Source organism: Balaenoptera physalus (genome assembly GCF_965194825.1).
Source record: "Balaenoptera physalus genome assembly, chromosome: 17".
NCBI classification, from domain to species: domain Eukaryota; kingdom Metazoa; phylum Chordata; class Mammalia; order Artiodactyla; family Balaenopteridae; genus Balaenoptera; species Balaenoptera physalus.
Genome location: NC_138895.1, coordinates 68,155,252 through 68,227,340, shown reverse-complemented (window position 1 = coordinate 68,227,340; position 72,089 = coordinate 68,155,252). Strand labels below are relative to the sequence as shown.

Sequence of the window (72,089 nt, the reverse complement as noted above, 5' to 3'; positions counted from 1 at the left end):
TTACTCCCACTTTGTTTAGAAGAAACCAAGGGAAGAATTAAAATTATCTTCTAACGACTGACAGCCAGGAAACCTGGGCACTGGAATCTTTATGTTTATGTTTCTGAACATAAATCTTTATGTTTCTGAAACTCCAGCTGACCCAAACATTCTCTTGCTTTTGATAGTTAAAGGACTAGAGTTTCTAATTGCCAAAGACGTTTGTGGTCTTACACTAACCACATAACTTCCAGTTGGAGCGCAGGTGGCTTGAAGTTTACCAACAAGGAGAGTGGACACTTTTCTTTGAGCGTGCTGTCCTGAACTGGTGGCCTAAACAAGCATTTTTCTCAGATTCAATGGGCTTTCTTCATTGTCTTCAAAGCAACTCCTCCTTATCCTTCAAGAATCAGTTCAAAAGTTACCTCCTTTCTGTTTTTTACTATTTGCCCACACATTCCCAGCAGTGTTAACTATACTGTCCTTAGTTTTGTATGGCACTCTATCATATACTGCCATTATAGTACCTAATATCAAATAGTGATAAATTAATGTTTATTATTTATTTTCAAAATATGAAATTTGGGCTATGTCCAACCACATTAATATGTGTAACCTCATTAGATGTGTTTGTTTGACATTCAGTAAGGATTGTCTCAAAGGACCAAGTTTTAGGTCTGTCACTAATTGTGTGACCCTAAGTTGCTTAATTCCTAGAACTTAGTTTCTTTAGCTACAACATGTTAATTTGAACTATGTAACTGCTAAAGTCCTATTCGGTTCCCAAATTCTATGAGTGTAACATCAAGTAAATTAAAATGTGCAGTTTTATTCTCCTTTTATTTCAAAAATGAGAAAACCAGAGCTCAGAGAGCTGACGTGTTGTTAATTAGTGTTGAGGAGATAGAGCTTGGTATTTCAGAGAATGGGCTCTAGGGGCAGAAGGCCTGGGTTTGAATCTTGATGCCACTGCTTGCTTGCTTGCTCTGTGACTTTAGGGAAGTTGTTTAAACTTTCTGTGCTTTTTTAATTATCTGTAAAATGGGGATGATAATAATATCTATGTGTAAGGTTGATAAAAAGATTCAGTTACTTAACATATGTAAAATGCTAAGAACAGTGCCTGATCAATAGGAAGTGTTAACTGTCAGCTCCCATCCTTATCTGTTATCTTACACTAGTTAACAACACAGAAGGTCCTGGAACCAAGTCTTCGGGCCACACAAATGGTGCATTACTTGAGCTAAACTCAATAGCCAGAATTAGATAAGGTAGTAAAGAACAAAAATAAAAACATTTATCTCCAATTGGGTTTTCTTTTTTTTTTTATCAAGCTCTTTAACAACTTATCTCCCAAAGCCCATCTTCTCCTGGTAGAATTGGGTCCCTTACCACGATGTGAGGCCACAGGATGAACTATCAGATTTGAAAAGCAATAAATACAGTGCAGTTCAGTTTCCTGGGAAAGATCAAATGTTTTGAATTTGACTTCCTTTCTATCCCTAAAAAACATTTCAGGAGGAAAAGACTGATGAATTCCTCATTGATCTTTTTCCTTTGTATGTTTTGTTAGATTTTTTTAAAAACTAGTCTGTGAAAAGTTGTTGTTCATTAATGAAACTCAGAAAGTAGTCAAATCCCTTTGAAGTTCAAGACAGCATCTGTTCCACTGTCCAAAGAGAGTGGAGAAATTAACAACTCCATCACATGGGTTTCAATGTAATTCAGGTTATTGCCACCCAGAAGTTGCAGGTGCAAGGATATAGCTAGTTTTGTTTTATGAAGCACATTCATGTTTGTATGTGTGTGTGTCCACATGCACAATAAGGACCAGGTCTTATAAAATGCATACTTAAAAAGGTAAGTTAAAAAAACATTGAAATTAAATTAGAATTGCCCTTCAGGTAGATTTTTCTATTACCAGTCAAAGCTATTTATCCTTCAGTCAAAAATAATCTAGGTCTTGTACAAAAAAACTAAACATTCTAAGGGAAAACTTAAATTTTCTAACTCAGCTAATTGAAAGGAATACATTTAAAAGTGGAAAATCAAATTCAATCAAATTCAAGAGGATGCTTACCTCTCAGCCTTCCCAATCAAGATTTCAAAAGTTAGAGTATTAAAAAAAAGTTAAAAATATTATAATTTTAACTTTGCATATAAATGCACATTAATTTATCAGCCTTTTGATTTACAGTTATGGCATTTTGGGGGAGATGGGAGGCATATATCAACTAATCTGTGCCATCTATCTTTTATAAGCCATATCAGTAATGCAATTTCTATAACTTCCAGTCTTGGTTTCCTTAGAATGGAGTGAGAACTCTGGCAACACTTGGAACACAATCTCAATGCAGAAACCTCAAATATTTTTTCTCATCCATACCTAATTTGGTAACAATAATTTCAAACAATATTTTATAGATCAATTAATCCCCACACACACATTGTTTTGTTAATTTATGTATAATTTACTAAAGTAAGTAATCATAATAACTGTCAAAAATGGATAAGCTTCCACTTCTAAAAAGATAGAATAGATATGTTTTTCCCTACTCCTCCTACTAAGTACACCTAAAATCCTTGGAAATTATATGTAAGGCAAACAAAAAGAGACCTTGAAGGTCTGTTTCTGAAAAACAGAAAGAATATAATACACAGGAAAAAAAAGATGAACAGATCCCTAAGAACTGTGGGATTGTCACAAATCTAACATTTGTGAAGAGGAAATGTTTAAAACTATCATAAAAAGTAAAAGTTAAAGGAACATAAAGGGAAGTAAGGTTTTAAAATTTCATTCAAGCTAATAAAATCTCAACACCAGTTTTCTGTGATAAATTATACATATTATATATATATAATGTAGTTCCTAGAGCAACCATTTAAAAAATTATATGAAGAGATAAAGTGAAAAAACTATAGATGAAATAAAATGGAATTAAAAGAAAAGTTTAAGCAACCCATAGAAAAGAGAAGAAAAAAGAAATGAAGAACAGAGAGAACAAGCAGAAAACAAAGATTTAAATGGCAGACCTAAGCGCTAACTTACCAATAATAACATTAAATGTAAATGGTCTAAATACACCAATCATAAGACAGAGATAAGCAGAGAAGATAAAAAACATGATGCAAGTATATGCAGTCTATGAGAAACTCACTTCAAATACAATAATATCAGCAGGTTAGAAGTAAATGAATTTAAAAATATATAGCATGGTCTTCCCTGGTGGTGCAGTGGTTAAGAATCCACCTGCCGATGCAGGGGACACGGGTTCGAGCCTTGGTCTGGGAAGATCCCACATGCCACAGAGCAACTAAGCCCGTGTGCCACAACTACTGAGCCTGCGCTCTAGAGCCCATGCTCTGCAACAAGAGAAATCACCTCAATGAGAAGCCTGCGCACCGCAACAAAGAGTAGCCCCTGCTCGCTGCAACTAGAGAAAGCCCACGCAAAGCAACGAAGACCCAACACAGCCAAAAATAAATAAAATAAAATAAATTAATTTTAAAAAACCTTTAAATATATATATATATATATATATATATATGTATCATGGAAACATGGAAACAAAGCAAGAATGGCTATATTAATATCAGCTAAGGTAGATTTCAAAGCAACAAAAAATATCACATACGAAAAGATATATAATACAATAAAACATAGTACTCCTAAATGTATATGCATTAAACAATAGAACTTCAAATCCGTGAAAGAAAAATTGATAGAATTGAAAGGAGAAATAGAACTATTCACAATTATAGTTAGAAACATCAACATCTTTCAACAATTGAGAGAGCCAGATAGAAAATCAGCAAATTAATAGCACTGGATGGCATCAATCAACAGAACCTAATCAACATTTGTGGAACATTCCACACACCAAAAGCAGAATATATTCTTTTCAAGTACCCACAGAACACACTCCTAGATGGACCACATTATGGGCCATAAAACAAATCTCAAAAAGTGTATAAGAAATGAGATCATACAGAGTGTGTTTTCTGACCACAATGAACTCAAATCTAGAAATTGTTAACAGAAAGGGAAGAAAATCACCAAATGCATGAAAACTAAACAACACACTTGTAAATAATCCATGGGTCAAAGAGGAACTTTCAAAGTAAATCAAAAAGTACAATTAACAGAATGAAAATAGAAATACAGTATATTAAAACATGTGGGATGTAGTTAAAACATTGCTAAGAGGGAAATGTATAGTTTTACATTCTTACTTTAGAAAAGAAGAAATATCTAAATAATTATGAGAGAAATTTAAAAATATATCTAACTATTAATTTAGATTAATCCATATATTCTTATAAGCCTACCAGTTGTTACTTTATTCTACTACTACTAATTTACAAATATAGATGACTAAGACAAAAAAGGATATTGCTAATTGCTGAAATGAATAACAAATAAAAAATGTGAGAAGGCTTCCCTGGTGGCGCAGTGGTTGAGAATCTGCCTGCCCATGCAGGGGACACAGGTTCGAGCCCTGGTCTGGGAAGATCCCACATGCCGTGGAGCAACTGGGTCCGTGCGCCACAATTACTGAGCCTGCGCGTCTGGAGCCCGCGCTCCGCAACAAGAGAGGCCGCGATAGTGAGAGGCCCGCACACCGCGATGAAGAGTGGCTCCCGCTTGCCACACTAGAGAAAGCCCTCGCAGAGAAACGAAGACCCAACACAGCCATAAATAAAATTAAAAAAAAAAAAATGTGAGAAATGTAGAAGTACCTGAAATTTAGGAGTAGTAGAATAAAGTAGCAACTTAGATTAAATTGGCTTTCATTTGCTGTGTATCATTCATCTTTTCCAAATTTCTATTAGTTTCTTCTTAATTTCTTTTTTTGGCTTGGTTTTCTTTTTTGATGAAAATTTCTCTGTTTAGGGAAAAAAATAGTAGAATCTTGTGTGTGTGTGTGTGTGTGTGTGTGTGTGTGTGTGAGATAGAATGGAAATGTCTTTTTTATCCAAGTAAGCTTAATACATGTATTTATATTTATTATATTGTCATTATAAATGGACTGATTTTTACCTCTGATTTCATATATTCTATCTATCATACAATTACATTTGTGGAAATAAAAATGATTTTATATTTGTGCACTTTGCATACCTCACATTGGTGGCTCTACATGGAATTAATTTATGACTGGAAGGTCTATTTAGGAATACCGAGGACCTGAGAAAAGGAATGGTAGGTGAGATGGAGAGGGGAGATTACACTTGAGAAATATTTAGAGGGTAAAATTAAAATAATTTGAATGTTAATTGAATGAGGGAAGTGGCAGACAAAAGGATAACTTTTTGATCTCTAACTGGAAAGACTTAATATAGGGTATCACCAAACAATAGATGTATGTAGTATGGTTGTACCAAATGTTCCATTTCTTTTCCTGTATGTCCTGAACCTTCAGGGCCCCTCCCTGTGGGAGAATCATACTTTCCACCCCACTGATGTCAGCTTTGTCCCTCTTACTTGTTTAGGCCAATGAACAATGAGAGAAAGGTGATGTGCCCTTTCTGAGCAGAAGCTTCCTGAATTCAGCCCAGTTTGCCATCTTCTCTTCCTTCTTTAATCTGAGATAAGCCATGTCCCAAACTGTTTTCTCAGCCTGGATCCTGAAGTAGAGTCATGGACCAGAGTCTCAGCCAATCACATGAAACACAGTGAGAAATAAACCTTCGCTTTCATAAGACACTATGATTTGGGGTCGTTTTTTGTGCTGTAGTATAATTTAGCCTCAGCTGACTGATACACGTCAATAACTTTCACTATTGTCCTATTGGAACACATTATTTACATTAGCTGTAGGTATTGACACCACTTTTTTCTCCTAAACTCAAGACTTGCATGAATGGTATGATATATATTAATTAAGTGAATAAGTGTTTATAATATTTGAAATTGGAACTGCCTAGTAAATCCTCGCTATGTGATCAATTTACTTAAAAAAATATGTGTGGATGGGAGGATGAACGTATAATTATTTCAACTTATTAATAAAATCTTTCAGCAATAGAAAACATTTTTAAGTTTGTCTCTACAAAGGAAAGGAATATTTGTAAAAGTTAGACTAAGCACAGTGTATGTCAATTTGTTTAAACAATTATTTTTAAACCACAATTATTTCTCTCACTGACCTTAATGTTGCCATTTCAAAACAAACAAACAAACAAACAAACAAACAAAAAACCTCTTAGCCTTTTAGATTGGATCTCATATTTGAAAATATGAATATGACCCTTTGGAGAGAGACAAAAGAACAAAGAACCTTTGAAGGCTGATTTAATCTTAACTGTGTCAGTCACTTGCAGAGGTTTTGGGATGATTAAAATTTCATCTATCGAAACAAAAATAAGCCAAATGACAGTCATCGTTGAAGAATAATATTTGTGCAAGGTATTAGACTCCCTCTCTCCCTTCCTCCTCCTCTCTTCGTATATAAATATATGTATTTTTTGATTCTCCCATGGTCCAGGCAGTATGCTTGGTGCTAAGGATTAATCCAAAAATGGGGTAGACTCTGTCCCTACCTACAGTGAACTACATGTGTTTAAACAGGCAGGACACACATTCCTTCCTCATCTAAACAAGGTGTAAGTGTTTCAGCAATCTTGCCGTCTTCAGCAACTGGAAAAAGGCAAAGCAGCTTTCTGAGTAAAAATGTCTAGTCATGCTCAGGTGTAGCTGGTCAGTTAGAGGTCACTGAAGAAAGAGAGGTTGTTAGTCTTCTCCAGTTTATGTTTTCTGGTAAAGGGAGGATCCTCCTGTACAAACAGCTATTTTAAGAAACCAGTTCCCGACGCAGAGTTCTTTATTAAGATGAAATGGTGGAAAACTGTTATTTAGCTTCAAGGCAGAGTGGCACGTTTAAGAAAACACTGGACTTGTGGTAAGACAAAGTGGGGCTCCTCCTATAAGTCACCTGGCCGAAGGCAAGTAATTTGTCCTGATGGTAAGATTCTTCATCTGCACAATGGATGCAGTGGTAGCAGTTTTATCATCTCAGCATTGCTAGGAAGGAAGAACAAATAAACACACATCATGTTCACTGCAAATGTGTCTTACTCCGTTTATTTCATGCCTTACTATTTCCTTTTTTTTTTTTTTTTGAAATTTTTGTTGGTGTACAAAAGTAGCATAGATCTGGATTGGCTCCTCCCAGAACATCCAACCACAGTACTGCATTAGGTCAGTTATATAAAGAGATACAAAGTAACCAGCCGCGACTTTACTCTTGAATTTATCCATTCAATCACTATTTATGAAATACCTGTTATTTTCAAGGTTTTGTATCAGGTGCTCCAAGAGATACAGAAGTGAATGACACAATTCCTTTGATATTACAGAAATCCTAGTTTTAAGACTTTATCTCAAGGGGACAATTGTACATACCTGAAAATATTTTAAATGAAGGTCATGTCTTCAGCACTTTTATAATAGATAAGAAAGAACAAAATAAACTATCAAGCAAGAGAGATTGGTTAGATACATTCTTGAAGTATTACTAGTATTGGATCATATACAGTCATTAAAAGGATTATGTAGCTCTCTAGATCATTAACTGAAAATATACAAAATATTCAGTTAAACGAAGAAAAATTTACAAAAAGTAAATGTTCCTCTTTTTGTAACTTCTGTACATCGATCCATGTGTCTATATGAAAAAACTGCCACCATTTCTGAGTTTTTATTCTTTTTATACTCTTTTGTGGTGTTGCTTATTTACAATGAATAAAGATTTCTACAAAAACAATAAAGCTATTTTCAAAGAATTGAAAATAAATAAATGGCACAGGACTAGTCTTCAAAGATTCTACAACCAAAACTAGGAGAGATTACGTATATAAACATAACGATAAAATTAGAAAGGGATAAGTATGATGTGAAAGATAGGCATGGAGCATCAAAAGAGATAAGAAGAGGGAGAGATAATAAGAATACTGATGCAGGCAGAGATGGGAAAAGAGTATTTTAGGCAGAAAGGACAAATGGACTAAGGTTTTGAGATGGAAATGTGCTCTAAGTTGTTTAACCTAGTGTGTTTCACATGGAAAGGTTTGCTATCAGACTGGAATGTTTAAGGCAAGATCAAACTAAAGAGTTGGGCCTTTGCTGAGTTAACAATGGAAAGTGGTGATATTCTAGACTAGAATAACGATACGTTCAGATTACACAGTGGAACGATTTCGCCTTATATGGATGCCCTGGCACATTGACTGGCAGTACAATCCTTAGACCCAGGCATGAAGGCCCCCAGTTCTGAGCCTATTTTCAGGGCCAGCATAAGCTTCTACCCTGGATTTGGAAGTCAGGGGTCCAAAGAATTGTGCAGTGGTTGCCTGATTTGGGGAACTATGGATGTGCTTGGAAGTGTAAGCTGGTATATTCAATGCATGTCTGCAAGGCCCATCACATTATGGCATATAGTCAGGAGTGGGGAAAAAAAACATGGATGGTCTCAGGACCAGAGGCAGGAGACTGGTGCCAGGTGGCTGATGGCTGGTAGTGTGTTTTTTCACTGCTGTTCCGGCACAGAATGCTAAGGTTTTTGAGAACTCTAACTTTGAAGACTTGCAAGTTTATACAAAGGTATATTTTTCAAGGTAGGAAGAGGAACTAATTTCATTGAATACTTTGCCAGCTTGATTTATAAATATCAAGCATTTAGACACATGGCATGTGAGCCGCTATTAATACTCCTGTGCTGAGTTCTGTGCGTGTTAGCGGTAAGACTGTAGATGGCCCACTGTAGATGCTCAGTCAACTTTTGGTGAATGAATACTTGGCAACAATGAACACAAGGACTCCAAAGGAGGAGAGATGACAGAGAGTAGACCATATTGGCCAGAATTTCTAAGAGGGAAACTTTTTTGCTATACTTCCAATTCCATATCGTCAAACAGCCTAAATTCAGTTATTTGGAAGAGAGTTGGGGAGTCATGTTCAGGTTGTTATATTTAGAAGTATCTTTTATTTTATTTAGGAATTTAAATTAAATAAAGACATGAAAAATAGCAAACATATCCCTTCTTCTTGCTCTAAAAACAGAGGTGTAAAGATTTATTTTCAGTTAACCATTTATTTTTGGACACTCCTACCAAAGAAACTTGCCAGAAGCCCTGGCAAAAAAATCCTTGATTCAGTCTGGCCTGAATCACTGACTCATTGCGTGTGATGTGGGGCAATTCATTTGACCTCTTTTCACCTCAGAGCTTTTCAGCTGGAAGCATAGGTGTAAAGCAAGAATGTGCTGAAAACCAAATGCTCCATCTAAGTTAGCTTCCTTGGGTAAATACATTATGCAAAAAAAAAAAAAAAAAAAAGAACATTCAACTCTTTCAAAGAAGTATTTTAACTTTGGCTTTTAATTCTTAAACACGGGACTTTTTATAATTTAGGTAAACTCAGTGAATACTCATATCAAATACCTTCTGAACTATATATTTACTGCTGGTGCTCAGTAAGTATTTTAAAAGGATTTTCTTTAGGAATTGAAAGCCAAATCTGTAGCTTTTACATCTTCAAAAAGATCTGACCAGCTTCTTAAATTTTTGAATTCTGATTATAGTCTAGAAGTACAGTAGCAGGAAGCCTAACCGGAACGGGAGAAATTGAACATCTCCATGACAAGGGAGGAACAAGTTCTTAGGCACTTTCTTTTCAACAATACCAGTAATTATGGTTAACATTTATTGCACACGTATCAGAGCTTTACATGGATAATTTTATTTACTTCCAACATGAACTTCTACGGGAAAGTTTGACTACTTTCCACAGTTTACATAGAAAGAAAATGAGACCTAGAGAGATCAGGCAATTTGCCCAAGACCACACAGGTAGCAACTGTATGGGGACCCAAAACAAGTAGTTTGAGTCCAGAGCCCTCAGGTGTACACTTGATACTACCTCACTTGTGGTCGAAATCAGTAGATTAATATGCCAGCTGATAACCTATTGATTATACAAACCTCATCACGTTCCAGACAATCATACTGTCGTTGAACAGAGAAATTCTTTGGAATTCACAATTCAACTGTATTTTGCAAAAGAAGAGTCTTTGCTCTATTGTTTTCCAAGTAAAGACCAAAAATCTAATTTTAAAGAGTTATGTGTAGAAAGCCCAAGAAACCAATGTCTTCATCTACAATATTCTTAAAGCAGAAGTTCCCAAGCTTCAGGGTGCATAAGAATTACCTGAGGAAGCTTTCCAAGTAGGTGTATTCTCAGGACTCACCACTATAAATTCTGGTGGACTAGGTCTGTGGTTTGGACACAGAATCTGTATTTTTAAAAGCAGCCAGGTGATTATGAGGCAGGAGATAGATGGGCCCCAGGCTAAAAGTTTCTCCCCTGTGGACAGAAACTCCATAAAAGCAGGATGATGGAGGAGGCTGCGCCCTGCCCAGATAGAAGATAAGAGACCACATATTCCTCATTCTCGAAGTCAGGGAGACCTCCCTGACCACACGTGCGCAGAAAGGCTCCCTGGAGGTCAAAAAGGGAGGGGGCGCCACCCCATAGTAAGTGATGCCAGCTACCCATAAGCCTCTTCACTAGAATCCATCTTGGCTAAGTGATGCCCACTCACACAGGGGAGGACCCTGAGATATCCCAGACACGGACTCAGAACCAGGCAAAGCAAGATGATTGGTCAAAGGAAACCCAGAAGAAACGCCCCATAAAAGTGATTCAAACTGCCATGGGGGGCGACTCTCTCTCTGAGCCCCCCCCATGTGTCTATCCCCACATACTGTACCCTTTTTCCTCCTAATGAACACTTTACTTGCTTCACTACTTTCCATCTCTACATGGAAATTCATTTCTTCATAGCTGATGGGCCAGGGCCTTGTCACTGGACACTCATCCCTGGTGGTCTGGTGGCTAGGATTCAACGCTCTCACTGCCACTGCCCGACCTTAATCTCTGGTTGGGAACCGAAATCCTGCTTCAAGCCACTGCAGGCCGAGGCCACCCGAGATCAATTGCGCTGGAGGCTGCCCTCAGTCCACACTTTGAGACGTCTTTAAGTTTCTTTTCACCTCTGATTCTTGGAGCCACCTGGCTTTTCAAAATAAACAACATGGCAACTTCCCCATTTGCTTAATTAGAAGTCTTGAGAAATTCAGTGTGAACAAACAACAGGTGGTGTCTGCAAGAAGTGAATCGGGAACAAAATCAAAGTATGTTCCAGTTCTTCGCTTAAGCATAGTATATAGATGGCACCACTGCATACTAAGTTCTCAGACCCACACAGATCTGGGTTGAACTTTGAAACTTTAAAATACTGGAAAGCAATGCTATGGCAGAGAACGTGAGAATGTCATTCCTTTGACTAGCATGACAATACTTTGCTTTCATCTTCAAATTATCCTGAAGTCTAAGGTAGGCAGGATGTGACTAAGGCAAGGCATGCAGTCACACTTCTTAATGGCATTTTTAGGGCTGAGAACAGCAGTACCAGCCCTCGGTGCCTTTGGAATGGTAATTCTGCTAATTGGGTTTTGGAGCTAACACCTCGCTTGGACAAAGGTAGGAAGTCTCACTTTACTGAGTTGGTTCAGGATTTTCCTCTAAGGATTTCAGCCACCTGTATTTGAAGGCAGGCTTCTTACCCCAAAAGCCTGAGGTAGAATTTAGATCTTCTTGTTCTCCTAAAAGTATAAAATCAGGCTTCAATGCCCGAGGAAAGGGAAATGAATGGATTCTTTAAAAATCTTATATTCCCGATTTACTATTCCCCTTGGATGGCTTCCTCCCAAATGCCTGATTCCCTTAATTTGAGATTTTTACCTCCCCCAAACTGGGGCATGAAAAAAAATTAGTGTGAATCATTAGAGAAAATAAAAGGTTTGCTTAGTTCCCCCTCCGCCCTTGTGTTTTACAAAAACTTTAAAGTATATGATGTGGTTTCTAAAGAACTAAAAGATTTAGAGTTTCATAGTATTTCCAAAGACTGAACAATATTTCTCTTGGACAAGGAAAATTTTAATTTGTCCATGAACAGATTTGAGGGAAAGCAATCTGTGAACCCCCTGAAATTGTATGGACATTTTTGAGCGTATATTCACAGTCATTTTTTTTTTCTTAATTATCAAAAAAAAAAAAGAAAAAGTTTCCTCTACCTAGAAAACTTTTAACTATCCCCTCTAATAAGAAATACATTAGTTCCCGGAAATTAAGCATATCTTTAAGATTTTTAAAAGCTGGAAATCTTGTCAAGCTTTTCAGGAAAAAGGCGAAATGCCACTTAATCTCCAAAGAAGATGATTTAAATTATGTATTTCTATTTCCACAATTACAACTATTAGCAATTGCTTGTGGGCACTCCCATTTCAAAATCTTCTCCTTAGTCATTATAATTAAGACTATTAAAATATCAAAGGACAATTAGATTTCAGACTTCCCCTCAAGTAGTACTCTCTACTTTTATTGATTTGTCATGTAAAATATAAACTCTTGCTGACAGAAATTGTTGGTATTTAAATCGAGAATAAACAGTTTTGTCCTTTTCTGTAATCTGGATCAGAAAATTCAAGTGATAAAAATGTCATTTAGGCTGTGTGAAATAACTTTATCCCTCTGTAATCAGAAACACATATGACCCAGGGGATAATTCTTAAAATTTAAATAGTCCAATTACATGAAAGGAAAACTCCCACATATTCAATGCTTTAAGGTAAAGTTTTAAAATACAAGGTTTTCTCTTCTTTTCTTTTTTTAAATAATTCATTCAGATGGTTGTATTTGGGTATTTTGATGTCAATCAAATCACAATCATAAGTCTCAGGTACTTTTGAGTATTCATCTTTTAGGGTTTAGACTAAGTCATACAATATTTTAAAGCTAGTTTCCTCACCCATGGAAAGAGATGTTGAAAGACGATTATAAAGAGTGTATATGATGAGGAAAGGAAGCTTTTGTCCCTTTTCTTTCATTTGGGTAATCTTTAAAGCACAGCTCTAATAATACTCAGAATCTAATTTAAAATAATCAACAATTGACAAATTATTCTATCTGATATAGAGAGATCTTCAAAAACTATGATGAGAAATAAAATCATCCTCGTCTACCTATATAAGTGTATCAATAAGTATTTTGATCTCTTCCAACCTGTTCATTCTAATTTCCTGGGTGTCTGATAGATGCTTCAATATCTCCCTCTACCCACAGTGAAAAACACGGCCATAGCTTCTTCAAAATTTGGTCTGAATTAATCCTAGAGCCTCAAGAGTTCAGCCTTGGAATTAACATTAAAAGTAAGCAGTCCAATTTATGAACTACTAGAAACTTCTTCACATCATCCAATTTAGAAAACTAAATTCCAGAGCAATCTCTTTCCATCTTTGCACAACTCGGATTCTAACAAAATTCTACCTTTTATGAAGCTGAGATATATTGTGTTTTAATCCCCATTGGCGTACCATCTTAGGCTCATAGAGAATATCTTAAATCTCACATGTATATGCCAGCACTGTAAAAGTTTTCCAGTGTCTGTTAGGTTCTCTGAATCTTTTCTGTCAATCTAGGCATTTCTATTTCCTATAGTCATGTTTCATACGACAGGATTACTATTAAGATTCATCTTCCCACTGCTAGATCTCTACTCAATGTGAAACAGTTTGCCTATGTTCTTAAAGTAAAACACTCAGATTTACACACTACTGCATCTGGTATGCTTAATATAAACAAACATTTTCCAAAGCATAGTCTGTAGATGCTTGGGAACCCCAAGACCCTTTCAGGGGACCACCAAGATTAACACTATTTTTATAATAATAAGACTAAGAAATTATTTTCATCTTTCAATATGTTGACATTTACACTGATGGTGCAAAAATAATGGTGAATAAAGCTGCTTATACCGTAGCATGAAACAAGGCAGTTCATCAAACTGTACTATCAGTCTTTGTATATTTTACCCCCATACATTTACAGGAAGTAAAAAGCAAATTTCATTTAAGAAAGTTCTTGATAAAGCAGTAAAAAATTATTAATTTCATTAAATGTGAATTCTTGAGTGTATGCTTTTTAACGTTCTGTGTGAAGAAACACCAAGCTATCATGTTTTCTGGAGGAAAATTTTTCATGTGATTGAGTTGTGAGCTGAGCCAGCCGCTTTTATCCTGGAATACAAGAGCAACTCATAGACAAACTACTATTATCCAGACTTAGGTATTTTGGAAGACATTTTATTTTTTAAAAAAATAAGTGAAGTGAACTTGTCATTACAATGAAAACTACAGTTACTGACATTATTTGGTGCTAGTGAAAATATCTGAGCGTTCATGAGAAAATTAGAATTTCAGTAAACTTTATTTGCCACCATGACCATGACAGTTTCCCAATATTGGAAGACTTTTTTGGATGAGATTGGTGGTGATTCAATGATTGTGATTTTTTAAAATATGAAATAATGAAATATACCAACAATTGGAAAATCTACATAACTTAGTGAACTGATATTTTATAAATGATTGATACATGATGTCACAAATTCATTAATGGTTGTACAAGATGCAATTAAAGTGTAAGATAAACCAGCAGATTTTAATGTGACAGAGTACACAAAGTTCATTCCTATTGTTTTAGATTCAACATTGCAATTTACCTTTAAAAAATTACTATTTGTCAAGTTTTGACATAGCATCAAAGAACAATAACTAAAAAGGCTATTAAAATACTTCTCCATTTCCTAATTACATATCTGTTTGAAGCCAGATTTTTTTTTTAATATACGTCAATCAAAACGATTGAATGATGAGGCAGATATGAGAATCGTCCTATCATTAAGCCAGATAGTAGAGATTTGAAAACATGGAAAACAATGTCACATTTCAAAAAAATATTTTATTAAGTTGACAAGTCATTGTGTGTATTATTTTTAATGAATTAATAAATATTTTTAAATTGAGACACAGATGTAGAGAACAAATGTATGGACACCAAGGGGGGAAAGTGGCGGGGGATGGTGGTGGTGGTGTGATGAATTGGGCGATTGGGATTGACATGTATAAACTGATGTGTATAAAATGGATGACTAATAAGAACCTGCTGTAGAAAAAAATAAATTAAAAAAAAAGAAGGAAAAAAAATTTTTAAACTTTTTTAGTCAGCTTTTAAAAAAATTTATTTGATTCAAGTATAGTTGATTTACAATGTTGCATCAGCTTTTATTTCTAACGTGCTAAATATTGATGCCTATAAACCATATACACAAGTTTGTTGAAGTCCTCAATTAGTTTTAAGAGTGTACAGAGGTATTTTACACCAAAATGTTTGAGAACCACTTATGCAGAGAATTATGAAGTTACTAAATCCTTGTTCTGGGGAAATTCCCTGGTGCTCCAGTGATTAGGACTCTGTGCTTTCAGTGCCAGGGGTGCGAGGTCAATCCCTGGTTGGAGAACTAAAATCCTGCCAGCCACGCAACTTGGCCAAAATAAAAAGAAGAAGAAAATAAATCCTTAAATCCTTGTTCTGGAAACCTTGTCTCTCAGACACATAAACACTTGCTCTGTGTTGTGGGAGGGACGAGATCAGTAACAGGTCACATCAACTCCAGCAAATCTCCTACTTCTGCAGTTCCTTGCTACATTGTCTTGTACAGTTGAAAATGTAATAGATACAGGTTGGATACCGTAGGTCTTAGAATGTCAGAACCTGAAACACCTGTCATCTTCTGATCCAAGCAGCTCATGTTCAAAATAGTAAAATTATTTTTACTATAATAAATAAAATTTATTTATTATTAACTATTTACAATCGTTAAATTGTAAATTAATTATCGAATGTTATTCAATTGGTCGGTGCCATAGCTTGTTTGTGAACTGGATCTCACGTCTCTTAATATGTTGCTTATGAGTCAGTACTAGATGGCTGGTAGCCATAAGTCAGACCAGGACTCAGAAAGGAATTTCAGTTAAATGTGAAGGTTTGGGGTGTATCTGTGGGCACACAGAAGAATTTAACCTATGAGAGTCAGTGAGGGGGCAGAAGAAAGCTGAAGTAGGTCCAATAAGTGAGCATAGGTTAAAACTTTAGTTAATGCTTATCAAGAATAATATAAAGAATAGAAAGCCAGGAGAAGGGTACTATTATTTTTTTGAATACCCGCAGTGGTTATATTAGGAACCATTGGGTTACATTAGGAAGCTCTACCTAAAGGAGAGGCACCACATTAATCTCTTAATATAATTTGACACATTCTATCATCGTAACAACTCTGTAAAGCAGGTATTCTCCATTTATCAACTAGGAAATAGAGTTCTAGAGACGTGAAATATGATTTCAGGATTTCACAAATGGATCATGCAATCTTGCATCAAAAGTGGGATTTGAAGTTAAGGTCTTTCTTATTCTGGATCCCCTCCCTAAGAAAATCTGGTAGATACAATATTCTGCCTTCAGGGAACTTTCACCTCTGGCTTTAAATTGTGCTATCCTCTTCCCTCTTCTTTTGGGGGTGGGGGAGGCACTGGTGGCGGGAGGGGGAAGAGACTGATAGAAATGCATGAATGTGTAATTAGCTTTTATATTCATCTATAATTAAGGGACATTTTACTTTTGCTTTATGAATCATGAATTACAAGTAAAAGGGGATAAACAACAAGTGTGTTTTTAAGAAAAGAAACCCAATTTTACTGAACATTCTCATTGCTTGAACTCCTAGCACAGAAACAGTTAAATGCTACCAAGAAATAATGAACAATCTTGCATTACATATAATATTCATGGAAATTTAGAGCTGAGGTTGTGTTCCTTTGTGGGGACCCACAGCTAGACACTTGACATCCCACAATTTCCACCCTACTCCTAAGTCAGTTTAATTCACATTACATGTAAGAGTACATACGTTAGATAATATATTTTAAATTATAACTTAGCATGTAAAAACCACCATACAACTAAAAATCACAAAGCCAGAGTCTGATTCAGTGAGACGAACTTGGGCTCTGAAATTTAAACCAGTTTCTCAAGAGTTGACCACCTAAGGCAGGGTCCAAACAAAGCCTGAAGGATTCAAGGTTTGCAGGAGAAAATTAGTAAGTGAGTTTCCCCACAGAGGTGTGAAGTCATCAGGCCAAGGTAATACTTCTCAGAGGTGTAACTGCTGTGTGTGGGGGTAAGGTGGAGGTGAGGGGGTGGAGGTAGGGTGGAGGTGAGGGGGTGGAGGTAGGGTGGAGGTGAAGGGGTGGGGTGGAGGTAGGGTGGAGGTGAGGGGGTGGGGTGGAGGTAGGATGGAGGTGAAGGGGTGGGGTGGAGGTAGGGTGGAGGTGAGGGGGTGGGGTGGAGGTAGGGTGGAGGTGAGTGGGTGGAGGTAGGGTGGAGGTGAGGGGGTGGAGGTAGGGTGGAGGCAGGGTGGAGGTGAGGGGGTGGAGGTAGGGTGGAGGTGGAGTGGAGGTGAGGGGGTGGAGGTAGGGTGGAAGTGAGGGGGTGGAGGCAGGGTGGACGTAGGGTGGAGGTGAGGGGGTGGAGGCAGGATGGAGGTGAGGGGGTGGGGTGGAGGTAGGGTGGAGGTGAGTGGGTGGAGGTAGGGTGGAGGTGAGGGGGTGGAGGTAGGGTGGAGGCAGGGTGGAGGTGATGGGGTGGAGGTAGGGTGGAGGTGAGGGGGTGGGGTGGAGGTGGGGGGCAGCGGAAACCTTAGTACTTTGCAGCTTGGTCCCTGGGGACGGGCTGACACCTGGTGTTGTAGTAAAATTCTTGACCTCTAATCACAGCCCCCTACACCACATCCTTCGAGACGTGTTGAAAAGCATCGCTCCCAGTTTACTGACTTTACTGTTTTGACTTGTTCATTATTGTAGAAGATACATGATAAGGAGCAAGAACCCAGTTTTCAAGGCCTAGTCGAGTTCGAAGGAAGTCCACACCTCACAGGAACCTTGGAGGAAAAGAAAAAAGAAAAAAAGAAAAGAAAAGAAATCTCTTTTATCCTATAGTAACTTCCGCGAAATCTCAGAAAACCGAAATAGTTAATTTGTAAGCTCGCTTTCATTTTTTCCTAAACAGTGCCACCTACTGTCCATTTGAAGTCATCAGGAAGCTTGTTGGCGAGGACTAAAGAGAAATAAAGAAAGGGGAAAAAAGGAACAGAGAAAATTAACTCCCCGCCTTGGGTCATTGGAAGAAAGATGAGAAAGGCCATCACGAAGCAAAAATAAGTATTTTGACTCGTTATCTTTTTAAAAGGCTCCCAAGAAGCAAAAGTCACTTAAGACATTCCCTTAAAATAGCTTTTTTAAGGGCGCTATTTTGGAGTCCTCTAGAGGACGGTTTTTATTTTGTTTTATTTTATTTATAATGCTCGCTGTTGGCGTATTTTAATGGTAGGGGACCAGGTTAAGAAAAAATACAATTATTTTTCTACTTTTTTGCCCACCCAAGGCGGAACTTCCACGTAAAAGGGACTTTGGACACTTGACATCAGCTCAGAAACTTTTGAGTTGGCGGGAAGAAAGGGTTAACAAGTGGTAGAGCAGTCACTGATCTTTTAGCGTTTCAGCCGGCTTTCGGAGGCTCCAGGTGTATACACACACACACACACACACACACACACACACACACACACGCACACACACCTCCCAGCTCTCTCTCCCCTGGGCAGTTACTTAGCCTAAGGGCACCATTTGGTCTTAAAGCAAATTACTTAAACAGAACTGGCAGTGCATCGCGAAGTGGGAATCCTTGTAGCTCAGAGGAGTCAGTCTACACAGCGTGGCCTCCCGGCTCCACTGCTGGAGGAAAGGAGGGAATCAGGTGGTGGCCAGCATGTGTGCACAACATTTCTCTGCACACGTTTGCAATCAAGTTAATTGAATTCATTGGCGTTTAGAACCGGTCGCTAGCTCAGAGAGAGCTTTGAATGGCCAATTTCTCTCTCCCTCTCCCCCTCCCCGCCTCCCGCCCGCCCGCGCTCCCAGTTCCCTCCCCTCCGGGTTCCCCAGTCCGCACCTCCCTTCTCCACTCCCCTCACCCCCCACTCCCTCCTCCGCCCTATTAAAACACCCACCAGCTCACTTGTTAAGACCCCCTTAAGTTGGAGGAGGCAGAAAGGCAACAACCGCGAGGAAGGAGAAGTCAAGACGTCTGGAAAGAATTACCCAGTCCTGGCTTCCAGCAGCCCATTGAACCAGGGACTTGAACCAGCCCCAGCCAAAGACTTTCTCCCGATTCTACGCTTCCTGGGTTCTGCTGAGTTTTCACCAGGCTTTTTTTTTTTTCATACGAAGAAGAGACTTTCCGATATTAGGGGAGGGGGAACTAGAGCATAAAATAAAATAAAGTTAATTTATTTTCAAAGCACAGATAACATTTTCTTTAAGAGTTAGAAGATTGAAGTGCAACGGAAGTATTAAAAAATACTAGTGATTTTTTTTAAAGTGGGGGAGACCTAAGCATTTAAGACTCCCCTATCCTTTTTAAATGTTGTTTTTAAATTTTTTATTTTTTTTGGCCGGTCGTCTCAAATTCATCTGATCTCCTATTACCTCAGTTTTGGAAACTGCCCGCCACCGACCCTCCGGGACCACACAGACAGGCTGAGGACAACTTTATGACCAAGAGCTGAACAAGGTACGTTACACTGGCGCGATTTGGTGAACGCTGAGGGTCCTCGAATAGGCCAGGGAGAGGGAAGACATTATCCACGTTAAGAGTTAAAAACAAATTTAAGTCAGTTTTCGACAGAAAAGTTTGAGGTCTGAAAATTTCCAACAGACTGCAAATCAGGGGATATTTCAGATCACTGTCAGGCTTAGCAACATTTTCTCTGTCTTCTCCCATCCCTGCGGCGCTCGCCAGAAATCCGCTGCCTTTCTGGAACACAGGTAACCTCATTGCCTGGGAAAGGCTGCAAGTCCCGGGATGTACTTTTCCATTCCGCATCTTCCCGAGCTGCAGAGGGGCTCGCGAGTTAGGAAACAAGGATTTTCCACTGTGTATGGAAAATGCATTCCGCGCAGTCTACCCCTTCCCCCTTATTCCCATCACTTCTTTTTTTCCCACACACTCTCTGTGGGAAGGAAAGCCCCGGACAGCCTAGCGCGTTTTCCAAGTGGGAAGCCCGTTTCTTACTTGGAATGCAAAGGGTTAAAGCGATCCTGGGTCCCAGCTCTGGCCCCAGAGAAGGAGGGTCCTTCGCCACCTCCTCGCAAGCTACCGGCCTCGTTCGGCCACTCCCCGTCTTCCCCTGGCCTCCCCTCCTTTGCACTCCCTGCACCCCATTAAAGTGTCGCTGTGGGTCTGTCCGGGCTCCGCCCGGCTCCAGAAGCCATACTACGGTCTGGGGTCCCCGACCCAAGCAGTGGCACTGGGAGACCCGAGCGAGAGGAGGGCGCGCATCCCTCCTCTCGGCTGCAGGGCTGCCCGCCGGGCCGCGAGGGCAGGGCGTGCGCGGGGACCGCGTGCTGCGCGCAGGCAGCTGCCGCGTCCCGGGAGCCAATTCCGACGTGGCAACGAGCACGCTGGCGCCTCTTTCCGCAGCTGCAGCGCGGGGCACGGTCGGGTGGGGATTTGGGGGTGCCGTCCCGAGCGCCCAGCCCCGGGTGGGGGGTGGGCTGTGGGAGCCGGGCTGAAGGTGGGAGGCGAGCCAGAGGCTAGGTTGGGATGGATAATCAACACCTTGGGCGGAATTCGTCACGCTGGTTCCCGCCCAGCGCGAGCGAGGGCTACAAAATGGGTCCCTGTGAACCGGAGGGCGGGTCTGAAAGGAGGGTCTGTGTGAGAGCGAGGACTGGGAGGCTAGAGGCTTTTCCTCAGGCTAAGGATACGCAGCCGAGGGGAAGTGGCTCTGAAGGGATAATTAAGTCTGGAAAGAGAGGCTGGGAGCTGAGAGGCTGGGAGCTGAGAGGCGGTGCCTGGGGAGGAGGGTTTTCAAGACCTGGGTCCTATTACACAGCCTTAGGTGCCAGCTTCCCGCGGCCGCTCCCTCCATCCCCCAGACGCCCGCGCTAAGTACTTGGGAGTCACCAACCCCACGCGCCTCTGGGTGGAGTGAGCTGCTACAGCCCTGCTCCCAGGAGGTGGGTGTAGGAGCTCTGTTGGCTCCTCCCTGCCCGGTTCCACACCCTTGGGGGCCATTGCTGCCGGGTGTCTCCCGAACAGCTGCCCAGAAAGGCTACACTACTCCAACCCACGTGGCTGGCCTGGGATTGCCTTTGACGTCACACCTAGGGGGGAGGTGTGACGCAATAGGTCGGGAAGTCCTGATTGGCGGCCGAGGGCTTCCCCAACTTGAGGCCTGAGTATATATAGACTTTCAGCTCAGCCTTAGAGTAAAGCCAAGGAAGTCGGTAGTTGAACATTGCTGGAAAAGGGAAGCGACAGATAAGGAGAACAACTTCACTGCCCAGTGTAGATTTCAAGGCTTTTTTCCGGCAGATTTCTTATTGTAGTGAAGGCATATGATAATGTACCTTTGAAGGTTTAAAACAGGATTGTGATTTTTTGGAAAAGGTCATTTTAACAAAATATTGTAAAGGTCAGCACACATTCAAACATGCCAATGATGAAAGGCTAAAAATTAAAATGTGTATTTATATAGAATTGGGTAGAACAAATAGTTATGCCCGTCAAACTATTTGTAGATACAATTGAAAATGTGACAGAATAGGTTTGAAAAGAACTCTTAACTTCTAAACTTTTTTTTCCCTTTCATTCCAATTTGTGCAAATTGAATCATTCATTACATTAGTTTTCACTGCATTATTCTAGAAGCTAAATAAGATTACTCAGGCAGCTGAAATACTGTTTGTTTTTTTTTAATACTTATCATATCCCACCAAAGGTTTTCCTAATATTTTGGCTATTCTTTTAACTTTTCAATAAAGTTTAACTCTTTGTAGTACAAATTTTAGTATGTATATTATGTTGTGTATGCATTAAGCAATATTGGGGCTAATAATTCAAAATTCTGAGACATTTCTGGATTAGAGCATTATAATGAGGATATCATTTCTCCTGTTTTCTTTTTCTTATTTATATAACATCTGAGTTGGGTGAACAGAAAAGCTTATTGTAGAAGTGTTGACATGTAAATTACCGGAATTACTTGTATTGTACCTAGAACTGAATCCTTTCTTATCAGAGAAAGCTATGGTGTTTATAAGAATTCAAGGTCTTAAATCAGTGACTAGTATCAAATTTGAATGTCACCCTCCACAAAACAAAGATGATGTTTAGTCAGCTACCTTCCTGGAAAACAAGCATTGTGCAACAAATGAGTAACAGACTTACTAGAAAGTAAGTCATATTGAAACTAATCATTAATGTTAAGTCTGTAGAATAGTCCCACGATGTTGAATTTCATAAATATTTTTTTGCCCATGGTTTCCTTATCAGCTAAGTTTAGTTTTGAAGAAATATTTCTTGAATTGTTAAGTTCATGCCTGTCACTGATTCATTTATTTTCTATCATTGGCACTGTGAGGAAAGGCCTTACCTATGGATTAATGGGGAGATTCCCTTTAGCAAAGCTATATTACACAGTTATATTTTTAATCTAAGAACAAGTAGCATGTTACATTATTAACATCTTGAGTTTTATACAATGTGGGAGGTATGAGTTAATGTAATTGCAGAATAAAGCATAAACCCCACTGGCCCTTTCTGGGTTCTCTTTTTATCCATGCGTACCCAAGCTGTGTTCCACTAAGAGGCTGTAAGGACAGAACCAGTGGCAGTGCTAGGCCAGCTGAATGGGGGGACAGCTCCCTGCAGGAAAATCATTTCCATCACCCCAACTTGGTTTTAATCCTTTCCTCTGTAGCAGCAATCTGCATAGACTAAGTAACATCCCACTGCAGATACCTTAAATTCAATAATATTTTGAATGTTACCTATAACATAATGTTAGCTATAACATGTGGAGTTTATATATATACTGCCTTACAATCTAGGAAAATGTCACTGATATATGAGTCAAAATAAATACAAGGTCAAACTCAAATATTTTTCCATTTAAATAATAAAATATTTAGAAATGAATGTCTCTTAAAAGCATAATCTGTACTGCAGTTTATTTAAAAATGAGCAAGATGTAGTGCATCTCTAAATTGAATTCATCATAGGAAAAGCATACTCAAAGAAGTTTTTTTTTTTTTTTTTTAAGTTATTTTTGGCTGTGTTGGGTCTTTGTTGCTGCAGGTGGGCTTTCTCTAGTTGTGGTGAGCGGGGGCTACTCTTCGTTGTGGTGCGCAGGCTTCTCATTGAGGTGGCTTCTCTTGTTGCGGAGCATGGGCTCTAGGCGCGCGGGCTTCAGTAGTTGTGGCTCGCGGGCTCTAGAGCGCAGGCTCAGTAGTTGTGGCCCACGGGCTTAGTTGCTCCGCGGCATGTGGGATCTTCCCGGACCAGGGCTTGAACCCATGTCCTCTGCATTGGCAGGCGGATTCTTAATCACGGCGCCACCAGGGAAGTCCCTGAAAGAAGTTTTTAAATAACCATAGTATAAGGCAAAATGCAATCTGGCCCATAAAGAAGTAAAATAATAGCTACTATTTATCACATGTCTAATACGTATCAGGCACTGAAGTAGATACTTGACATACATTATATCTAGTATCCCTCCTGCCCACCAAAGAAAACTTTATTAAAAAAAGGAACCTTGCCTCAGAAAGGTAAAGCAACCCACTGAAAGTCACAGTTAGTAAGGAGAGTGGATGAAATTTAATTCAGGAATTCTTGAATATAACACCCTTGAGCTGGACTATGCTGCAGCTGGATTAGTCAAGGTTTATGGGGGTTCAAACTGAGGAGAAAACACATCGGATTGAGAGAGATCAGGAAAGATTTCATGAAGAAATTTGGCATTGTGGTATATATGGCTACATAGGGAATGACCTATAGAGACAGGGCCCATGAGCTGATGGAGGAACATGTAGAGCTAGGATTCCATGCCAAGTCTTTCTGTAATTTCCCCCTTTGCCACAGCGAACTTTAGTATGAAGTTTAGGACGGCAAAGTTCAGGAACCAATAGGGCAGTTGGAAGAATGGACATCTTAGCAAGTCTTTGATCAATACAGCTGGTGCAAATGAAGAGAAATCTGAAACGTAAAGTTCTGGATCCAGAGACAGCCCAGGTGACAAGGTCTTTGAAAGGTGTATTGCCTAACCCTGCAAGCTCTGGTCCAGGTCTCTGCTAGAATAAGTGCCGTGGGACTGGAAAGACAAAGGCCAGCTTCAAAGCCAGAGAGGGAGAGGAGGTCAGAAAGGGAGAAGGGGAGGGTCATGTGCTCTAACGTGTAGACTGCTGGGAGACTTCATCTGGGTACTTCTCTTAGGATTTCTAGTTGAGGATGGTAGCAGAGGCAATACACCTGAGGGATGTATAACAATGCAAATGAGATCATGAAAGTTTTCATAGACTTTAACCCAGTGATTGCCAAACTTTGTTGCGATTAGAATTACTTAAGGAGATTTAAAAACTCCTGATGCCCTTGTAGCACCCCATGCCAATTAACTCAGAATGTTTCAGGAGCCACACATCAGTAATATTTACAGATTCCCTGGTGATTTGGTTGTACATCAACATTTGGGAACCACTGCTTTTTAATCTTTTGCTCACCATACGTTCTAATCCACTATTAGCAGGCAAATGGCCACAAGCAGAGTATGTCTTGTTACAAAGAAGTACATTTCCATATGCCTTGCTAGTGTCTCCTGCCTAAGTAAATATTCCTAATTCTAATCATTCTACATGACTTGAGGCCTATTTCCCCCTCCTCCCACACGACACCAGTTTAAGAGTAAAGAAAACCTGTGTTCTAAAACCATTTCTGCTCTTTATTTATATTAGATGTGATCTTGAGCCGTGCATTCACTAACCAAACATTTTAAAAAATATCTCCTGTCGTCCTTTGTGCTTTTGTCTGTTTAAATATTGGCTACAAGTAAAAGGACATTGATCTTGTCTTTTTTAGATTGTGTGTGTCAGTCCCTGAGATCAATCTATTCCCTCAGTAAAGCTTACTCTAAATGTGCCTTTTATCCCTTTGTACTGTGATACTAGGCAACAACGAGATACCTCGCAGAAATAGAAAGTGCAAGTGTTGCAATAGAAAGTGCACTTGTGCAAGAGTAACTGTTCCTTTATGTTAAGACATTGTGGGAAGCAACCGCATAGCACAGGGAGATTAGCTCCGTGCTTTGTGACCACCTAGAGGGGTGGGATAGGGAGGGTGGGAGGGAGGGAGATGCAAGAGGGAAGAGATATGGGAACATATGTATATGTATAACTGATTCACTTTGTTATAAAGTAGAAACTAACACACCATTGTAAAGCAATTATACTCCAATAAAGATGTTAAAAAAAAAAAAGACATTGAAGCCATTAATATCCCATTAAAGCTGCAATAAATATATGTATTCCTTACCTGGTTACAGTAAGCCTGCAAAAGTTATCATTCCCATTTTGCAGATGCGGAAATGAGGGTCAGAGAGTCGATGCCAGTATCAATTTGCTCTTTGTATCCCTCCTTGTTCAGGTGGCTATGAGGAGACTTCCCACAGTGCAGCCTCCATCCATCCTTCTTCTAGACACTCAGCCCTGGTTCAAATCGTTAAAATGAACAAAGTGAATTATACCCCCAAATATTTGATGTTCAGGGATATTAATTGTCCAAGGACACATGGCTCATTCATAGACCCCTCAAGTGGTTTGTCTAAAATCGGACAGCTAATATGAGGTGGAGCTTGGGCTTGAATCCTTTTCTTCCCTGTCCTGCCCTTCTTTCCATTATGCCAGAGTTATCCCTTGTTAACTAACAAACAGCAGCTTAAAGGGAAGGAGAGTCAGGCTGATTAGATAGTTACTGCCAGGGTATTAACCCGCAGAGAGCTGACATCACTGAGCTCTGTTGATGATTTCTTTTGAGGTATTTAAATGAGCTCCATCTTTTAATCTCATAATTAGGTGAAGCCAATATGACTAGTTCCATTTTATAGATGAAGAAACTGAAGATGAGAAGTATTACGTAGCTTGTTCGAGGTTACCCAATCTTTAAAAGAAACCATTATAAGATAGTCAGGAGTCTATTCCAAGTCAGTCTGGTTCCAGAGGCCAATATATGTGGGTGTGTACACCCAAACACACACATAAACACACACACTCACAAGTCATTAGCACTAAACACAAAGCAGAGTGTAGATTAATGGACAATAAATATTGTAAGACAACTAGAGTTTAAATGGAAAAAAAGATGATCTCATTATCCCTCATGCTCCAAACTTGACCCCTGAACTCATAAGATTGCTCAGACTACAACTTATAATTTCAGGAAATGCTGTTAGGGAGCATTTGCCTTTTTAAAGTTTGTTATCCAAAGGTCTTGTAGAGCCTGTCTGGTACCCCCTACAATCATGACCTTTAAATAGCTGGGCAAGAAATCATAGAACTGGTTTTAAAAGAAAGAAAAAAGCTGCTGGATGAAGGATACCCTTAAGGGCCCAGCACATTCATTGCCCCTGCAGCGAAGATAGAGGAGGGCCCTGTGCTCTGCCAGTCTGCATTGGCAACGTGAGTCCACATGATTTATTCACTTATTTAAAATGTGTTTATTGAGTACCTACTATGTGCCACACCTTGTTTTATGATACAGGAATACACAGTTAATTGAGATACGCAAGTCCCTATGGCCAAAGAGTGTTCTTAGTGTAACTTAGAAAATCAAACAGGGTCAGGGGAGAGAGTGACAGGGAGTGAAGAGAGGGCAGGGTGGAGGAGTCTATTTTTTTTTTTTTAATGTGTCCTTTTATTAAAAAAATATTTTTTGGAGTACAGTTGATTTACTGGAGGAGATACTTTGGAAGGAGTGGTAAGCTAGGGCCTCTCAGAAGAGCTATCACTTGGCCTAATGTCTGCAGCCTTTCCTAGATGCTGACTTGACTCATTTGAATTCACTTTAGCTTCTCCCTGATCCAAAACGGAAGGCCCCCTTAATGAAAGCTGAGGGAACTCAGTTCTCACCACTGCACTAGGGCAGTGAGAGCAGCTGGTATTCTCTCTCATCCGCCATTTGCTGTCTGGTTAATATAAGGAAGGTCAAGGGCGAGGGAAAGGCTCTGATACCCAATGACCTATAGAGTCCCACTTGGGGTACACGAGCAAACAGCGAGACTTATATCTGCTCTGCAGGCGGAACCAGTGGAAACCGAAGCGCCTCTCTTACGGTTAAACAGGATTTTGACTGTTGGCATTAAGAGCAGCGTCGCTGCCGTGTAGGTGGAACCACCAGCCAGCTCCCTTTCGGACAACATCATTCCAGGTCCCTTTTGACTGTACACACATAGGAAGGTATAGGAGCCCAGAAATCTTCTCTGAGTATTGGCTGCTGTTGTATCTGTACCTGAGTACATGATATCCATTTTTCCATTACAGCAGGAAAACAGTTTTCAACGTTCTTTTCTAATCTTTCCTTACACAACATGTTTATTAATGAGAAACAAAAAGATGTGGCCTATTTTGTCATGAAGGTTCAAATCTGTTCAGCCAATATTTCCTGAGAATAGTCTAGTCACCTGGCATTATGCCACCGTGTGAACCCTCTTCCTAGTTGTGTGATGTGGGGTAAGTTACCTAAATACTCAGTCTTGGTTGCCCCGTCATATGCATATGTGATTTGTAACATGAGATTAACAGTATATTTACCACCTAAAGTTATTAAAGTTAAATAGGATTTTGCTATTCAAGTAAACAAAACTTGCTTAAATGCCTGTTGCCTAGTAAATGATGAAAAAAAGTTAGCTGACATAATAATGATGCCAATGATGATATTTAGGAGTAAAGTCACATCTATCATTCAGCAAATATTTCCTGAATACCAACCATAACCCAGGCAATGTTCTATGTCCTTGGGGCACATTAGTGAAAAAAATATATATAAAATCTGTTGATTTTGTGGAGTTTACATTAAGGTGCACCAAGCTATTCTTTAACACTTGGTTTGGCCTAGAATTCTGTGAAGATTAGTCCTTGGTGAATAATTGGTATCAAGTCCAAGAGCAACTTAGAAATCAATTAATAGACTAAAGTCTAATCCTGGGCAAAAAAAATCCAAGTTTTATATTTTCACTCTTTATGGGAGGTAGATTTCTAAGTCTTCTATCAGCAAATGATCTAGGGTGAAACGAACCATATTTTCCAATTTAACAATAAACCATATGTCTGAGAAGGAGGGTTTGCTTATGAAACAGAGTATTTGAATTGGGGATTGTCTCAGAAAGTCTCACACATATGGTGCCCATATCTCTGAAATTATAAAGAAACATCCTGTGCGTCAGTCCCTGAGATCAATCTATCCCCTCAATGTAGCTGGCTCTTTAACCCTTTGGCCTGTACTGAGACGCTTCATGTGTCTTGCTAGGCAACAACGCGATACCTTGCAGAAATAGAAAGGTTCTATTGCTGCAGTTTACTAGCAACTTTTCCCAGGCTGAAAAAGGACATTCTGTAGACTCCTATGATGTAAGAGGGTGTTCCCACTTCAGCAGTGGCCAGCAGATGCTATGCGAACATTCTCTGTGTCCACACGTGCTGATAAAAGCAAGGAAAATGTGAATAATGGAAAAGAATAGCAGGCGGTTCTTTTGCTGGCTATGCTGATTTGAAACACAAGCAGAACACACTTTTAAGCTTCGCCCAGGCAGAGAGTTTTAGTCGCCTTGAAATTTTTCACTCTTGTGAGAATGACTCATGTCTTGGAAAAGACAAGTTCCTAGTCTGGTGCTCCCAGCACTTTTAGGCATTGGTTAATGTACACTTTGGGAGTTTTCAGCATCCAGTCAGCAGTTTTCATTAACAAGGGATGCTGTGCTCTCTTGCCTTGCACTGAAAACTCAGCATTTCACCGTTGCCCAGCAGTTTGAACTTTCCATTTGTGTCGTGATTACCTTTATCAGGGTACTTGTTGCATTCTATGAAATCCTATATAAGTGCTAAAAGTGGAACGCACATTTGGTTTTTGTTTTGCTTTGTTTTTTTAGCTTCCATGTTAGCTGATACTTTGTATTGTGTTTCTGATTTTTTTAAAAACAGTTTCACAAACACTTTGATTTTGCTCCTCACTGTAGCCCTGTGAATGTTGTTGACAAGTACCATCGTCTCCGTTTCACAAAGAAAAATAATGTCCACAAGCTCAAACCCTGGTCTCCAGCCTGCTTTGCATTACTTAGATTGTAATGAGTTTGGGAAACTAAACCCAAAATAAGTAATGGGCACACAAACAAACGCAAACTCAAAAATTATTTCTTGTTAACATAAGAGTCCAAGGCAGGTATTCCTGATTGGTGGCATTGGTGGCTGGCTTCCTTCCATGTGGCAGTTCAAGGACCAAGCTCCCGCTATCTTTGGGCTCTGCAATCCCTTAGGACCTGTTGATATGTACATCAAGACTGTGGAGGGAAAAGAGATATTGCAGGAGGCCCATTCTCCCCCTTAAAAGTCCTATTGGAAGTGGCACATCTCAGATTAACAAAAGCTGGAATGCCATGGCCGCATCAAGCAGTCTGCTCAGAAGGAGTGGAAACACAATTGGTGAGCAGTCACAGTAAGCTACCCTAAAGTGTAATGCGTATCCACTCAGGACCACCTCAATGATGACCACAGGGACTACAATGTAAATAATGTCACTTGGAGCTGAGTGATGTGATGGCCACACAACTAGTAAACCAAGATGTTAATAGGTTTTATGTCAACATTCAATTTTAAGTCTTAATGTGGAATAGGAAAATATAAATAGCATACCCAATAAGAGATTTTGCAGAGGTAATTGCTTAGCCCAAAGTAACTTTGAAAATAAATTTACTTAGCTTTCAAAAACTAGTTGAATTAAGGGAAAAGATTAAGTTGGAGTTACCTGCAAATTTAGAGATGCCTTTTGTTATGCTCATGAGGTGACTTTTGGAATGCACCTTGTTGAGGCTGGTTGCCAGTAGAGCCAAACATGTGATTAGAGGGTTGGAACTTCCATTTCCCTGCCCAGACCATTGAGGAGGGAAGACAGGCTGGAGATTGAGTTCAGTTGCCAATGGTCAATGATATAATCAATCATGCCTATGTAATGGAGTCTCTAAAAACCCCAAAGGAGAGGGTTCAGAGAGCTTATGGATCGATGAACATGTGGAGATTTGGGGAGAGTGGTGCATGGAACTCCATGCCCTTTACCCATACCTTGCCCTGTGCATCTCTTCCGTCTGGCTGTTCCTGAGTTACATCCTTTTATAATAAACCAGTAATCTAATGAGTAAACAGATTCCCTGGTTCTGTGAGTTCCTTCTAGCAAATTAATTGAACACAGGAGGGGATCTTGTGAACCTCTGATTTTTACCCAGTTTATCGTAATTACAGGTAACAACCTGGGCTTGCAACTGGCATCTGAAGTGTGGGTGTTTGTGGGGGGCAGTCTTGTAGGACTGAACTCTTAACCTGTGGAATCTGATTCTGTCAGGCATATGATATCAACATTGATTTAATTGTCAGGCACCCAGCAGGTGTCCACGGAATTGTTTGTGACATGTGTAGGAAACCCCCTCTCCTCCACATGTTGGAACTGGGTCTAGGAAACCAAAAAGAAACAAATTTTAAAGGTCTACCAAGCACCTCTTCTATGCTCATAATTGGAGACGCTTTGAGAAATACGAAATATATGATCCTCCTGTACTCTAGTTCAAAATATCTCAGGAGATTCACAAACGGTAGGGAGGTGTACAAAATTGTATATTATTAAGAACTGGAATGTGCTTTTAGGTCTAATGTGTTAAAGCTCTTAAGACAAAAGAAAATTTGCCTGTTGAAATTAAGCATGATGCTATTTCTTCTCTAATTGTATGCTTTATTTCTGCAAACATTTATTGTGTTCTTACTATATTCCAGTAAAGTTCCTGGTCACCAGGTTCGAACCAGCTGGTATTAATGGTGGATGAGGGAGACAGCCATTTGAACAATGGAATGTAATACAGAATTTCAGGGGCTTTGATAAATGTCTGTGTAGGATATCTATGCATAAAGAAATTTTAATGGCAACAGAGACTTGGGAAATAATTGAGTCTAAATGCCCTCATTTAACAGATTTTTAAAGACTAAGGCCCAGAGAGGAAAAGCAACTGGCTCGAAGTCACACAGCTAGTTGATGGAAGACCTAGAAGGATAGAATCCACGTATCCTTACGTTCAACCTTGGCTAGCTGCATGGGAAAGGTGTGAGCTGAGGGATTTGCACTGGAGATGAGATAAAACTACACATAAGAGGGACTTCCCTGGTGGCGCAGTGGTTAAGAATCCGCCTGCCAATGCAGGGGACACGGGTTCGAGCCCTGGTCCGGGAAGATCCCACATGCCGCGGAGCAACTAAGCCCGTGCGCCACAACTACTGAGCCGGCGCTCTAGAGCCCGCGAGCCACAACTAGAGAAAGCCCGTGCACAGCAACGAAGACCCAACACAGCCAAAAATACATAAATAAAATAAATAAATTTATTAAAAACAAAAAACTACACATAAGAAATTTAGCAAAACCTGTAGATTTTTCACTGGTCAGTATTGGGGTGAGGGAACACGATGGCGCAAGAAGAAAGAGTGCCTTGCTCACTAAAATATTTAGATTTTATGCTTAGCTATGACCACATACATAGAGTGCATCCTTAGACAAATGATCTAACGTACTAAAAATAATGCATATGTGCATTACGGTTTTCAATGGTACACTGCATCATCATCTCATTTGATGTTTGAAAGAGTCCTCTGAGGTATGCAGAAAGGGCATCCTTATCCCTGTTTTGCAGATGATCAAACTGAGATGCAGAAAGTCATACAACTAGTTAAGTGAGAAACTCAAGGTTAGAACACCTGGAAGGCTTCCAGTCCAATGCTCTCCCTGTGATACCATGTATATAACAAGCATGGGACAAGAGTGGCTAACCAAGTATATCATGTGATTATTTTACAGATGCATTGTGAGAGGTTTCTATGTATCCTGAGAATAATTGGAACCACACTTTTTGGAGTTTCTCTACTCCTTGGAATCACAGCTGCTTATATTGTTGGCTACCAATTTATCCAAACAGATAATTACTATTTCTCTTTTGGACTATATGGTGCCTTTTTAGCATCACACCTCATCATCCAAAGCCTGTTTGCCTTTTTGGAGCACCGAAAAATGAAAAAATCTCTAGAAACCCCCATTAAGTTGAACAAAACTGTTGCTCTTTGCATTGCTGCGTATCAAGAAGATCCAGACTACTTACGGAAATGTTTGCAATCTGTGAAAAGGCTAACCTACCCTGGAATTAAAGTTGTCATGGTCATAGATGGAAACTCAGAAGATGACCTCTACATGATGGACATCTTCAGCGAAGTCATGGGCAGGGATAAATCAGCCACTTATATCTGGAAGAACAACTTTCACGTGAAGGGTCCTGGTGAGACGGATGAGTCACATAAAGAAAGCTCACAACATGTCACCCAGTTGGTCTTGTCCAACAAGAGTATTTGCATCATGCAAAAATGGGGTGGAAAAAGAGAAGTCATGTACACGGCTTTCAGAGCACTGGGACGAAGTGTGGATTATGTACAGGTAGGTTTCCGCATCTGCCAGGACAAACACATTTAAATAAAGCATCCTTTGTATCTCTCCAGTCATATGCTATAGTCCATCCTTGTCCCTCTGGACACAGTGCTTCTTTCAGTTCATCTGAAAACAGCATGACTGTTGAAAGCACATTCTGAAAGGGAGAGAAAAAAAATCTTGTAAAACGGTTAAAACTATCTATGAAAATGCTTAACTTGTGCAGTGTTATTGGTTGGAAATCAAGATTATTTTGAACATGAGACCCTTCCTTCCTTCTTTTCCCCTCCCTTACCTTCTCTGCCCCCTTGGTTCTGCCAAATCAATTCCAACGTCATTTTCCACACTCTTAAAATCTCCAGCGTTGTAAGAAAATAGTGTCTGCTCCAGCAGAAGGAGCTTGAGAAAGTCTGCAGGACCAAGGGAAAGCTATAAAATATTTTTCACAGAGACTAGGCAAAATGGGGGCGATGAAAACAATTTTGATTTAAAAGTGTAGGAATTCAAAACTGAAACACATAGAAAAAGAAAAGAAAAAGGGAAAAGGAAAACAAAAACAAAAAAGCAACCTTCCCAGAACAAAATCTAAGTCATGTTTATTTCACTCCCCAAACAGCATTACCTCACTCCCTGCAACTTGACCTTTGAAAGCCTTTGTGATGGTGTTTGCTTGCATGAAAATTAGACAGGCTGTGTCTCTCATTAGTTCCCTGACTGCTAATTCTATGGTTTCTCCTCTTCTAGTTCTCACTGAAAGTTTCTTCTTTAGAACATTAATAGGGTTCCTGTGAGTTTTCTAGTTGTACTTTTGTGCAGATATTTTAGTTAGATTTTATTCATGATGATATCGAGAAAGGAGAACTGTCTCTGGCTTCAAATATGCATCCAGACACTTTTCCTCTTTTCTTAAATGTGAAATCCTTGTTTTTGGAAGACCCATCATATGTTTTAGGGGATTTATCAACACAAAGTGATGCCCAGTGTGTCTCTCTGTGTAATGGGATGGCAGTGGCCACTGGCTTCAATGTCAATTGACTGAGGTTCTAATTAACAATTTGTAGCTGGTTGACCTTGAGCAAGACCACCTCCTAAACCTCAGTTACCTGGTTAGAAGGAACCAATCTCACAAGGGATTTGAGAAAATTATTTCAAATTATGTATCCAAAGCGGCTTAGCAAAAGTTGTTGATAATGGCATTGTTAATATTATTAAAGCGTTTGCTGTTAAAGTATTATTTCTTATATGATTATCTAGTCTTTACTTGAAAACTATAGTACATGTCAATTGTTAATTAACATGTTGTTAATTTAGCTAATATCTGAAGAATTTTGAGGTATTTCTTCAGTTCATACCATCTGCATAAATCTCCCTTCTGGGGAATTGATTAGAGTTTCAACCCCAAGTGTCTCCTAATTTCTAGAACTTTCACAAATAAGGCTGTTTTAGTTAAATCAAGACATTTTTACATATTTACCTAGTTGCAACTTCAGGCCCAGATGAGAGGATAAACTGAAACTTTTAAAGTAAGGAATGGCTAGGGAACTTACAGAGGATTTGAAGAATGAAGCTCTGGGCCTAAAATGAGAAAACATCTGTTTTGATGTTTTGCCTTTAATTCTAGTTAAAACAATTTACGTTTGTCGTTTCTAATCATGACATGATTGTGAGATTTTTCTTCTTTTTTTTTTTTTTTTTTTAACCTGCTTCTCCCAAAGCCCCCCTCTCCCATCATCTTGTTTGGAATTTTGTTTGTATCCTTGACAACTTGACTTGTGCCTGTCCAGGAAAAACTAATACAAAATATGAAATTTTAGAGTAGGCTTTTTGCTAGTGCCCTAATCAGGCTTGAGAACTTTCCTTCCTTCGGGCTGAAGCCTCCAGATAGACTGACCCTAGCAACAGCTGTTCACTGGGCCCCAAATCCGCTTGAGACTTCCAGATCATTCAGAGCACTCAAACAGGGGTAAAAACTCTTTTGGCATTCTGAAACTAGTAAATACTATCCTGCCATGCCTCATCTATGCCCTATAAAAACAGAAATTGCATGAAGTTCAATCTAATGTAGTACTCTCATCCTTCCTTCTGACTGACCCAGGGTCCAAGACTTACAGAACAGAAGCCACAGAAAGACAAAGAGGGAGGGGTTTGAGGATATTGGCTCCTGAGCATTACAAGTGATTGAATGTGGAGTTCAAGTTGGTTAGGGGTGGAAGGAAGCAAAGTTCAGGTGCTAATACACAAGAGAGAATGGGGGCTGGGGAAGAAACTGACCATCTGCTCATACTTGCTAACCTGGCTAGAGAACACTGTTTAGCTGTGCAGAGAGATGGCCAGAATGATTGGTTTCCAGTTGCAGCTGGATGCCCAGCACTGGTCAGCACTATTTTCACTTGATCTTGAATAGATGTCTCGCTTATTCCTCTCGTGTCTGTTATTTCAGATCTTCATCACTCTCCTAGGGCCTTACCCAAACTCCTCCCTGCTTAACTACAAACAGATGATCTTGCCTTCTACAAAAGAGAACAGCAAAAGTACAGGCTGTGAAGGCTGTCAAGATCTGACTCTCTTCTGCTTACAGTTTCAAGGGTACCCCACCTCCCCTCCTATCTCAAGGTTAACCTTTCTACCTGCACTTCTGAGCTTTCTGGGTTGACTCCCTCTGGTCTCTTTCAGAACAAGCCTTTATCGATCACTACCTCTTATATCTCTCCCCTCTCATCTCTAGCCTTCTATAGTAATTACTCTTTCAGCCTTGTAGCCTGTCAAATAATAAATGCTGACATAGAACATGGAGGGAAGCTTTAGTTTAAGACGAAGCCAGCATGGTAGGAAATTCATCTGTGATGCTGGTGGCGGCTTCCAGAGATAGAGAAGATAGAAAAGCAGAAGAAGAAAAATAAAGTGAGAAAATCAAAAACAGAGAATGAGAAATAAGGAGGTGAATGAGGAAGATTTTCTTAATTTTGAATCAAAGTATTTTCTGGAGAAACTTTTTCAAAGTTGTAGAAAAGTGCAATGAGCAAAATTAAAATAATCTGCAGCAGAGAGGAGAGAGATAAATTAGGAATTTGGGATTAACGGATACACACTACTATATATAAAATAGATAATAAAGAGCTACTGTATAGCGTAGGGAACTATATTCAATATCTTGTAATAATCTATAATGGAAAAGAACCTGAAAAATAATAGATCTGTATGTATGTATAACTGAATCACTTTGCTGTACACCTGAAACATTGTAAATCAACTATACTTCAATTAAAAAAAATCATCTGAAGCGAATACATGACCCATACATAGATTATCAAATTTAATACTTTCCAGCATATACTTTTCTCTTCTTCCTTATTTTAAAAACAATTTTGAGATTATATCATGTTTACTTTTTTGTATTTTTTACTTAACAATATCAGAAGACTTTTAAAGTGTCTTTTGATATCTAGATTAGATCATTGCTTTATTCATATCTCTTTTCACTGAACATTGATATTACCACATAAGTGGTCACCAGTCAGTCTATATAACAAAGGAAAAAGACAGTATCGTCCGATGTGTGTATTAAGAATTTCCCAGGTAAAAGTTATACGATAGGTATGAACATTTTCTAAAAGGGACGATTATAGGAAGCAATTTTATTATTACTTTAATCTGGCGGTACCATAGCTATCCAAGATTCTTTGAGCAGGAGGAAAGTAAGACTAAATCATTCATAATAGGAGAGTTGACCCTTATTATTCATGGATTCTGGATTTACAAGTTAACCTACTGACTAAACTGTATTTATTACCCGAAAATCAATAGTTGCAGTGCTTTTGTGATCATCTGCACACACGTGCAGAATGGCAAAAAAAAAGTGTCATCCGATGTGCATGTTCCCAGCTGAGGTCACACAAGATTATGCTTTGCCTTTTTGTTTTACCTTTTATACTGTAAACGAGTAACTTCTTTAGTCTATTTAATATCATGTTTTTCATATTTTTGTGCTTTTGGTTGCTGATGTAGCTGTTTAAAATGGTCCCCAAGCGTAGTGTTGAAATGTTGTCTAGTGTTCGTAACACAAGAAGGCTATAAGTGCCTTATGGAGAAAATAGGTTTGTTAGATGAACTTTGTTCAGGCATGAGTTACAGTGCTATTGGACATGAGTTCAATGTTAATGAATCAACAATACATATTCAATAAGGTGACACAAATAAACAAGGAAGCACAAGTACAACAAGGTTAGGTATTGATCACTAGACAAAAATGCCGTGACCAGAGACTTTGAGGAACCTAACTCTGTATGTCCGCTAGAAGCAATTTTTTAGTATTTGCTAACTCACTGTTCATGGGAGCTTTGTAGAACATAACTACCGTGCGTAATGAGGATTGACTGTGTATAACATTTGATTGGTTCCTATTTTCTGAAAATTTCTGAAGGGTCATGTTGAGAATGTTAATGTGACTTTGTATCCTTCATTTTAGAGGATGAAATTGAGCACTTTGAAATAAGAATGGGGAAATCTGAATTCTTGATTTAACTGTTTACTTGCTATGGGCCTCAACTGGTAGAAGAGATGATTTCTGAGCTCACTTTCAGCTGAAGACTCTAATTTAGGGTTGTCTTAATTTCTTTCTAGCAACATACCTATGCTTTTCAAGATTGGGATCAAACAAACAAACAAAAACAACAAACAACAACACAAAAGGGAGTATAGCATTAGAATTTTCTTTTCATTTTTTATCTACACTTTCCCTCAAAGTTGGGTTCTTGAATGTAAACCCTGATTTAAGGCAACCATTATGGGATTTCCTTTCTTTAGAATGAGGATTCCAACCATTTGGAATAAGGGTGTTTCCTGGCTTAAGCCTAGAGGTGACAACATTTGGTTTCTCATTTTTCCAGCTGGCTTGTCACCTTTGCTTTACACCTACAACTATTACTCGTGTATAAACCTTCCTGAGAAAGGAAAAAGAATAACCAAATGACTCCTTTTTCACCTTAATGTCTTAAAAAGATTCTAGGTTGCCTGAAGGCAAGTGTTACTTTATAACAATTTGGGTAACACATTCTAACAAGAAAGGTATATATCTTCCCAATTCCTTTTAAAAAGAGCAACAAATAAGGGCCAAATTGTTTAGGTTTCTATGATTTAGAGGCTTTTTATTGGCTAGATTCGGGGTCTTACACCATAAACAAAATTACTATGAGAGAATCATCTTCCCCATCCCCCATCCCTCTCCCCCAAAAAAGTTTCTGTATTTTTCTTTGAGGGCATTTATTTTTTCCTGGAATGGTTTCACTGATTAATCTCAAAAGGTCTTTTTAGTCCTACATCTTATGATTTTGTTTTTGCCACTCATAGTCTGCCATAAACTGCTCTCTGATCTTTTTCCCTAGTAGACAGCCCAATCTCAGGATTTTTATATTGCCTGCTCAATACTCCAACTCGTTTAACTTAAATTTGTTGGGCATTGGACAGGGCATTAGTTTTTGCTCTCTGAGCAAGTCATGGTTTATTTACAGTACAGATAAGAAGGACCCCTTCCCTCATTGGACTAGTGTTCTTAGTTTGTGCCTCTGGTTTTGATGATCACTTCTTAGTATATATGTCTTCCTTTTATTGAGCATTTACTATGAGCTAGCCCTTATAAGTGCTATACATACATTATCTAGTTAATTCTCCATTACAGCAAACTTATGAGGTGGATGTGCTTATCCATATTTTTCACCTGAGAGATGGAGACTTAGAAAGGTGAGGTAAGGAGTTTAAGGTTACAAGGCTAGTCCAAGGGAATATAAGTGGTCAATTGTGGCTTGGGAGGCAGATCTGTCTGATTCCAAGGGTTTGCACAGTGCTTTCTTTTCCTTTCAGTAGTGTGTTTACCCTGGCATTGTACTGTTAAGAGTTCTGGGGGCTAGCACCATCTTGTGTTTGCCAGTAAATAACTATTGGTGAATTTTAAAATTCTGGCTGACTTCTTTTCATTAGGGAGAATGTCCTGGGGGAAAGAGGGGGTAGGGAGTACTTTCCATTTACTCTGTGGTTAAGTTTTGGAAGGGAAACTGGGCAGTGGGATCATGACCAAAAGTAAATTTCAAACATGGTTGAAATAAATCATCTCCCTGGGTCCAGGTTAAGAGGAAGGGTCAAGATTAAGAAAAAAAAAAAAAAAAAAAAAGGTCATGAAGAACTTAGTGGTAAGACGGGAATAAAGACACAGACCTACTAGATAATGGACTTGAGGATATGGGGAGGGGGAAGGGTAAGCTGTGACAAAGTGAGATAGTGACATGGACATATATACACTACCAAATGTAAAATAGATAGCTAGTGGGAAGCAGCCGCATAGCACAGGGAGATCAGCTCGGTGCTTTGTGACCACCTAGAGGGGTGGGATAGGGAGGGTGGGAGGGAGGGAGATGCAAGAGGGAAGAGATATGGGAACATATGTATATGTATAACTGATTCACTTCATTATAAAGCAGAAACTAACACACCATTGTAAAGCAATTATTCTCCAATAAAGATGTTAAAAAAAAAAAAGATTAACAAAGGATTGAGGTTTACAAGCAAGCAAAGGGTGAAAGCAGTAGCAACAGAATGAGTCTTGATTTATCTTCAGCCTGTTTCCTCATTGAAGGCAGCCAGAATAATTAAGTTTTCCTCTTGCTGTGTAGCTCTCAGTGCCCTTTGAAGTGGTTCGGGGCAGGCAGAGGTGGAGAACCCACCAGTCAGTCTGAAAGGAAATATGTTTAAAAAAAGGTGAAACATGGATACTCAGCATTTTACACTTGGGTCTTAGAAGTTGAAAAACGTATGGTAGAATAAATAACAATATTTCTACAGGATATTTTTATTTAAATTGTTGTGAGGTAGATTAACTTTAACATCAGTGAGATAAACTGGAATGGACTTACAGTCTAACAACTTATTTAACAGATTTACAGCAATTTATATATCTAACTGCTATAGGTGTTTTGGATACATTTGAACTTGTTCATTGTGATAAGATATTCTTGATATGTAATCCATGCTCATGTTCCATTCAGTGATTCCCTTTACCACCTTTCATGGTAATGAGTGGGTTTACTTAGCAAGTACAAACAATGAAAGATTAGTACCCTATCCTAATGGCATATATGACTTTTCTGTGAGCCTTTGTAATTTACCAAGTACTTTTACATACAGTGTGTCACTCTGGTATCATGATGATGGTAACAGTTTGTTCAAGGTCATAAAAGTAGTAAGGTACAGAACTCAAGATTTCATTGCGGCCTCTTGATTTGTTATAATAGTCAAATCTTGGCCTATTATAAGACTAGGAGATAGAGGCAATCCTAAAAACCTCTAGTAGAGTTAAATTGGGACTTAGAACATACTTTATCTCAACTTGTTCTTTTAGTTTGTTCTTTGTTTTTTTATGAAAGAGACCCACCCCCGGCCCGGCCCCCCAACCAATTCTTTTAGGCTCAGGGTTGGCATACTTGCTTGTAAAAGGCCTGATAGACACCATTAAGCTTTGCGGGCTATATGGTCTGTGTTGCAGCTATTCAGCTTTGCTGTTTTAGTGTGAAAGGAGCCATAGATAATATGAAACTGAATGTGCATGACTGAGCTCCAATAAAACTTTATTTATGGCCACTGAAATTTGAATTTCATATAATTTTCATGTGTCACAAAAAATTCTTTTTCGATTTTTTTTCAGCTGTTTAAAAAGGTAAAAGCTATTTTTAACCCCCAGGCCATATAGAAATTGGTGCAAAGGCAGACTTGTCCGTAGACCTTAGTTTGCCAACTCCTGTTTTAGATTTGGAGAAAGGGGCGTCACTGTCTCTTGGCTAGAACAGTGAAGGAGGGGGAGCCATGGTCTTAAGCAATTTAGCTGATGATTCTGTGGTTAAGACTGAGGTGGCTGGTTCCTCCCAATAATGTCTTCTTGTCTTGACATTTTCCACTCATTTTAGTCAAAATTTGGTGACTTTGCCTCATTTCCATATCTCCTAGTGAGAAATCTTACGACTGGCGATCATGTAGTTTCAACAAATTACAGTGATACATTCAGTGTGGACGGAAAGACATTTTGATTTGTTCTCCAGTTGTTTCCTGTGTGCAAATCAGTCCTGTGGTTTTTCCCAGTGTGAGGTTAAGCTCCTTGTGAACTGGTGTATTTCTCCCACAGTTTCTAGCCCAGAGCTAAACAGCCAACATTTTTGAAATTGCACACTTCTCATTAATTGGTGAGGAGACAGCTAGAAATCCTGTTTCTACTAGACTGATTTTAAGAAGGGCTAGAGTTATACCCTTTACACACAAACAAATTAACACTGTTATATCCATGAACATACATGCTTTCACAGACTGTCGTAGACGGTGGTTTTCTAGTTGGCATTCTATCACTAAAGAACATCCAGAAACTGAACTTCTTTAGAAAACTCTTTGATCCCACTATAACAAACCCCTCCCAGGAGATTTCTGAGAGCATTCCCTTCTGACAGTTAAACTCACCATGTGAACAATCTCTCTCAGAGAACTTCTGGCACTTTGCTGTTGGAAACTGGGAGGGGCAGGACCAATTTAAATATGCAGAACCTCAGAAGTTTGGTTCAAGTTTAGTCATTTCAGAGAGGCAGTTCCCTTGGCTTGCTTATCTTACAAGCAGGCGGAGTTACTTGAACATTAATTCTAGGTTGCCCCCTTCCTGTTGTTTTTAGTCTTATTTTAGCTTTCTGGTTTTACCTTTCCCAGCTTGAGTCAATAGAGGTGGGTGTGGCCATAAACTCTGGATGCTGAGAGGTTGAAAGGTGGATTTGAAATTAGGCCTTCACTTTCTACTACCCTAGTTACTGGCCTGCCAGGCTTATAGCCGTATACAAAACAGTGACAGACAAGGCAAGAGAGGCAAAACATCTATATTTTAAATATTGAGTTTTCAGGTTCTTTGTATCGGCCATCATATAACAAACTCTCATCCCTGTGTTACTCGCTTATTGAGGCCTTGTGACAATAGGCTGAAGGCATAATATATATGCCCACTTTTGACTACATGGAGCATATTCATCATCTTCTTTTCTTTAACTTATTTCTTACTTTCTTCTTCGCAGGTTTGTGATTCAGACACCATGCTTGACCCTGCCTCATCTGTGGAGATGGTAAAAGTTTTGGAAGAAGATCCCATGGTTGGAGGTGTCGGGGGAGATGTCCAGGTGCGTATGAGTTCACTTTTTGCATGAGTCACTTTTAGTAGCACCCTCACTCGTTGATTCTTTGAACATACATTTATTATACGCCCAAATCTGCGCCAGCTATTGTTTCTGGTGCCAGAGACATACTAGAATGTGCCTTGGACCCACTTTATACCTCTTCTGCTGTCTAAATTGAAGTAACTTATGATTTCTTTGCTTAATCCTGGGTTATAACACAAGTATGTAGTGGCTGATAAGTTATATAAAATATAATGTAAATGTGTAATAATTTCTGCCGCATCTTCTTGAGCTACACCTTAATGTTCTGGTAAAATGATGTTGGAACTCATTTAGTACAAGGGTTAAGAAATGGAGGTATGGCAGGAGATGGAGTCTATGTCATATAACTATGTATTTAAAAGCTGAACAATATATGGTTGGTCAAAAATCCAAATTGGAATACAAAGGAAAAAAAAGAGAAACAGCAACTCAAATTTACACTAGAGAGAAAGTCAAAGGAACAATTAAGTGAGTTTTCCAATTATTATTTATTTCCCATTATTTGCTATCAATGGAGAAACAATAAGTGAAACAAATATTAATGAAGGTGATTTGAAATTTATGGAATGGGAAAACAAATATGTGAAAATATATGAAGATTAAAGTGAGCCCTTTGCAAAAGTGCACTAGATTTTAGCAAAAGATGTGAGAAGCACATGGAATTTTGACTTTAAATGTAGGTATTGTGTTGCTGTATAACCCATATTTATATGCATGGTAATAGTGAAGGCAAAGAAAGTACACTAGATGGACAAAGACATACCCTGGTGATAAAAAGGAAGCATGTAAAATCCAGATGAAAACTGAACAAAATTGAGAGAGAGGAGAGAATTAAGAAATATTGCCCCCCAAAACTAATAATTTTAATAGCCTTTGTGTAGAGCATTATTTCAGGATTCCAGTTTTGGGGTGAAGCCAGAGCAAACCCTTTTATCCCTGGCATTGCTAAAACTGAGGAGGAAGAAGAATAATAGAGTTGGATGAGTTGAAAAGAGAAGAGAACAGGACTTAAAAACTTTCAAATATTAGATAGTAAGGAAGTGGGAGAATAATTTTTTTTTAAAGATTTTTTGATGTGGACCATGTTTTAAAGTCTTTATTGAATTTGCTGCAATATTGCTTCTGTTTTATGTCTTTGGTTTTTTGGCCGTGAGGCATGTGGGTGGGATCCCAGCTCCCCGACCAGGGATGGACCCCACACCCCCCCGCATTGGAAGGCGAAGTCTTTAACCACTGGACTGCCAGTGGGAGAATAATTTAAGGGCTGAGAACTAAAGCCTAAAAAAATCTCAGTTTTATAACATAACAAGAAAAAGAAACAAAACACATAACAAAAGAGTACAGAGAGTGATGGAGTAGAAAAAAATTATTGTCAAGAAGTCCCAACACATACACCCAACTTATCAAATTAATATAGTATATAGAATCAAAGAAAATAATGTAAAATTGTGTTAAAAAAAAAAGGAAAGAGACTAAATAGAAGGATAAAAAAACAAGCATTACTCTAGGTAGTAACCTCACAATGGTGCAGATTTTTTTTTTTAATTAATTAATTTTTGGCTGTGTTGGGTCTTCGTTTCTGTGCGAGGGCTTTCTCCAGTTGCGGCGAGCGGGAGCCACTCTTCATCGCGGTGCGCAGGCCTCTCACTATCGCAGCCTCTCTTGTTGCGGAGCACGGGCTCCAGACGCGCAGACTCAGTAATTGTGGCTCACGGACCCAGCTGCTCCGCGGCATGTGGGATCTTCCCGGACCAGGGCTCGAACCCGTGTCCCCTGCATGGGCAGGCAGACTCTCAACCACGGCGCCACCAGGGAAGCCCCAATGGTGCAGATTTTGTTGGAATTTTTAGCTGGGGCTTACCTTTATTTAATTATTTTTACTTGTATTTTTCTTGCAGATTTTAAACAAGTATGATTCCTGGATCTCCTTCCTCAGCAGTGTGAGATACTGGATGGCTTTTAACATAGAAAGGGCCTGTCAGTCTTATTTTGGATGTGTCCAGTGCATTAGTGGACCTCTGGGAATGTACAGAAACTCCTTATTGCATGAATTTGTGGAAGACTGGTACAATCAAGAATTTATGGGCAGCCAATGTAGTTTTGGAGATGACAGGCATCTAACGAACCGAGTGCTGAGTCTGGGCTATGCAACAAAATACACAGCTCGATCCAAGTGCCTTACTGAAACACCTATAGAATATCTCAGATGGTTAAACCAGCAGACCCGTTGGAGCAAGTCCTACTTCCGAGAGTGGCTGTACAATGCCATGTGGTTTCATAAACATCACTTGTGGATGACCTACGAAGCAGTCATCACTGGGTTCTTCCCTTTCTTTCTCATTGCCACAGTAATCCAGCTGTTCTACAGGGGTAAAATTTGGAACATCCTTCTTTTCTTGTTAACTGTCCAGTTAGTGGGTCTCATAAAATCATCCTTTGCCAGCTGCCTTAGAGGAAATATCGTCATGGTCTTCATGTCCCTCTACTCAGTGTTATACATGTCAAGTTTACTTCCCGCCAAGATGTTTGCAATTGCAACGATCAACAAAGCTGGGTGGGGCACATCTGGAAGGAAAACCATTGTTGTTAATTTCATAGGACTCATTCCAGTATCAGTTTGGTTTACAATCCTCCTGGGTGGTGTGATTTTCACCATTTATAAGGAATCTAAAAAGCCATTCTCAGAATCCAAACAGACAGTTTTAATTGTTGGAACGTTGCTGTATGCATGCTATTGGGTCATGCTTTTGACACTGTATGTGGTTCTCATCAATAAATGTGGCAGGCGGAAGAAGGGACAACAGTATGACATGGTGCTTGATGTATGATCTTACGTTTGATGTTTGCAGTTACAGATGCAGACACACACAAAACCTTAGTTCCTCTAGGGACTGTGCGGTATTGTGGCATCAGATAATGCCACCAAAGGAGACATATCACTGCTGCTGGGACTTGAACAAAGACATTTGTATGGGTTTATTTTAATTCTGCCAAAGTAAAATGATACATCAAGAAGAACTCAGATTTAACCTGATATTTCTATGAAAATGGGAAGAATTCTTTGTTTATGCACTTTTTCCTTATTGTACATCCGCCTAACAGTGTTCTGCCCTATATACCTCACTAGCCATGCTTTATGTGGGTTATCATGGAAGAAAAGGATTTTGGAAACTCAAGGAAAAGTTCTTTCAACATATACAACCTAACTTATGTACTGTGTTGATAGCTAATTTTTTTTTAGAAAGGTTTTTCTGTTTAACTCTACCAAATGAAATGCCAAAGGAAATTTACAGGCCGTTGGCTGTGCTGTAATTTTATATAATTGTACTGTGTTTTAAAATTTTGTATGCCAATTTTAAAACAAATTTTGCATATTTTATATTTTACTTCTCTGCCAAAATACACCTGTTCTTCCTTTTTTTTTTTTTTAATAAAATAGGTTCTGAAAAAATTCATACTTAAAATATTTCTACCCAAAATGTGAAGCTTGGTTGACTGATGTTGTTCATGATAGAAAGAATAAAATGCTTCTCTCTCTCTCTACCTTTAAAATTGAATAGTTTATTTCTGTGAAAAAGTATTTAAACTCTCAATATTTTAACTTTTTTTCATTTCTTTTAGAAAAGGCCAATATACCTGTCACACTTCGGGAGTAGAAATTCATACTTGTGTGCACAAAAAAGAAATCATTGAAAATCAAGGCCAAAGGGGTAGAAAAGTGCAATTTTTTCATAAGATTGAAAAAAAGGGAATGCCAGTTCTCAAAAGAAAACACTAGGCATCCAGCAGTGGATAAAATCTGGGTATCAAAGGTTGTTTTTGGAGATTCTCACAGTGTTTTCCCAGGCCAAGTAAAAAGGAAAGTGGGAAAAATTGTCTGTATAATTTGGACAAATACACTGCAGTTCATCATTTTGTTCTGTGACCTATATTCACTGGATCCTGTCTATATGTTGAACATACTTTACCTACCTTTTTTTTCCCAGCTTGTCAGTTCACTTTACATGTTAGTATGAGGTTTATACGGGTGAGTGGGATAAATTATAATAAGGATAAAGCATATAGATTCAAAATTGTCAAAATCAAGCTCCATGTGTACTCTTTAACTTTGTAGGGAAGATTTTTTCTGAATTATACAGATAATTGCTTCATCTCTTCTGTTCTTGACCTAAATAAATGTGTTTACATAGTAGACATGATATCAAGGTTTAATAGTTGTATCAAGAATTGGCACATTAAAAAAAATTGATGGACCCTCGGCCTGGTTAATTTAGCTACTCTGGGGCCTCAGTTATCCAGTTTGACTTTTGACATGACCCATCTTGCCTTGTAGCCAGTGCTGTGCAGACCTGTGTTAAAAACAATTGAACACATGAAGAGTTGCAGAAAAAAAGTATTGTGATGAAGCAGAAATGTGAAGTGTTCAACCATGTGCTTCCTGCCTTTCTGCTTCCTTTTTATGTAGACTTCTATATTTCATCCATCCTGTCTAAGAAAAAACCTGCACATTCTACCTTCAGAGCACAAAAAAGTATATAACGTTCTACAACTTAGACTCTCACTGATTGGAGAGCTTGTGGAAAACAAACAGACCATGCCATTAAATGAAACTAAAACTTGAGTTTGCCTTTTTAACTATTTATGTTCTAAGTTAAGCTTTGATAACATTCAAATGTCAAATTCTCTCATTCTTATAAAAGATTGAATTAATTGCCTGTATTTATTTTAGCAATTATTCAATGTATTTCCAGTATAGGATGTATAGTATAATTGAATTTTTTTGTAAATAAAATATTTTTGATAAGATTATTGCCTTTTTTTCTAAGGGAAGGGGGAATTCAAACAAAACGAAACAAAATGTTTTATTTTGATTGTAAGGGTATGGATTTAAGAATGGGGTATATAGAAAAATAAACATTGTTGGTCAAAGATAATGGAAGTCGTTTAATGTTACTAATCAGAAGGTAGAAATCTCCAAAGTTGGTATAGTTGGAAATCTGGAAAAATGAGAGAGAGAGAGAGAGAGAGTCCCAATTAACACAACCTTGTCTTTCTTTAATCTTCTCTTTCTTCTCCTTCCCTGAAAACAGCCCAAATTTAGACAAAAGTTGCTTTACTATAGTAATCTGTCATAGTGGGAAAAAATTCACCAATTTTTCAGAGATGTCATAGGCAAGTGTGTTATAGCATTATTTACAAATAATGACAAAAACTTAAAATAAGATTTAATGATGAGGGAAACATATAAATGAATTATGGCATTTCCAAACAATGGAATCTTATTACCCATTAAACATAATGTTCTCAGAATATGAAGTTGTTGGAGAAATGTTACATTAAAAATATATAACCATTTTGTACAGTTAACATCCCAATTTTGTAAAAACAAAAATGTTTAAACGTGGTTATCTCTACTCTTGGGAATATGACCGATTTATATTCTGTATACATTTTTGTATTTTCCAAGTACCGTAATCATGTATTGCTTTTATAATCAGAAAAGGACAATAAATATTGCTTTCTTTAAAAAGTGGGTTGGGGCATCTAATAGCATTTCCTGGTTTGAGGAGCTTTAGTGGTAATTAATTCATTTTACTACTTATCCCTCAAATTCATCTTATTTCCCAATCCTTTTTATTGTTCGGTTCCTAAGAATCCTTTATTACCTCGGTACAGTTACGTTAAGAACAGAACACTATAGCCACTGAACATTATTGCCACTCTAGACACCAAAATAGTGATGCTTCTAGTCCCAGTAATTTACTGATAAAAGTCACTTGGTGCTGTATTAGAGGTTGTCAACCTTTTAAGGTAAAGAGCCAGATAGTATACAATGCAGGCTTTCCTGGCCATATGGTCTGTCATGTGACTACTGAACTCTGCATCCATTGGCAATATGTATACAAATCTGTGTGGCTGTATTCCAATAACATTATTTAATGGACACTAAAATTGAATCTTGTATAATTTCCACATGTTAGAAAATATTTTTCTTTTGGTACTTTTCAATCATTTAAAAATTTTAAAACTATTCTTAGTTTACTAGCATTACCAAAATAGGTGGTGAGCCAGATCTGGACTGCAGGCCATAGTTTAACCACTCTGGTCTTTAGGAATCTGTTGACTTCTTTGTACCATTGAATTCTCACACCGACACCTAATTTTTGAGCACATGCCATGTGTCAGGTACTGCCAGAAACACATTTTATGGGTCAACTATTTTATCAATAGTTCTCACTGATAAAATTAAATGAGAGACGTAAAATCATAAAGCTAGTGAATTGGAATTTAAGTCCAGGCATTCTGATGTCAGACTGACCCTTTAAACTAGCGCTATTCAAAACGTCTTCCTCTTTCGAAATCATCAGCATAACCTGGGAATTTGTTAGAAATGTAAATTCATGACCCCACCCCAGACCCATTGAATCAAAATTTCAAGCTAGGCCCTGGAATCTGTCTTTAAGAAGATCCCCCAAACTTACTCATATTCAAGTTTGAGAAGTGCTGCTTTAATCTAGTATTTTATATTGTTTCCCTTAGACTAAGTATAATTTCTATGATAACTCAATTCAAAAATTTGTATTTTCCTATTGAACTTTTCTACTTTTATTATCATATATGTATGTTGGTAGATATCTGGTTTTAATTAAGTTTACTGAACACCTGTCATAATCAAGAAATCAAGAGGTGTACATTTTCTCTATACCCCAAAAGCTTATAATTGTGCAAGAGTGATATAATTATATGAGCTTTTGACACAAAATGAAATAATAGGAGTGTAAATAGTGGGTATAAAAATAGAAGGAATGAAATGTACAATTAGTTCTGTAAAGGTAGGCTTCGAGATAGCATGGTATTGAGGTGATTCTTAAAGATGTGCAAATTTGGGTGGGAACTAGGGACTTTTAGATGAAAAGAATCATATGGGAATTAATATGGGCAATAGAGGTGTGATTCTGATATGTGATTTTAAAACAGAATTGACAAGTGTAATTAAGGTATAGGCTGTGTTTTAGGTAAGAGTTGAGATTTAACTACAGAAAGTAAATTTCAGGGTGGGTCATGGAAGATAATAATCCTACTGGGAGGAACACTAGAATGTGATGTTTAAATTTGAAAGATCGTAGTACATGCAGATATTTTTGAATAGGGTGCTACCATTGTTGTAAACTGAACTACTTTATGGTGTTTTGGATTTGAATATCCCACATAAACAATTATGGTTATAACATGATTTGGTTCAAGTGCGCTTATAATAAACTGGTATTGTTCTTCCAGTCACTTGCTTGGCTACTCTCATCATATTTCCTCCAAATCTGCCTCTCGTTTCACATCCTCAGTTAATGAATAGCATCACATCCTGCCAGTTGCCCAAATACTATCTTTGCCTTCTTTTATACCCCCTGTAACCAGCAGGTCACTACGACCATTTGATTCCACCTCTGCCTTGTCCTTCAAATGCATCTCTCACATTGGTTAAGATGTTCTGTATTTCTTACCTGAACTGTTAAAAACACTTCCTAAATCCTTCATTTTCCCCCACTTCAGTTTCATCCAATGGATTCTCTACATTTCTGTCAAAATTATCCTTCTAAGGTCTAACTCTGAATACAAAGGTTTAACTTAATCTCAGTGTCAACAAGATAAAAGCATTAAATGTTTAAGAAAGACTCGGGGGACTTTCCTGGTGGCTCAGTGGTTAGGAGTCCGCCTGGCAATGCAGGGGACACAGGTTCGAGCCCTGGTCCGGGAAGATCCCATATGCTACAGAGCAACTAAGCCCGTGCACCACAACTACTGAGCCTGTGCTCTAGAGCCCGCTAGCCACGACTACTGAGCCCATGTACCACAACTACTGAGCCTGTGCTCTAGAGCTCCTGAGCCACAGCTACTGAGCACGTGTGCCACAACTACTGAAGCCTGCGTGCCTAGAGCCCGTGCTCCACAACAAGAGAAGCCACCGCAGTGAGAAGCCTGTGCATCGCAATGATGAGTAGCCCCCACTCTCCACAACTAGAGAAAGCCCACACGCAGCAACGAAGACCCAACGCAGCCAAAAATAAATTAAAAAATTAAAAAAAAAAAGATTCAGGGTTGATGATTATCTACTTATATCCTCTCTTGCAAGCCTTAATCTTCCTATTTTTGCAGTCTAACTAAACTAGATTTTTTGCTCCCTCTTGCACACACTTTGTCCTTCATCTTTGTTTGCATTTTGCTCTCAACCTGAAATGGCTTTTTCCCTCCCCATATCTATTTGTCAAAATTCTTCTATATTCTTCATTCAAGGCATAATTTTACTACCATCTTCTTCCCCAAATACCTCAACTTAAAGGGATTTCTTGCTCCCCTTCACTCTCATATTTCATTTTATCTCCGTCATGTAGTCCAGGCTTTTTCTTCTGCCTTATGCTATGAATATCGGTGCACATCCTAATATCCTGGTAGACCAAAAGGTTTTTGAAGGTGACGCTACATTTTCATCATTTTTGAATCCTCCTTAGTGACTAGCAATTTGGTGAATAAGCAAATGAATACATAAAAGAACAAGGAATAAAGGATGGACTCAAGTAATGAATTTTCTTTAAAGAAAATCTGTGGCATTCTTTGCACTTTGCTTACAGGAGAAGCTTTGTGATGTGAGAACTCCACTTTCTTTTTGATTTGGGCAGTGGGCTGGTACCTCTATCACCAGAAAGAGAGTTACCTTGGCATTGTCTACTAAGTTAAGGCATTCATTCAACAAACAGATTTTGAGTGTGATTATGTGCCAGACTCTGCTGGGATTTCAAAAATAATAAATTTTGCTTGCCTTCAAGGAATTCTTTGAGTTTCTCCAGCAAACCATGCTCTTACCCTCCTGTGGGCATTTCCAAAAGCTTTTCCCAACCTAACTTCCTTCCCACCATCATCTTTGTTTAATTATCTTCTATACTACGCTTCAGTCCCAGTTCAATCATTACTTCCTCAGGGATGCCTTCCACAACTACCATAATGAGGTCCATTCCCCTATTCTATCTAATAGAACATTTTTAGTACTTATTTTTTCTCATCTCTATGATTCCTTATTTAATATCTGTCTCTCTTATTAGTGGATAAACTCAATGCAAGAAGGAACTGTGTGAGATTGTATCTGCATCCCATCTTCCTATCTTAGTATATAGTTTGTCATATGGTAGGAACTCAGTAAAAGCTTGTGAACTAAATAAGTGGGTGAGGGAGTGAAACTCCCAGTACAGCTTGAGAGAAACAGCCAGAGGGTTGAAATTCTATAAAAAAAAATCAAGCTCCCAGCTTTCCATTTATAAAGAACTGTCCAGGAGTTATAAAGAACTCCTTTATCCCTGGACAGACTTATAACTTAAGGCAGAAAGAGAAGATAGAGATTGTGAGGCTTTCATAATTAAGAGAAAGGAACATCTATGGGTAGGAGGCTCTTTTTCAGTTATGAGAAAGGTGAAGCAGTGATTCACTAGAATTCCTGTAATGAGGATGCACAATCCTGAAAAAAATCACATTTTTAACTTAATAACTTAATGTTAAACGCTGCATTTCCTATTTTGGTTTGTGGTTCATGTTTTCCTTGATATATTTTGGGTATTTTTGACATGTGTTCCTGTGTTATCTGGTTTCCTGGAATATAAAGTCAGTCCTCTTACCCAACAAAAGCATTTCTGATAGTAAGTTTTGTCTTCAAAACATAAAATATATGGGTAATAATAAATGATTAACAATTGCTTAAATACAGCACATGTGAGGACTTTCCTATACGTGCACATTGGATATATTCGTGGAGCCACCTCTTTGCACAGCTAACTCTCACTTGTCATTTAAGACTCAACTCAGATATCACTTTCTCCAGAAAGCTACCCTGTACCACTGCCACATATGTTCCATAGCACCGTATACTTACTATCTCTCTTCCACATATGATATTGTGTTACCATCATCTTGTTCTAGATTCTGCAGTCCTCAGCTCCTAGCATAGAGCCTCTTAACTAGCAGGAACTCAATAAACATGGGTTGGGTGATGTTAAATGTATTTCTGTCAGAAAAAAATTATTGACAGTACAAGTCTGTGCAGATAAATATATATCCTTACTTTATAGAATTTCACTCATTCATGTACTTATTTGACTTTCTACAAATATTTATTAGGATTTTACTATATATCAGGCTCCGTGCTTGGAAGGAAAATGCTTAATGTAGTAAGTGCTTGCTTTTCCAGTGCCCTGAGATGACGAAAGATCTTCCATGAGATAAAAGGGTGTTATCCTTAGGCGTGTTTAGGAAACACTGAGGATATCAAGTTTCTTCACCGAAGAAATTCTCACAGACCTTCAGCGTGCTGATGAACTTTATGAATCAGCAAGACAGGCCCATTACGTACAGAAATCTTTACACTTTGATAACTATGGTATCTTTTCCACAAGGATGTTGGTTAATATCTGGATTAACACTATCATCCTGCAGTACATAGCTTAGACAATGCTGGTATACAATGCCTGACACCACAAGTTGGATTTGTTTGCACTCAAGATTGAGAAACAATACTCATAGCTTAACCTGCTTATGACTTGAGTAATCAGCTCCAGATGTGAAGACCACGGGGAAAGAGGGAGGAGCTTGCAGGATATTTTGTCTCCCCCCTGAGCTATAGAAACAGGGTCTTCTCAGAAGAGTTTGGTTTACCCATTTGCTGTCAGAAAGCTCTCCACACTGTAGCTAAGACAAGCCTAAGTGACTTATTTTAGCTCTGCTATTCAGGGCAGCAAGGAGTTTAATCCTGATATGTTGGGGTAAAGTACAGTGAGTGGGTGAGCCTGATCTTTGAAACAACTTTGGCAGTGTATGACAGCAATGACTCAAAAGAGGAACAGTTGCTGTATAAAATAGGGGAAAGGTTGCATTTTATTCTCTGCCTCGGATTGAGTTGAGTCACAAGATCAAATGCAATCATTTTTTGACCAGATCAGGATAAAATTACACTACATGTGTTCAGTCTTAGAAAGAACAGAGGCATGAGTATGTCATGTAAGTACACATCCCATCTCTCCAGACATGTGAAGTATCTCTTTAAGTAAAAAAAAAAAATAAAACAGCAAACAAAACCAGATGAAAGCTTTCAGGAAATAAAAGAACTGGAAGAAGGACCTTTTGGAATCAAAGTTGACTGGCCAGTTTTATGAAACTATTAGCAGAATCAGTGTAGAAAGAAAACTTCAAGTTATTCAGTGCAACTCAGCTGCCTCAGATCTTTGTTGGAATGGGGAAAGGTGCAAAGAAAGCAAGGGAGAGGGTAGAAAGTCCTGGATCTTTATCTCAAAATATAAACTGCAATTCAGTTAACTTTAGCACCTTGTTCTCCAGGCTTCACAGCTGGCTATAAACCCTGAGGCTTGCATCTGGGCCTCTTTTACCCAGATGTTTTGGACCTGATTTGTAATGCAGAAAACCTCAAATCTGCAATTTCTGGGCAGTTACTCTACTCTTAAGTTTGACATTGAGACTATGCTTGAATCCATTTCCGCCAAAAGGAATTGTAAATTATAAGCTCTAAGGCTTATGAGTCTTTGATATTTAGATTTTAAATAAAAAGCCACCCTGGGTAGTCTACCACAGTACCTGAAATTTTCAGCACCATTAAGAAATATCATAACATGTCAAAAATGGAGATTCTAAAGTTCTCACCCCAAAATGAAGTTTTACCTTATTACTCACTTTGGAAGTGCACAAGGCCAGAACGAGTTTAGAGCTCTGATTCATGGTGTATTCGGGCTTTGCTTACAGATGTACTTGTATTCAAATGATTACACTGCTACTTATCAGCTGTAGAAACTTGAGAAAATTATTTCACTTTTTTGGAGCATCATTTCCTCATCTAAATGATAATGGGAATGACACTCACCTCTTAGAGTTATTGTGTAATTAAGATAGCATATGAAAAGTACCTAGAAGTAATACTTTCCACATAATAGAGGTTTAATACAGTTTTCTTTTCTCTCCCCTTTCCTAAGCAACTAACTGCATTAATGTTCCTTTCCTCTTTTTTTTCTTCATTCATTCCTTACTGTTTTCTAAAATTTCTTCATTCAGCAAACCACTAGACCAAGGACTGGGCCATTTAACTCAAATATAAAGGACTTTTACTTCTCAAAAATGCATTTTAATTCACCCAATTTGGGGCTTCGCTACAGCCTTAAGATTTTCTCTAGAAATAGGTGGCCTTCTTCTCCTTTAGACACAGAGCAGGACAACTGCTATAACTGTCTGTTCTGACCTCCAGAAGAACTCATTACAGACAATTCTGCATCTGACAAAACAAATGCTTCGGAACATCTAAAGTGTGGTCGGTGGGCCAGTAGGAAGAGTATGGCATTGTCATCTGATGGATTTGAGTCCTGGCACCACTGTCCGTGTTCTGGTTGACTGTGAGTGGACACCCCAATTTCTCTACCTGTAAAACTACAAGGACTCCCCTTTACAAACCTCATAGGATGTCAGAAATTCAGAAAACTCTTCCAATTTGAGTTCTTGTTATTAGTTCTGAGCATTGGAAGGAGACATTCAGATTTTCCCATGGCACAGGTCAGATGAGGGCCTGAGTCACTGTGGACACTTGTCTTCATCCTCATTGCTACCACCCTAGCCACACTGCCATCATCCTGTGTCTATTGTCAGAGACACCTATCTATCTACCTTTCTTCCGCACTTGCTCGTCTGTATTTCTCCAGGGAACAGCCAGTGTGAGATCACGTCACTCGTGTGCTTAGAAGCTTTCAGATGTCTTCTGTCTCAGGATGCCCTGCTCCATAAGGTCCTACACGATCTGCCTTCTGCCTGTTTCCATGATTTCCTGTTGAACTTCTATCTTTCTTCCTTACTACACTACATATTGGCAGTCTTTGTTTCTCAGCCACGACAAGCTTGTTCCCACTTCGGAATCATTACCTGTAGCTCCTAAAGCACTCTCCTCTATGAACTTGGCATGGTTGGCTTCTTCCTGTCATCTAGGTCATCTCCTCCAAGGGGACTTGAGGAAGAAATTGTGATTCGCTGAGCTCAGCTCAGTATCCCTCCTCACCTAAACCCACAAATCAGTAATGAGTCTCTTGGTGAACCCTCGTGAACATGACTGCTGGAATGCCAACTCCCCCTGCCTTCCACTGACTTTACTTCTTACAGGACACCTAGTCTCCGAAGTGACTGTCCAAGTCCTTTCCTTCCACCAGAGGGTGTGATGTTGCTCTATATGCTTGGCACCCCACTGGGCGACCTCTGAAGCTGCCTTCTTGCTCTGTTGCAGCTTCCACTTAACATTGCTTCCATTGCTTTGCTCCTGCTGATGTTTCTTGTGGTCACCATTTCTACTGTCACTTGCACAATGAACATGCTCGTTACAGCCACCCTTTCCAGCTGTTCCTCCGCAGCAACTTTTGAATGACTTAAGAGTGTAGGTGGCAACCCATGAAGATTAAAACAGATTCCTGGACTTTTACACCGTAGTCCAGGACTGAGGTCTTTTGTTGTTGATTTTTCTGAAGTCTAGAGATAAGCACCTAGAAAAATACCTATTTACAGTGTGTCTTCCATCCAATTCCTCAGTAATAATACTTTAAATTAAAGTTTTTATTTTCCAGATGGTTTATTAGGTCTTCTTTTTGAAAAAACAAACAAACAAACAACTGAAAGATAGTGTGGGAAATAGGAATGGACAGAGGAAAAGTTGTTTAAGGTGCAGTTGAAACTAAGGCCCCAGTCTATCCCTCAGAGCTTTTAGAAATGGAACGGCTCTGCAGAGTTTTCCTAAATTTAGGCAAGGGGCCCATGTTTTTGTTAATATCCCTCCATATCAATGAGTAATTCGGTGAAGGATATTCTGGAGTAGAGACAGGGGAAAAGAATTCAGAGTTGGGAAACTCCCAGGGAGTAACTCAACTATCATTTAACAACAGATAGTACTATTAGTAGCTGGGGGCATAAGTACCTCTGTCCTAAAGCATGGAAATAGGAATTGCCTCTACTATAGTGTGCTCATTAAGCATGCAGATTCGAGGTGATTAGAGCTTTTTTGGTTAATAGACCCTTGGTGGACCTTAGGAGTCTGTACATCTCAACAACAGCCCAGAAAATTCTCATATAATTTGTACTTCTGACTATGTTTTAGTAAAAATTACTTCAATAAATGTTGAAGTCCATGTCTCAACTGAAAGAATACTTCTCTTAATACTCTTCCTCTCTCCCCATTCTCAGTCAGAATTTTCCTGTTTATCAGAAGACCTTCTCCTTGCCAGATTACCCAGGATAGATCTTTATAAGTACAAGGCCCATTTCATTTTTCCCTCAATTGCTTCTCACTTTTTTTTTTCCTGAAGAGGTTGTAAATTGATGCCAATCTCTCCAAAAGGCAGCAAGCCCAGCTCTAACCAACTCGTGATAAAAATGTTACATTTTATTACCAAAACTTGGGACAAAATTTCAGGGCCTCCTGGAGGGATCTCATTGACACTCTTGGCTATTCTTTAATGAAAATCGAGTGAGAGCTTGTTCCCAAATCTGCTCTGTAAAAATGTGCTGTATTACACAAAAGTAAGAATGGTGCCTCCAGCTGTTTTCTTCAAAGTCCAAATGTGGAGGGTTATTTGTGCCTATAAAGAACATTTGTGCTAGGACTGGAAGTCCAGAGTCACAACCTTTTAGATGTAGCTGAAACTAGAGAGATTGTCTAGTCATTGTCATTCTTTATCTCCACATCCTCTTGTATTTCAGAAGAGTAAACTAAGAACGCTGAGAACCCTGAATCTGAAAAGAGAAGCAAAGCAAATTTTGGTGCCATGGCCTAGACCTAAATTCAGGTTTTCTGAAAATACAAATTCAAGAATCCTTTCTACCAAGCTAGGCAGGCATAGGCAAGGATAACTCACAAGTGCAACAAAGAAAATCTGTGCATGTTCTCTTATTATACGGCAGGAGAATCCTTTGTGGAGAAAGACAGCTTAATCAATTCCAATCCCTCTTACTTAAGAAATAAGTCAAGATAATCCTTTCTCATATAAGATAAATCCTTTTTCTAAGAGTTGTTGATACTACAGTCAATAAGAGCTTGACTAGAATGACCTGTACCTGTTAACCACAAAGCATTTCTTTTTGGAGCTAACATTTTTTTTTGAATTAGAATGTTCATTTTAAGATAATTGTAATTTTAACACCATTGTTAGAAATAATACAGAGAGGAGTGGCCAAGATGGCAGAGTAGGAAGACCCTGAGCTCACCTCCTCCCAAGACACAGCAAAGTTACAACTATTTACAGAGCAACTATCATTGAGAACAATGATAGTTCTAGTCTTCTAGTCTGAAGACTAGAAGAAAAGATATTCCACAACTAAAGATATACAGAAGGAACCATGAAGATACAGGTAAGAAGATAGTTAATATACCCACACCCCTGGGTAGGTAACCCACAAATGGGAGGATAATTACAACTGCAGAGGTTATCCCCAAGGAGGGAGAGGTCTGAGCCCCACATTGGGCTCCACAGCCCCAGGGTCCTGCACCTGGAATATGAGCCTCTAGAACTTTTGGTTTTGAAGGCAAGTGGGGCTTAGGTACAAGAGAGCCAGAAGGTTGTAGGAAACAGAGACTCTGCTCTCAAAGGGCACAGGTAAAAGTTCATAATCTCTGAGACCTAGCGCAGAAGCAGTAATTTGAATAGACCCTGGGTCAAACTCACTTGCTGAACTTAGAGAACTTTTCAGAGAGGCAGGAGGCAGCTAGGACTTCCCTAATGGGTGGTAGCCATTTTTGGGAGCTTGTTCTGCCACGAGGACACTGATGATGGCAAGTGCCATTTTGGAGTCCTCCCTCTAGCCTATTAGCAGTGTGGACTTACTTAGCCACAGTGCACTAGCACCAGCTCTGAGATATCCCAGAACTCAAAACCAGGTATATGGGAATTGGACTGACTCACCAGCAAGCCTGCATCAGCCCTGTTACCCCCTGGGCACTGCAGCCAGCCATGCTGGTATCCAGCCTCACCCCCCAGCAAACCCCCACCAGCCCCAGAACTCCCAAGGTCCTGGTGAGCTCCAAATACTGTACCACCAGGCCATGTATATAAATCCCATGGTAACCACAAAACAAAGTCTAGAATAATACACACACACAAAAGAAAAAAGAATCCAAATATAACACTAAAGATAATCATCAAATCATAAGGGAGGAGTGCAAACAAGAAGAAAGGAACAAAAAAGAACAACAAAAACAACCCCCAAATGATTAACACAACGGCAATAAGTACATTCCTACCAATTACTTTACATGTAAATGGACTAAATGCTGCAATCAAAAGACATAGAGTGGCTGAATGAATACAAAAACAAGAGCCATATATGTGCTGCTTACTAGAGATCCACTTCAGATGTAAAGACATATACAGACTGAAAGTGAGGGGTGGGAAAAAGGCACTCTGTGCAAATGAAAACTAAAAGAAAGCTGGAGTGGCTATATTTGTATCAGACAAAATAAACTGTAAAACAAAGACTGCAACAAGAGATGAAGGACATTATATAAAGATAAAGGGATTGATCCAACAAGAAGATATAACAACTGTAAATATATATGGACCCAACATAAGAGCACCAAATACATAAAGCAAATATTAACAAACATAAAGGGAGATATTGACAGTATCACAACAATATAGTAGGAAAATGTAATGCCCCACTTACATCAATAGACAAATCATTCAGACAGAAAATCAACAAGGAAACACTGGCTTTAAATGACATATTAGATCAGATGAACTTAATAGATATATATGAAACATGCCATTCCAAAACAAACAAAAATGCTCATTCTTCTCAATTGTACATGGAATATTATCCAGGATAGATAACATGCTAGGCCACAAAACAAGTCTCACTAGATTTAAGAAGATTGAAATCATATCAACCATCTTTTCTGAGCACAGGGCTATGACCTATAAATCAACTATAAGAAAAAACAGTAAAACACACAAACACATGGAAGCTAAACATATGCGACTAAACAACCAATGGGTCACTGAAGAAAAACAAGAGGAAATCAAAAAAATTCCAGGAGACAAAAGAAAACAAACCACAATGATCCAAAGTCTTTAGGACATGGCAAAAGCAGTTCTAAGAGGGAAGCCTGTAAGCTTACCTCAGGAAACAAGAAAAATCTCAAATAAACAACCTACCTTTACACTTAACAAAACTAGAAAAAGAAGAACAAACAAAACCCAAAGCTAGTAGAAGGAAAGAAATAATAAAGATCAGAGCAGAAATAAATGAAATAGAGGCTAAAAAAGTAGAAACGATCAATGAAACTAAGAGCTACTTCTTTGAAAAGCTAAACAAAATTGATAAAATTTTAGCCAGACACATCAAGACAAAAATAGAGAGGGTCCAAATTAAAAAATCAGAAATAAAATAGGAGAAGTTATAATCAACACCACAGAAATACAAAGGATCATAAAAGATTACTACAAACAATTATATGCCAATAAAGGGGAAAACTTAGGAGAAATGGATAAATTCTTGAAATGTACAATCTTCCAAGACTGAATCAGGAAGAAAAACAAAATATTAACAGACCAGTCACCAGTAATGAAATTGAATCAGCAATTAAAAAAAGAAACCCAGCAAACAAAAGTCCATGGCCAGACAGCTTCACATATTAATCCTACAGAATACTTCAAGAAGAATTAAAGACAATCTTTCTCAAAATATTTTTAAAAATTGAGGAGGAAGGGAAGCTTCAGAACTCATTTCATGAAGCCAGCATCACCCTGATACCAAAACCAGACAAGGACACCACAAAAAAGAAAATTGTAGGACAATTATCACTGATGAACATAGATGCAAAAATCTTCAACAAAATATCAGCAAACTAAGTTCAACAGTACAGTAAAAGGATCATATATCATGATCAAATAGGATTTATCCCAGGGATACAAGTGATATACCCAAATCTGTCAGTGTGATATATTACATTAAATAATTAGAGAATAGAAATCATATGGTAATCTCATTGGATGCAGAAAAAGATTTTGACTAAATTCAACATCCACTTATGATAAAATAAAAAGCTCTCAACAAAGTGGGTATAGAGGGAACATATCTCACATAATAAAGACCAGGTATGACAAACCTACCGTCAATATCCTCACGATGAAAAGCTGAAAGCATTTCCTCTAAGATCAGAAACAAGACAAAGATGTCCACTCTCACCACTTTTATTTAACATAGCATTGGAAGTCCTAGCCACAGCAATCACAAAATTAAAAGAAATAAAAGGAATCCACACTGGAAAGGAAGAAGTAAAGCTGTCACTGTTTGTAGATGACATGATTCTATACAGAGAAAATCCTAAAGATGCCACCAAAAAACTATTAGAACTATCAATAATAAATGAATTCAGGGATGTTGTAGGATACAAAATTAATATACAGAAATCAATTGTTTTTCTATACACTAACAATGAACTATCAAAAATAGAAATTAAGAACACAATCCCATTGACAACTGCATCAAAAAGAATAAAATATCTATGAATAAATCCAACTAGAGAGGTAAAAGACTTGTACTCAGAAAACTGTAACACACTGATGAAAGATTGAGATGACAAACAAATGGAAAGATATACCATGCGCATGGATTGGAGGAACTAATATTGTTAAAATGGCCATACTACCCAAGGAAATCTACAGATTCAATGCCGTCTCTATCAAAATACCAATGGTGCTTTTCACAGAACTAGAATAAATAATTCTAAAATTTGTAGGGAAACACAGAAGACCTCAAACAGCTAAAACAATCTTGAGAAAGAACAAAGCTGTAGGTATCACACTCCCTGATTTCAAACTATACTACAAAGCTAGGGAATCAAAACAGTATGGCACTGGCACAAAAAAGACACATATCAATAGAACAGAATAGAGAGTCCAGAAATGAACCCACACTTATATGGTCAATTAATCTATGACAAAGGAGACAAGAATATACAATGGGGGAAAGACGGTCTCTTCAATAAATGGTTGTGGAAAAACTACACATCTACATGCAAAAGAATCAAAGGAGGCTACTTTCTCACACTACATACAAAAACTCAAAAAGGATTAAAGACTTAAATGTAAGACCTGAAACAATAAAACTACAAGAAAAAAACACATGCAGTGTTATCTTTGACATTGGTCTTAGTGATTTTTTTTTTGGCTACTCAGGCTAGGGAATCAAAAGCAAAAATAAATGAATGGAACTACATCAAACTAAAAAGCTTTACACAGTGAAGTAAACTATTAACAGAATTAAAAAGCTGCCTACTCAATGGAAGAAGATATTTGCAAATGATATATCTGATAAGAGGTTAATATCCAAAATATATAAAGAACACATAGAACTCAATGTCAAAAAAAAAAAAACAATTACAAACGGGCAGAAAATCTGAATAGACATTTTTCCAAAGAAGACACACAGATGGTCAATAGACACATGAAAAGATGCTCAGCACCACTAATCATCAGGGAAATGTAAATCAAAATCACAATGAGATATCACCTCACACCTGTCAGAATGGCTATTATCAAAAAGACAACAAATAACCAGTGTTTATGAGGATGTGAAGAAAAGGGAACCCTTGTCCACTCTTGATGGGTGTATAAATTGGTGGAGCCACTATGGAAAACTATATGGGGATTCCTCAAAAAATTAACAAAAGAACTACCATATGATCCAGCAATTCCACTCCTGGGCATTTTCCCAAGGAAAACAAAAACAATAATTCATAAAGATAGATTCACTCTTATGTTCAACATAGCATCATTTACAGCAGTCAAAAAATGGAAGCTACCTAAGTGCTCATTGGTAGATGAATGGATAAAGAATATGTGGTATTTATATACAATGGAATATTACTCAGCCATAATAAAGAGTGAAATCATGCCATTTGTGACAATGCGGAGTAAACTGGAGGGTATTATGCTAAATGAAATAAGTCAGACAGAGCAAGACATACACCATGATTTCACTTATACGTGGAATCTAAAAAACAAAACAAATAAACAAGCATAACAAAACAGAAACAGAGTCATAGTTACAAACAACAAACAGGTGGTTGCCAGAGGGGAGGGGTTGGGGGATGAGTCAAATAGACGAGGGAGATTAAGAGGTACAGACATCTAGTTACAAAATAAATGAGTCATGGGGATGAATTGTACAGCATGTGGAATAGAGTAGATAATAAAGTAATATCTTTGTATGGTGACAGAGTCTAACTAGACTAATCATGGTGATCATTTTTTAATATATAGAAATATCAGATCACTATGTTGTGAACCAAGAATTAACATAGTGTTGTAGGTCAATTATACTTCAACAAACAAACAAACAAACAAGAATTCATAGAAAAAGAGATTGTATTTGTGGTTCCGGAGTCAGGGAGTGGGCAGAGGAAGAATTGGATGAAGGTGGTCAAAAGGTACAAACTTCCAGTTATGAGATAAATAAGTACAAGAGAATTTTATGTAGAACATGGTTTATCTAATGAACACTGCTGTATGTTATATATGAAAATTGTTAAGAGAGTGAATCTTAAGAGTTCCCTTCACAAGGAAAAAAATTTTTTTCATTTTCTTCTATTTTGCATCTGCAGGAAATGATGGATGTTCACTAAACTTAATGTGTTAATTATTTCATTATGTATGTAATTCTAATTGTTATGCTGTACACCTTAACCTTATATAGTGCTGTATGTCAAATAATCTCAATAAAACTGCAAGAGAAAAAAACTCGATTGGCTAGTTTTTTTTTACCCAATTAAAAAAGGAAAAAGAAAAAAGAGTAGAGAGAGATCTTATTCTTTTTACCCGGTATTCCTCATGCCCCAGTGGCAACAACTTGCAAAACTATAGTACAGGGGACTTCCCTGTTGGTTCAGTGGTTAAGACTTCGCCTTACAATACAGGGGGTGCGGGTTCGATCCCTTGGTTGGGGAGCTAAGATCCCACATGCCAAAAACCCAAAACATAAAACAGAAGCAATATTGTAACAAATTCAATAAAAGACTTGGGAAAAAAAATAAGGAAATTGACATTGATACAACCCACTTATCTTGATCAGATTTCCACAGGTTTTTTTTTTTATACTCATGTGTATGTGTTTTATGTGTATTTAGTTCTTAGATAAGAAAAGGTGATTGCAAAGAATATTTTACAATCATAGGTCTTTATCAGTTTTATGAAGATCTTGGGAATAAAATATCAAATGAATGAAGTAAAGTATGAATTCCTTTATTCGTACATGGGACTCGGAAAGTGAAAGTGTGCCAGGGTGTTTTTTGAACCCAGGTCACGGCTTGCTCACCCTGAAGATGAGTTGGATATCAAAGGTCAGAACTCAAGAAGCAGTGAACAAACTCAGCACAAGCCCATGCTCTAAATAAAGAGCCACAGCCAGTCTGGTCTCAGCCTGGGAGCTGTGGAAAGGGAGCCAGTGAATCAATGAGACGTGCTCTGAGGGAGGGACTGACACTGCTGACTTAACTCCTACAGGCAGGACTTTCATGTGTTCCAAGATTACTGCTTAGGTGAAAGGGTTTCTTAATGATGCCTAACTCTCTGTCTTCATTTTTGGAAAAAAATCAAAGTCCCAAATTAAAAAATAAATCAAGGAGTTATGTGCCGTGTACTATGCTTTTTAGAGGCTCAGAAGAGAACACGGCATTCTGGAATACCTAATTGAGTATCCTGAGCTCTTTATAACAAAGAAGAGGGTCTCTGGCAACCTGCCCCCATTACAAATCTGTGTTCCAACTTTAGGCTCCCCCAGTGCTGGCCCTGATGGTTTTCATTTAGGGCTGGTTGGACCCCCAAGTAGAAGGCTTGGAGATTGCTTCTGAATCAACTCTGCCATGCAATACTTGGGGTGCCAGATTTGAGCAAAAATAAATAAATAAAAGGGAAAAAAAACAACCACAAGAAATACTCTTGAAGTTCAGAAAAGCTTGGCTCAAAGGACATAATAAAAAAACAACAAAGAGGAAAAAAGTGTGTGTTTGTTCTTATAAAATATGGGGTTAGCACTTTGTAGTCAAACTTCTCTATCACAGCTGTTGTTAAATGCATCCTAGGAAGAGCTGCCAGGTGAGTACTTAGTTTGGGATTATGAGAAACTCTGCTTGACAAAGCTGTTGATTTCATCACCCAGGCTAATTACCCAGGCAGGGCAGCCAGACCATTGGCTATCTCCAACAGAGAGACTAGATTCCACATTCAGTTTAGTAACTTAAGCCTCCCTGGGTGTCCAACCTCTGCTCTCTACACACACTCAGAACAGGCTGTTCTGAGTCTTTGTCTACTGAACCCAAGAGGAGAGGGAAGGCAAGGAGGGATTTTTGTCTGTCCTCTCAATCTCCATCTGAGCTGAGGTTTCAAAAGGCAAATGACAGATTCCCATATCCCTGCTCTTGACCTTGTCTGCAATTCAATCTCCAGGATTTGAAGAGTTTTAAATCAATGTGTCTCTACCCTGTTTAGAGAGTATCATGGAAATCTCCAAACCAAGTTGTATTTCACTTCCACTCCAGCCTGTGGGGATGTGCCAGTCCCAGGCCCTTAGGTTTAGATGATATTTTGCCAGTTCTCCAGTGGTTGAGGGGTTTAGTGATTAAACTCTGTTTAGATGAGGAGTACAGAAGTTTTGAATGGAAGCTGCAGAATCAGATTGCCTATGGCCAAATCTTGGCACCAGTGTTTAAAAATTGCATAAACCTAGTCTAGTCAGTTAAACCCCGAGTCTGTTTCTGCATCTAAAATCTGTAAACATTTGTGTAATTCTTATTCTCTGAAATATGTTCAAAGCATTATATATGATTTCAACTCTTGTAATCTTTATAATATTCTTACGAAGCGGGTACACATCATATTCATCATCCCATTTTGTTAAGAATAATAGAGCACAGAGTGATTAATAACATGTCCCAGATCACAGCCTAGCACTCAGTGGACAAGGATGAAGCCCAGCAAGTTTAACTCTAGTGACTAATGGCCCAGTTACTATGCTGTACTGCTTCTCCGACTTTGATAGAAACGAGTAGTGCGTAACAGAAAGGGGTATGGTGATGCTTAAATGAGTTCTACATAAACAGGTTAGGACAGGGCCTGGACCACAGTAAACACTTGATTAAGTTCTAGCTATAATTGTTATTGATGAGGGTGATGACAATATGGGGGTCATGAGAATGTGATGATGGCGATAATGATGCAGTTTGACAAAATATACGTCTATCCTTCCCAAGCCCAGGTCAGCTTCTCGAGCACGGGTATCCAGGACAGTGGAGTTTCTCATCACCTTGAACTGATGGAAATGGAATGAAGCTCTCAACTCTTTAAAAATATAACCCTACTTAGGGCTCCACAGTCATCGGGTGACGGTGAAAGAGAAGGGATAGAGAAAAAGGAAAGAGTCAAAGCAAGAACTGCTTCCCCAAATTTGACTTAGTATAGCTAGTCCCTGTACTAGCTGATTCCCCCAGCAAATTTGCTGGCTGGGTATCATTTTACGATTTTACCAATGAAGACACTTGAGTATTAAAGACGCTAAGAAACCTTTTGAGTACCGCAAGCAGAGAATCCCTGAGCCAGAGTTTAGTCCAGGCCCGTGGTGCAATGCAGCTGTGGCGGTAATCAGTAACTGTGTGTGAAAAATAATTGAAACAAACTGCAGAGAGTCTCCAAGGTAAGAAGCACCCCTGTCTCTTCGCAGCATCGCTCACTGACAAACATATAATGAGCATCTTGTAGATACGAGGCCTGAGTTGCCTGATGACTTCCACGGACCCTGCACAGCAGGCTTCAGAAAGGGTCTGGTCAGTCGAAAGCAGGGTTCCAGAGCTGTTAGAATAGAGGCAGCTGTCCAGGAAGATATTACACAAGGACACAGACTCATATTTCCAAACATTTGGGAGTGTGTTGTTTTAAATACCCTCCAGCTCCTCTTTAGTTCTCTGCAGGTAAAAATAGCTCAGTTGCCAAGAAACCTCAGAGCGGTGATAAGTTCTTGTGAAACAGATGCACAAGTTTGTTGTTAAATGAAGCTCTAGAGGACTGCTCTTTAAAGCTTCAACTCATGTTGCCCAATATAAGATGGGTCCATCACATCACCCTAAAATGTGTTCTTATATTTAAATAATATAAATTAAGAGAAGACCACACTGACCAGGTAAAGTTAGGGTATAGGTAACGGTTCCTCTCCACCTCATCTCAGAGTCACGGCCTCCCTTCCCCCACCATGGTAGGCGAGCCAGTCTGGGTGGGAACGAACTTGAATCAACACCTTGGGTGGAATTTGTCTGCTGCTTCCCGCTCAGCGCGAGCGAGGGCTCCAGAATGGGTCCGTGTGCACGGTTGGGGGGGTGGGGCGTGTCCGAAAGGAGGGTCTGTGTGAGGGCAAGGATGGGGAGGCGAGAGAAGCTTTTCCTCTGGCTGTAGAAGGGCAACCAGGGGAAAATGCCTTTGAAAGGATAATTAAGGCTGGAAAGAGGGGCTGGGAGCTGAGACGTGGTGTCTAGGGAGGAGGGTTTACAAGACCCGGGTCCTATTGCACAGACTTAAGTGTGCTTGGACTCACCGATCGAGAGCTGCTACAGCCCTGCTCCCAGAAGGTGCATGTAGGAGCCCTTTGGGCCTCTCTTTGTCCAATTAATTGCCCACCCTTGAAGACCTTTGCTGCCGGGTGTCTCCGGCACAGCTGCTCAGAAAGGCTACACTCCTCCAGACCACTTGGCTGGACCGGGATTGCCTTTGATGTCACAGCCAGGGAGGAAGTGTGATGCAATAGATCTGGAAATCCTGATGGGCCACCGAGGGCTGCCCCCGAACTGGACGCCTGACTATATGTTGACTTTCAGCTCAGCTTTAGAGTAAAGCAAAGGGGTTGGTAGTCGAAGAAGGGAGGTGACTGAAAAGAGGCAGAACAACTTCACTGCCCTTTGTAGATTTCAAGGTTGTTTTTGTTGTTGTTGTTATTTGTTCAGCTTTTTTTGTTTGTTTTCCCTGTAGATTTCTCATTGCAGCGAAGGCATATGATAATGTACCTTTGGAGATTTTAAACAGGATGATGATATTTTTTAAAGGTCATTTTAACAAAATTTTTAAGGGTCAGCACACATTCAAACATGCCAATGATGAAAGAATTAAAATTAAAATGTGTATTTATATAGAACTGGCTAGAACACATAGTTATACCCATCAAACGATTTGTAGATACAATTTAAAATTTTACAGAATAGCGTTGAAAAGAACTCTTAAATTATAAACTTTTCCCTTTCATTCCAGTGTGCAAATTCACTCATTCTTTACATTAGTTTTTACTACATTTTTCTAGAGGCTAAATAAGGTTACTCAAACAGTTGAGATACTGTTTTATTTTCTTTTTAAAATAACTATCACACTAAATCAAGAGTTTTCCTAGTATTTGCCTATTCTTTTATATTTTTAATAAAAGTTTAACTCTTTAAATTACCTATTTTAGTACGTATATTATGTAGTGTATGCATGAGAATTTGGGACAAATTCAGAATTCTAGGTAGATATTTCTGGATCATAGCATTGTAATTCTGGTATCATTTCTCCTATTCTCTTTTTCTTATTTATATAATACCTGAGTTGGGTGATTAGAAAAATGTATTGTAGATGTATTGACAAATGTTTATTACCAGAGTTGCTTGTATTGTACCTAGATCTGAATCCTTATACTATCAGAGAAAATTATGGTGCTTATAAAAATTCAAGGTCTTAAATCGGTGACTAGCATCAAATTTGAATGTCACTCTCCCTAAAGCAAAGACGATATTTATCTTTGGAAAACAGGAATTGTGCAACAAATGAATAGGAGACTTACTAGAAAGTAAGTCATTTTGAAACATCATTTTTTAAAGTCTATAGAATAGCCCCACAAAATTAAGTTTCATAAATACTTTTTCATACTTGGTTTCCTTACCAGGTAAATTTTCTTTTAAAGCAATATTTCTTGAATTTTTAAACACATACTTTCCACTGATTTATTTATTTTCTATTATTAGCACTTTGGGAAAGCCTTACCTCTGAATCAATGTGGAGATCCCCTTTGGCAAAGCTATATTACAGTTACATTTTTAATCTTAAGAACAAGCAACATGTTACATTATGAACTTCTTGACTTGTATATAATGTGGGAGCTATCAGTTAATATAATTGGAGAGTAGAATATAAACCCCACTGTCCCTTTCTGGGTTCTTTTTTTGATCCATGCACATCCAGGCTGTTTCACTGAGGGGCTGTAAGGACAGAACCAGTGGCAGGTGGTATGACAGCTGAACGGGGGGACAGCTCCCTGCAGGAAAATCATTTCCATCACCCCAGCTTGGTTTTAATCCTTTCCTCTCTGTAGCAGCAATCTGCATAGACTAAGTAACATCCCACTGCATATACCTTAAATTATTCAATAATATTTTGAGTGTCATCTATGTGGAGCTCATATATATACTGCCTTACCCACAATCTAGAAAAATGTCACTGATATATGAGTCAAAATAAATACAACAAAGTCACATTCTTAAATATTTCTTCAATTTAAATAAGAAAATATTTAGAAAAGAATGTTTCTTAAATGCATATGTCTATACCGCAGATGATTTAAAAAGGAATAAGATGCAACTCACATATTGGTGGAATCCATAATACAAAAAGCATTCTCAGAGAAGTTCTTAAATAACCATAGTATAAGGAAAAATATGATCTGGCCCATAAAAAGTAAAATAATAGCTATTATTTATTACACGTCTAATATGTATCAGGCATTGAGTTAGATACTTGACATACATTATATCTAACTGCACCCCACACACAAAGAAAACTTTATTAAATAAAAAAAAAAGAATCTTGCCTCAGAAAGGTTAAGTAACCCACTCAAAGTCACAGTGTTAGTAAGGAGAGTGGATGAAATTTAATACAGGAATTCTTGAATATAACACTCTTGAGCTGGACTATGCCGCAGCTGGGTTAGTCAAGTTTTATGGGGCCTCAAATTGAGGAGAAATCACATCTGATTGAGAGAGATCAGGGAAGGTTCCATGTAGAGACTTGGCACTGTGGTACATATGGCTACATAGGAAATGGTGTGTAGAGATAGTGTCCAAGAGCTGATGGAAGAACATGTAGAGCTAGGATTCCATGCCAAGTCTTCCTGTAATTTCCCCTTTGCCACAGTGAACTTTAGGATGAAGTTTAGGATGGCAAAATTCAGGAGCCAATAGGGCACTTGGGAGAATGGGCATTTTAGGAAGTCTTTGATCAATACAGCTGGTGCAAATGAAGAGAAATCTGAAACGTAAAGTTCTGGATCCAGAGACAGCTCAGGTGACAAGGTCTTTGAAAGGTGTATTGCCTAACCCTGTAAGCTCCGGTCCAGGTCTCTGCTAGAGTAAGTGCGGTGGGACTGGAAAGACAAAGGCCAGCTTCAAAACCAGAGAGGGAGAGGAGGTCAGAAAGGGAGAAGGGGAGGGTCATGTGCTCTAATGTGATGACTGCTGGGAGACTTCATTTGGGTACTTCTCTTAGGATTTCTAGTTGAGGACGGTAGCAGAGGCGATACACCTGAGGGATGTATAACAATGCAAATGAGATCATGAAAGTTTTCATAGACTTTAACCCAGTGATTGCCAAACTTTTTTGCAATTAGAATTACTTAAGGAGATTTAAAAACTCCTGAAGCCCTGGTAGCACCCCATGCCAATTAACTCAGAATGTTTCAGGAGCCACACATCAGTAATATTTACAGATTCCCTGGTGATTTTGATGCACATCAACATTTGGGAATCACTACTTTTTAACCTTTTGTTTACCACACTTTCTAATCCACCATTAGCAGGCAAATGGCCACAAGCAGTATATGTCTTGTTACAAAGAAGTACATTTCCATATGCCTTGCTAGTGTCACCTGCCTAAGTTAATATTCTCAATTCTAATCATTCCATTCTACACATGATCTGAGGCCTCGTCCCCCCTCCTCCCATCCAACATGAGTTTAGGTTAGGTATAAAGAAAACCTGTGTTCCGGAGCCAGTTCTGCTATTTATTAGACGTGATCTTGAACAATGTATTCACTAAACAAGCATTCTTTCAACATCCTTTATTGTTCTTTGTTCTTTTGTGTGTTTAAATATTGTCTACAAGTAAAAAAGACACTGATCCAGTCTTCATTGGATTTTAGAACATAATGAGGACAAGTACACTTTATAACTTAAGTTACTCTTCCTTTATGTTAAGACATTGAACCCATTACTAGCCCATTGAAACTTACATGTATCAGTTTCAATGGGCTATCACTTGTGTGTGTGTGTGTGTGTGTGTATATATATATATATATATATATATATATATACACACACACACACACACACACACACACACAAGTACCTGGTTACAGTAAGCCTGCAAAAAGGTATCATTCCCATTTTGCAGATGCGGAAATGAGGCTGAGAGAGTAGATGCCAATATCAATTTGCTCTTTGTATCCCTCCTTGTTCAGGTGACTGTGATGAGGAGACTTCCCACAGTGCAGCCTCCATCCATCCTTCTTCTAGACACTCAGCCCTGGTTAAAATCGTTAAAATGAACAAAGTGAATTATACCCCCAAATATTTGATGTTCAGGGATATTAATTGTCCAAGGACACATGGCTCATTCATAGACCCCTCAAGTGGTTTGGGGGATACAGCCATCAAACAAAGAAATGCAATTCAGAATCGCAGGGGTTTGATAGAAGTCTGTGCAGGGTATCTAGGCTTAAAGTATTTTTAATGTCAACAGAGCCTCTGGAAATAATCAAGGCTAAACTCCCTCATTTAACAAATTAAAAACAAAACAAAACAAAACTGAGGCCCAGAGAGATAAAGTGACTGGCTTAAGGTCATATAGGTAGTTGATGGAAGAGCTAGTCCTAGAATCCAATTATGCTGATCTTTAACCTCAGCTGGGTGCATGGAAAAAGTGTGAGCTGAGGTATTTGAATAAGAGGTGAGATGGAATTACACATGGGAAATTTAGCAAAACCTGTGGATTTTTCACTGGTCAGTATTGGGGGTGAGGGAACACCATGGTACAGGAAGAAAGTGTCTTGCTTGTTAGGAAGTTCAGGTTATACACTTATCTATGACCCCATACAGAGAGTGCATCCTTAGAAAGATAATCTAATACACTAAAAATACTGCATCCATATATTTGTTTAACACATTATGATTTTCAGTGGTATGTTGCACCATCATCTCATCTGATGTTTGAAAGAGTCCTCTGAGGCGTGCTGAAAGGGCATCTTTATACCTGTTTTGCAGATGAGTAAATTGAGGTGCAGAAAGTCACACAGCTACGTAGGTGAGAAACTCAGGGTTATAAATGTCCATCGACAGAGGAATGGATAAAGAAGATGAGGTACATATATACAATGGAATTTACTCGGCCTTTTAAAAGAAAGAAATAATGCCATTTACAGCAACATAGATGCATCTAGAGATTGTCATACTGAGTGAAGTAAGTCAGACAAAGAGAAATATCGTATGATATCCCTTACATGCAGAATCTAAAAAGAAATGAACTTATTTACAAAACAGAAACAGACTCACAGGCTTAGAGAACAAACTTATGGTTACCAGGGGGGAAGGGTGGAGGGAAGGGATAATTAGGGAGTTTGGGATGGACATGTACACACTGCTATATTTAAAATGGATAACCAACAAGGACCTACTGTATAGCACAGGGAACTCTGCTAGATGTTATGTGGCAGCCTGGATGGGAGGGGAGTTTGGGGGAGAATGGATACATGTATATGTATGGCTGAGTCACTTTGTTATGCACCTGAAACTATCACAACATTGGCTATACTCCAATATAAAATAAAAAGTTTAAAAAAAAAAAGGAAAGAAACTCAGGGTTAGAACTCCTGGAGTGCCAATGCTCTCCCTGTGATACCATGTATGTAACAAGCCTGGGACAAGAGTGGTTAACCAAGTGCATCATGTGATTATTTTACAGATGCATTGTGAGAAGTTTCTAAGTTTCCTGAGAATATCTGGAACCACACTCTTTGGAGCCTCTCTCCTCACTGGAATGATAGTTTCTTATATTGTTGGCTACCAATTTATCCATACGGATGATTACTATTTATCTTTTGGACCATATGGTGCCTTTTTAGCTTTACATGTCCTTATTCAAAACCTGTTTGCCTTTTTTGAGCACTGAAAAAATACTGAAATATCCCCGTTAACTTGA

At 38.7% G+C, this 72,089-nt stretch overlaps 1 protein-coding gene and 1 pseudogene across 2 annotated transcripts in view; both read left to right on the top strand.

The window, feature by feature from the left end:
- Positions 1-18,941: 18,941 nt before the first annotated feature.
- HAS2 (hyaluronan synthase 2) lies at positions 18,942-52,880 on the top strand. The gene is made up of 4 exons (XM_082432808.1): positions 18,942-19,564; positions 31,925-32,551; positions 41,629-41,730; positions 43,668-52,880. The coding sequence occupies exons 2-4, from the start codon at positions 31,925-31,927 to the stop codon at positions 44,595-44,597; spliced, it is 1,659 nt and encodes a 552-aa protein (XP_082288934.1). The 5' UTR covers positions 18,942-19,564; the 3' UTR covers positions 44,598-52,880.
- A 17,324-nt stretch (positions 52,881-70,204) lies between these two features.
- The window catches only part of LOC309646684 (hyaluronan synthase 2-like), a 25,037-nt pseudogene continuing 23,152 nt past the window's right edge, over positions 70,205-72,089 (top strand). Inside the window, exon 1 of the transcript in view lies at positions 70,205-72,089. This exon is cut by the window's right edge and continues 383 nt beyond it. The product of the transcript in view is annotated as a hyaluronan synthase 2-like (transcript).

Bases quoted from the DNA above. Each gene is read 5' to 3' on its own strand.
- HAS2 (XM_082432808.1), top strand. From the start codon at position 31,925: ATGCATTGTGAGAGGTTTCTATGTATCCTGAGAATAATTGGAACCACA. The intron at 32,552-41,628 runs GTAGGTTTCCGC...TCTTCTTCGCAG, and splicing joins GAAGTGTGGATTATGTACAG to GTTTGTGATTCAGACACCAT. The intron at 41,731-43,667 runs GTGCGTATGAGT...TTTTTCTTGCAG, and splicing joins GTGTCGGGGGAGATGTCCAG to ATTTTAAACAAGTATGATTC.